Source organism: Patiria miniata, unplaced genomic scaffold (assembly GCF_015706575.1).
Source record: "Patiria miniata isolate m_02_andy unplaced genomic scaffold, ASM1570657v1 HiC_scaffold_29, whole genome shotgun sequence".
NCBI classification, from domain to species: domain Eukaryota; kingdom Metazoa; phylum Echinodermata; class Asteroidea; order Valvatida; family Asterinidae; genus Patiria; species Patiria miniata.
In genome coordinates this window covers 11,452,092-11,524,180 of record NW_024037068.1, presented here as the reverse complement: position 1 = coordinate 11,524,180, position 72,089 = coordinate 11,452,092, and the positions used below count along the sequence as shown (strand labels likewise).

The following is a 72,089-nucleotide window of genomic DNA, read 5'->3' as shown; positions in this document are numbered from 1 at the left end:
AGCTATGTCATAGGTCTTCATATAATGAAAATAATGATCAGATGTTGAACAATTCATAACTGACCTCTGGTGACCTTTGAGAGGTCAATGACCTTTGTAAACCTGTTTTATAGCAATTTGTAAGATTTTACTTTAAACCGCATCTTTTTACTCGACTAAATACTCATTTCTAAACGAAAGATGTTCATGCTATAATTTAAAAAGAGAACTCTCATATAGGTCATTTCATATTTAACCTCTGGTCACCTTACGAGATGTCATGACCTTTGTAAAACAATAGCCTACATATGGATATTTGAAATAAGATTTTCATATATTGTAAATGCCACTTTTTTTCTGACTCAAGTCTCAAGCTTGACTCTTGGTGCCATGAAAAGAATTTTCAGACATAGGGACATTATATCTGACGTAAAGATACCTTTGGAGAGGTCAATGAACTTAGTATATCTGAGGTTGCCATTATTTATCATATTTATTCGCAAAAACACCATTTTATTTGTGACCCAAGAGTCAAAAGTGCCAAAGAACGGTATTGCACCTATTAGTTCACAGTCATATTATTGTAGCGGGATCCTACTGGGCTCTTGTCCGCCAAATCCGGCAAAACGCAAAAAATGGGACAGACAGACGGGATTTCTAACTCTGAAGGAAGATCTCATTTATTTCGCCAAGCGGACTCTGCAGGCAACTTGCCGCACCGCTACCAGAATTGCAACTAATCAATTCCCAGCATAGACATGCACTCAGTCTGAACAAATGTATACAATTGTAGCAACTCTATCCAACCCTGGAATCAAGCCAAGCCCTACCCACGAAAGTGAACAAAAGAACCCCACTTAAGCAACCTACTTCCGGAGCTTATTTCCGGAGCGCGCGCTAGCAAGACCCAAAACCAGGTCAGGTGCGCGCCACCGGAGCACTGGTGCCAGAAAGCAATGACAAGAAAAGCATGAAAAGTGTGCATAGACTGTCCGTAACATTATGATTTCAGACCAGCTGACCTCTGACCTCGTTTCTCCTTGTTTTATTGGCAGACGCAATATGATGAGATTGGAATAGAAATCTGTGGGTCTGTTTTGTAATGGACAATGTATATATCAAGCAAAATTCACTCTTGTGTACTTATTACACCCTGTTGTATCCAGCTGGACTTTGATAGCCACGTTTTACCAAAACCAATGGTCACTGTAAGAGAAAGATGCTCGTCCGATTTGGTTGCATATATTCTTTCACGTTTGCGTCTGCCCTTAGAGGTCATGCAAAAACATTCTTTGGGGTCTGAATGTATGACATGTTGTTGATTAATTGTTAAAGTATTGCTCTGATTGGACGTCGGTCAAAATATATAACGGCAATTAGAGTACATAAAGTTAATTGACTTCGCAAGTGTCGTCCGAGGTCAAATATAAAATGTCTACATATCTGAAAATTTATATCATGGCAGTAATACCCAAAATGTAGTTATGGGTAATAAAAAGTGATGTTTTGAATAGTTAATCCTCTTATTATCTAAAAATAGGATACGTGTGGTATATTCCCCGAAATTGTATGAAAAAGTACTCACAAAACGACACAACTTTGTAGTCACGTACAACTTGTATTTTCCTGTTCCACGCACATGACCTTTTACATTTCCAACACTGGAGGGCGCTATATCACAAATGCATGTAGACACAACATCTCCCCTCCTCTTTAAGAAAGAACTAGAGTAACAACTATTAAGTAAAATTAGCAACAATATGAGCAAACTGTGAATTCGGTGTTTCAACTTGCAAGCCTTATTCTTCTCAAAGCCCGAAGTAACTTAGCAAAAGTTCAGAGTCCCCTAGTGAGTAAATATGGTGAATCTAGTGTCCGATAAGATTTATCTGTCCCAATTACATGAGTCCATATTATCCTGGATTAAGTCATTTAACTGCTTGACTGATGGAACATATGTATGAAAGGGTCTGGACTACATGTCATAATCTTTTGACCACATTGGGGGATTTCGAGGTCTGGTTGAATGTCGAACTTGACCATCCCCGGCCACAGGCTTGGTTTCTGCTGTGGGATTTTGAATGCCATTTGAGCTTTAAAGGGAATATACATCATTTGCTTTGGCTGTAATTTTCAGAAATGGATGGAATTGGGGGGTTGGAAATATAAAGCAAATATAGTTACACTGACTTTTTGGAGGTTTTGGGTTCGACAATGCTATAAAAACCAAGAAAAACGATCATTTTCCTGTAGTCTGGTTCCTTGACTCCATATAAGAAGAAACAGAGCAGTTTACATACATTGGGGAATTGTAAGGTCAGGGAACCAGTCTAGCTGGCTCGTACCCATTCATAGGTTTGTAATCGATTGCAAACAAGTGCAATGGTCCATTGGGGCCAGTATTTGAAAAAAAAGCCAGTTGTTTCCAACGCTGATCGGCCGATCAGCGTTGGAAATTGATACAAAAATACCACTTTTCTTGAATATGACAGTATACCAGGTGCCATAATTTTACAGGATGCTTTAGACTGTCATTTACCAACATCCTATTAAGGTATTTCGCAAAAACTTGGTAGTTTTATTTTTCGATGTTTGCAAATGTTGTATATTCCCTTTAACCCTGTGCTATAAATTCTACAGGGCATAGACTTAATTTTGAAGCGTTCCAGACTCTTCCATCCTCTAACACATAAGTAAATGATCCCTTAGTGTTGACAATCTTCTGTGGAGTAGAGAATTTGGTTGTCCCTTTGTTTGGTCGTTTCACGCGTACAAAGTCTCCTGGCTTGAACTTTGGATTAACCGCACCACGCTTTGAGTCAGTGTAGCTGCGAGATTTTTCCTGTCTCTGTGCAACACGACTGCGAAGTTCAGCATCATCCTGCTGCTGTGGCTTATCGTGGCGAATGTTCATACGCGTGATCAGCTTCTGATTGTGCAGTAGTTCGGATGGTGACTTCCCTGTTGTCTGGTGTGGCGTTGAACAATAGGCAGAGAGTAGTTCTACAACTGCCTCTTTCCGCCCTCTCCTCTTCTGTGAAGCAAGCTGTAGGGTCTGTTTGAGAACCCTATTCCAACGCTCTACTTCCCCATTTGCCCTTGGGTAGTAAAGCGACGACTTGTAGTGTTTGATTCCGCAGTTGTGCAGAAAGTTCTCAAGCTCAGATGAAGTAAATTGTACTCCGTTGTCAGTGACAATTTCATTGGGCAGTCCTTCGCGTGCGAAAACCGTATTTAGCATCGAAATGATTGTGCTAGAAGTGACAGTTCGAGCAAATGCAACTTCTTGCCATTTGCTGTAGTAATCGATGAGAACTATAGCAAATCTACAGTCCTGGGGACCCTTTTCGAAAGGTCCGGTGATGTCAATCGCGACGTTTTGCCAAGGTCCCTCTGGCAACGGCACAGGTTGAAGTGGAGCAGTCCGAGTTCGGGCAGTTTTGTCATTGGATTGGCAGGTGAAGCAGTTGCGTATGGCCTCTTCGACCATACGATCCATGCAAGGCCACCAATAACAGTCACGGAGGCGTTGTTTACAGCGTACGATTCCCTGGTGCGACTCGTGAGCAAGTGAAATCAGGTTGTTCTGCAGACTCTCTGGTATCACGAAACGGTCATGAGATCCTCTACAACTGACAGTTCATCGCGAATCATCGAGTACGGCTGAAGTAATCCATCAATAGCTTTCTTGTTAGGGCAGCCATAGATGACATACGAAATTACCCGCTGGAGTGTAGGATCTGCTAAAACCGCTTGTTGCAGGTCGGTTTTGTTCACCGTAGTGTTCAGCAACAGTACATTGATTGACTGTATGATTACTTCCTCGTCATCATCTTGAACTGGGACGGTAGTATGTAGGGGAAGGCGCGAAAGTGCGTCGGCTACTTTGTTGTGAACACCTGGCTGGTACTCTACATTGTAATTGAATCGTAGCAAGCGAGCAGCCCAACGAGCGATTCTCATGGACTGACGTCCTGTTCCGCGTGTAGACAGGAGAGTGGTAAGTGACTGATGATCAGTACGCCAAGGCCTCTTTTTCACCAACAGAGTAGTTTCGTTCAGCTGCGGTGAGTGTTCGTGATGCAAACGCGATAGGTGATTCAGAGTTTCCTTTCACAGCTCCCAGGCCGTAAGCAAAGGCGTCAGTAGACACGATCACTGGCAAATCAGGATCAAATAAGCGTAGTGTGACACAGTTAGCGATGAGTTCTTTCACCGTGTGAAAGCTGTGTTGCACATCCGGCGTCCAGGAGAATTGCACGTCTTTTCGAGTGAGTGCGTGTAACGGCTCGATGACTGTGGAGTAGTTTGGTACGAATCGAGCATAGTACGATGCTAACCCCAAGAATGAGCGTAATGTTATGACGTCAGTGGGGCATGGCGCGTGTAGGATGGCCTCAACGTGGGAAGGATCAGGCTGTAATCCGTTACCTGACACGACATGTCCGAGAAATCGTAGTGAAGCAACGTTGAACTGGCACTTGTTTGTATTCAGTCTCAGTCCAATGTCCTGTAGACGTTGGAGCACTGCAGTAAGGTTCTGGTCGTGTACGTTCTGCCTGGTCACGATCTAGCATACGACATCATCCAGGTAACACTGAACCCCTGGTAGTCCAGCCAAAACTGTGCTCATGAGTTTCTGAAAGGCAGCAGGTGCCGATGCAAGTCCAAAGCAAACTCGCTTGAACCGGAAAAGTCCCTCCAGAGTAATAAATGCAGTCAGATCACGCGATTCATCTGCAAGCAGTATAGCTGGTGGTAGGCAGAGTTAAGGTCGAGGGTAGTGAATACCGTAGCACCCCGAAGTTTGGAGAAAAGTTCCTGTATGTCGGGCAGTGTGAATTTGTCGATGACGACTGCCTGGTTGACTTGCCGCAAGTCCACACACAAGCGAATTGCGCCTGATTTCTTGTAGGACACAATAATGGGCGATACCCATTCGCTCGCATCAATTCGCTCGATTATGTGCTCGCTTTCCAACCGCTGTAGTTCTGCTTTGACTCGATCGCGAACTGCGAAGGGTAGTCGCCTCAACCTCTGTTGAGTCGGTGTAACATCAGGCCGTGTCTTGACACGATGGATAAACCCGCGAGCCAAACCCACTTTTCCCTTCAGTAAGTCAGGGAACGAAGCGCGAATGTATTGAGCATGCTGTTCTGTATGTGCAGATGGTTTGCTGGTAGGTGCAGGTGTAGTTGCAGGTGTAGCTGTAGCTGTAGGTGTAGGCGTAGGTGTAGCTGTAGCTGTAGGCTCAGGCGTAGTTGCAGGTGCAGACGACACCTTGTGAACTGGAACGTGCACTACCTTGTCTTGCTTGAGTGTAAGCGAAAGGCTGCGGATAATGTCCAGCCCAAGGATCGGATCTCCAGATTCTGCGACGTAAAATTCTGCTGGGACATGATGACTGTCACCAAGGCAGACTGAAGTGCGGAAGCATCCCTTGATGGCTATTGGCTGATGGGAGTAGGTTGTGAGCTTTGCCCGAGGGGGTAGTAGAGCCTCGCGTAGGAAGTATTTGTCGAATGTGACAAGTGGCAGGATGGAAACTGGTGAACCGGTATCGAAATCATTGGCACCTTGATGTCGCGACCCAATGTGAGTGTACATGTGATGCTGGCTGACTGAGATGTACCTACACTGCTCACGGTAAGTACATGTAGTTCAGTGTCACTATTATCATCCTCAAAACCTAGCTGTCTAACTTGTCCTGAAGACTTACACACACGTGCAAAGTGCCCCATTTTGTTGCATTTGGAACACTCCACATTCTTAGCTTTACAGGTAGGAAAGTTTGCTTTGTGGCTTGGACTTCCACAACGATAGCATTGTACTGTAGGTGTACGTTGTGAAGAAGTAGTAGGGGTATTGGGCTAACCATGTCCCTGTGCGTGTGAAGTACGTGGCTGACGACGGGGCTTTGAAGCACTTGACTTTTGCTTAAGACGCGTAGCATGCACAGTACTGTTCGAAGCTTGGGAAGAATCGAAGCTTGCAGCACTGTTGGAGATGGACTTGGACTCGCGAAAAGCTGACTCCATTTGTTGACTCAGTGTCAATGCAGATGACAAAGTCAGTTTGGGCTCAAGCAGCAATCTCTCGCGGATCCTTGAGGAGCATGTTTTCTCCACCAGCTGGTCTCGAATCATCTCATCAGCGAGTGATCCGAAGTCGCATGTCACCGCCAGTTGACGTAATGCAATGACATACTGTTCCACAGGCTCATCAGTCCGTTGGGCCCGCTGCCGAAATCGGTAACGCTCGGCGACCACATTCACCGTCGGCTGGAAATGAGCCTGTAATCGGGCGTATGTGTCAGCGTACGTAGGCTGGGTTGGAGCGGTTCCATCCGCACTGGATGACGGCGAATTGGTAGCCGAAGTTGTAGTAGGCAAAGTTCCAAAATTCCGCTGACCTTCAGGTCCCAAACACTGCAAAAGCAAAGCCCGTTTGCGTTCATCGGAGTATTTCTCAGCCCCGCTAGCAATGATGTATGTTTCGAACAAACCACGCCATTGTTTCCACGGCAAAGGCGGCGTTCCTGGGGAATTAAGGAACGGTGGATGTGGATGCAAGTGGGCCATATTCCCCGAAGTGGTATATTCCCCGAAATTGTATGAAAAAGTACTCACAAAACGACACAACTTTGTAGTCACGTACAACTTGTATTTTCCTGTTCCACGCACATGGCCTGTTACATTTCCAACACTGGAGGGCGCTATATCACAAATGCATGTAGACACAACAATACGCAAAGTTTATTGACCCCTTGAATGCCATCAGAGTTCTGATGCGAGATTCCCTACATGTACAATTCTTTTCATAGCATGAGCCACTTAACATTATGACTTGGGTCTTGAAAAAATTGGGGTTTTAAGGGTATATCGTATAAATAACTATAAATAGAGTTAGTGCAGTTAATACTAAGGTCATTGACCTCTGAAAGGTCATCAAAGGTCAACTGTGATTTTTTTTCGCATTGGGTCATTATTTACATTGTATGAAGACTATGACTAGATTAAGGTCATAGGAAGGTGATGTTTTCAAGAACAATAGGTATAAGTAGAGTATTAAAAGGTCATTGACCCCTCAAAGGTCACCAGGGGTCAGATATGAAATGCCTCCATATCTGAATTTTTTTGTAATGGTATGAAGACCTCACATGCCAAGTTTTATGCTTTTATCACAAAATGCACAATTATGTCCCTATGTCGCACCACTCTTAGGGGTTTTCTGTTTAAATTGTCAGCCCAAAATTGAAAACATTTGTGAGAAAGGGTCGCTCATTGGCTTCTGGATTCCATTTACTGACTCAACGACGAATCAGCAAAGAAAAGATATTATCGACAGCAAAATATCCAATAATCTAGCAACCTGTTTGTGCTGAAATAGCTGTAACATTGAGGTTTCTGTCCGGTATGACATAAGTTTTGCTCAAATGAAACTCGCATTAGCATCAAAACCAAAAAGGCACCAAAATACCCTTCATCATATGGCAAAGCAAAAATTGAAAGTACAGGGTGAGTAAAAAAGAAACGAAACCAAAAATGTCGGGACCATTGTTTTAGTGAAGTTCTACAGAACTGTAATACGCTGGTGAGTAATTTGCATATGAACAATGATTCCGACATTCCGACCCCCCCCCCCCCCCCCCCCCCCCCCCCCGCTGAGACAAAAAAAAATGTACTGGTATAATGTCCGTCTGTTCAAAAAACGGACAGGGGCAACTTAGATGGGGGGTATTTGTACGCCATTCTGTAAGGTAGTGTTAATAATCGTCGAACATGAACAGCGCCCCCTATTGAAATATGGTACCAGCCTCATCACCTCATCACCTGTAAGACACCAACGTCTGCCAATCATCTCCATCTTTCGTTTGAGATAAGGTTTAACCACTTCATGCCCAGCAGGGTTTGCCATATCGTCTTGCCAAAAGTGATTTGAAATAATCAGTGGGGCAGGTGGGGGAGATAGGGGGAATTGTGGCTTTGATGATGATACAAGCATGGCATTTGGCACACTGTCAGAGTATTTGGCGATAGGATCATTGCAGTTATTTGTCCTTTAAATAAATATAGGGATAACAAGCAATTTTTTCAAAAATTTAAAATGGCTGCCATTGCTTCTTATTATACCAATATCTTGCAAAAGACAAATCTGCGATGGCCCCACAGCCAAATATCTTTCTCATGACATACTCTGACTGTGTGCGAAATACCATGCTTGCATCGTCAAAGGCACAATTCCGTATATGCCGTACACTATTCTTCCAATATTATGAATTTGTTTTGTGCACTGATAACGTTGCAGATTCTCAAAACGTGAGTTGAGTTGTCAATATAAGATGGCAGAAATTCAACACCTTGGAGAAGACTCCAAGGGAACGGTTGATCAGCAGCATGTGAAGGAGTCAGGTATAGGCCCTATAAACTCTTGATATAAGATCCTTAGTTCACATTTATTATCTAAGACTAGGCCTTATATATTAGATGGATTAATTAAAAAAAAAAAGATGTTTAAATACTTGTTAACACATTTCTTTTAAAGTTTATATACGTGCTTGTTCCACCCATCCAGTGTTTAAAATGCCGTATAAGCTGGGCGTTTACTGCTCATCTAGTTATGAATCTTAACGAGTGGTTACCGTTCTCGCTTATAATGTCAAAATACCTCTCAGCACATAACATTTGCAAATGTCTCACTGATATTTTAATTGTAGAAATTCCACGCTATGGAAAAGACTCCAAAGGAAAGAGCAAACAGCAGCCTGTAAAGTCCCAAGGTATAGGCCATATACTTAAACTCCATGCAAGATCAAAATATAGTATTATCTTAAACTAGACTATTTGGGGAGGTTTTTCAATGAGGGCACTGCATACAGTGGCAGTGATTGGTGGATTTGTAAATCTCAGTCTATCAAAAATGATATTTAAAACTAACTTTCGGTTACTTGATCTCTTTAGAACTAACTGATCGGCATTTACGCTGGCTGGCTTGTAAACTTGGTCCGGATCGGGAATGCTTTGCTAAATCCTTCGGTTTTGGCGAAGCACAAATACCCAAGTTCAAGTATGATAATCCCATCACATAAAAGCCCGAATCTTAAGCATGCTCCTCGAGTGGAAACAATATTAAACGTTGTCCTAGCCTTGGCAAGATAGAAACGTTGTCCAAGCACTTGATAATGGTTGGCAGAGAGGATCTTGCTCATGAGCTGCAGTCAGGTATGCATGTCTTTCTTGTTTTCATTAGATGGGAATCTGCGGTGCACCGGGTTTTATGCAAAGGTGCAGAAATCTTCACATACATCCAAGTAGGATATGTTCATCGGAATATCAAAATTGATATCAAAGTTGTTCAAAAGTTGCTAATAGTGTCAACATATTTCATTCTCAATTATGACATTTGCAAATCTCTCACTGGTTTTGAAATTGCAGAAATTCCACGCCTTGGAGAAGGTTCCCAAGGAAGGGGTAAACGGCAGCCTCTTCGGTACAAAGGTATGGGCCCTACTTGAACTCGATACATGATCCTTAATATTATAATTTTAAACAAGACTTAATTTGGATGGTTACATCTCAAAAAAATGTTAACATACTTGCGAAAATACCTGATTTTGGATAGGCTCTACGTCGAGTCTTGTTCATTGCATCCACATAATGTGTTTAAAATGGTGTGTGAAAGCTGCACATTTGGACCTGCTGCTCATTTTATTTTATTTTTTATATTAACGAGTGGTAACAGTTCTCAGAAACCAGCGAGGTATTGATGATCCTATTTCCAGACTAATCGCATCCTGTCTCCCCTTTTTAAAGATGACCAAAGTGATGTGTAGCTGTTACTCTACACAGCGCCCTTGGTAGTTCGCGCAATACACGTGAATATTGGGCTCACCTCCGTGGTTATGAGTGGTGGATCCCTAAATCTCCGTCAATCAAAGTTGATATTAAAACTAACTTCTTGTTACATGATCTTTTAGAGCTAAATAATGGACACTTACGCTGGCTGGCTGGTGAACTTAGTCCGGATTGGGAGCCCTTGGCTGCATCTCTTGGTTTCGACGAAGCACAAATCTCCAAGTTCAAGGAGGACAGTCTACACCACCTGGAAGATCCAATCTTTAACATGCTCGTCGAGTGGAAACAACGGAATCCCCCAAGCCTTTGCCAGATTGAAAAACTATCCAAGCAGTTGAATAAAGTTGGCGGAATCGATCTTACACAGTGGTTAAGAGGTATGTACGGAAGCCCGTTCGGGCCAGGCACGTCTTTCTCTTTCACAGCGGTGCGTTTCTCTTTCATGATTACTAGCCTCTCTTTCATAACGTGTGTATCTTCCTTTTATGCGGCAAGTCCATTTTTTTACAGGGGTGTATTTCTCCCTAAGTATAATTATCTCGTGGCCTCGACTTGTTAATGTCGCGGCCGCAACTCCCCAAGTCACGGTCGCGACTTATTTATGTCGCGGCCGCGACTCTCCAAGTCACGGCCGCGATTTATTTATCTCGCGGCCGCGGCCGCAAGTTAATAAGTTGCGGCTGCGAGATAAGGCGCGGCCTCCAGTTGATACCCTCCCCAGTCCCCCGTTCCCCGGTCCACACCCTCCATCTCCACCTAATCCAGGGCACATACATTCAGACAATCCCGGCCAAAATGGTTGGGACACGTCCACACAAGGGATTCCCCCGGTCAATGTTGTCCTCTCGCGCTTCAGCACAGACCGCGCAATGAAAGACAACATTGGTCGGGGCCGGGGTGGCCGGGGCCCAGCGAGTTTTGGCCGGGATTGTAGCCACTATGAAAGAGAAACGTACCACTGTGAAAGAGAAATGCACTGCTTTGAAAGAGAAAGACGTACCTGGTCCCAACGGGCTTCCGTAAGTATGCACATCTTGTGAGTTTTCGCGGCGCCACTGCATATAGTTCAACGAGTTTGTTGTTAAAATTGAACTGCCAGGGTTGTTTAAAATTACCATATTCGGCTGCCCAAAGGTACAAATAGAAAACAAACAAACAATCAAAAAAACCAACATACTCCCGTTTCGAGGTGGCTGTTGAAACAACTGGGATTGTTCAGAGGTGGTTGTTTAGTGCAACGAAACTCGTACATGTACATTGAAGAGTTAGCCTCAATGAATTATATTCAAAAACGTTTTCAACACGTCATGAAAATGGCATCTAGGTGTTGCAAAATGAGCTCTATATAAGTGCGAAGTAGTCTGCTTAGGAAATCTTAAGTTTTTGAGTCATTCTCAAAGTTGCTCAAATGTTATTGATTATAGTGTCAACATTGTTTCGGCACACGTGACATTTGCAAATCTCTCTTGCAGGAATTCTAACCCATGGAGAAGACTCCAAAGGAAGGGGTAAACAGCAACCTGCTGAGGTCTCAGGTATAGGCCCTATTTAATTGACCTCGAAACAATGTGTATTTAAAATGTATTGAACAAGTTTTTTATGGTTAATTCTGGAAACATTTCAAAATGTTTGTAAAAATTATCAGTTTTGGGTAGGCTGTGATGATAAACGTTTGCATATCCACATATCGTTTGAATTGCTGTATAAGCTTGTGTTGGTGTTCATCTAATTTGCTTTTAAATTGTAATATTTCTCGCAAACCAGTGAAAAGGGATGATCCTTTTTCCAGACTAGTCGGTTCCTGTCTTCCCTTTTTTTAAGACTATATATAAATATTATGTGTGGTTGTTACTCCATATAGACTTAGTGCACGGCGGGAACGCATGGCCTACACGTGAATATCGGGCTCACTGGTGTGGTTGTGAGTGGTGGATCCCTAAATCTTCGTCAATCAAAGTTGAAATTAAAACTTACTTCTTGTTACTTGATATCTTTAGAGCTAACTGATCAACGCTTACGACACCTGGCTCGTGAAGTTGGTTCTCGATGGGAGCACTTGGCTCTATTGCTCGGTTTCGACGAAGCACAAATCTTCAAGTTCAAGGAGAAAAGTCCACATCGTGACACAGAAGATCAAATCTTCAACATGCTCGTCGAGTGGACGCAACGAACTCCCCCAAGCCTTTGCCAGATAGAAACGTTGTCCTGGCGGTTGATTGAGGTTGGCAGAAGCGATCTTGCGGACTTGTTGAAAGGTATGAACATCTTGTACTGGGACATGTGACGTAAATACGGGTCTGGGAGGGGGGACGGCGGGCGCGTGTTCCTTGATTCTGGTGATTCCTCTTCCCATCTCTCCCATGTATTCCGCATTCATTTGAAATTGTGTCATTTCGAGTTTTGGCCTGGGGTTCCTGTTTGTCCCAATCTGTATCACTAAAACAACCAATTGGTGGGGTACTTTGTGATACCTTTATGCCATGCTGCATGGTTCAGGTTGCAATTTTACTTTTATTTTATTTTCTTTGACAAAAGGGTTTGCTGGTATGGTGTATGAAAAATGTTTTCGGCAATTCTGAATTCTGTTGGCATCACCGTGGACGGAATTCAGCTATCACACGGCACTCCCCCCCCCCCACCTCCCAAGAAAAAAATCCAAAAGCATTCTGTTTCGAGTCATTTAACCAATATAGCAAATGAACGGTATAAAATTGCAAATATTCTACTCATTTTTCTTAAACCCCGGAAAATCGCAAAACTTAGCAAACCATAATGAATGAGAATACATGTACCCTTGGCAGTAAAATGAATATGTTCTCCGCGACCCAAAAGCAAGATCGTTGACTGATTCTGCCTGAAATGATGTGCAGCAATTATACATCAGGGCGCCCTCTTTATTTCACTCAGCCTGTACGTGTTACTCCAATACAGTTGGACAAACCTTAACGGGCGATTAATTTGTCGAGTAACTGAAACGATTTTTAAATCACAATTTGCTAGGACGCTAGACTATATTTTGTTTAAATAGGAAATAACTTTTTGTTTAATTTCAGATTATTCAGTTTTCGGCAAAAAAACGTCGACCAGAGGACCCCCAGTAGTCAAGTCAAACCCGTTTAGCATAGCCAAAGTGGTAAGCCGAGCGAAACTTTCTCAATAAAGTTAGGTCATTGTAATGTAATACAAAGTAGGATGGATACAACGCAATGTTATCGCTATCAACAAGATGAATCAAATCCAGTCTTGGCAGTTATTGGCAGCGCTAACCTAGGAAACTCTGAGCATAGCTCACCTGTGCTGTATTCAAGCTGTAATGCGCGCGTGAGGTATGCTCGGAATATACTGAGTAGTGTTGCCAATAACAACTTTACCGCGTTAGTCATGGGACTGACTATTCAATAGGGGAATTAAACTAAGTCAAGCACCAAAACTGTTATCCGTCGTGTTGGCATGTTTTACGACTACATTTCGAGTTTAAGTATGGTATTTTTGCTTGATTTTGTGGGTTTTTACATGGTTGTGGTCTTTCAGCAAAGGTCCATTCACATTTCTCGTGTAAATTTGGTTTGAGTATTTTCTACCAGAGCTACTCAGATTCTAATCCACTGTCGTATACCAGTAACAAATATATCATGAGTGAAAACTTCACTCATTAGTTGTAACAGACTTTAACTTCTTAGGAAGGCATATCTCGTTTGTTTATGGTCTTTAAATTAAAAGTACTGGGTATAGATCCCAACATAGTCCTTTTCTTGAGGTCTTTTTATTTCGAATATGTATTTCAAAAGGAAATTTGAAAAATATCATCTTGTGTTTAGTAACATCAAACGCAAACTGTCAATGTTAAAAAATGTGTGGCTTAATGTGTTACCTTAATTTATTTAAAGATATTTTATGTAGATTCAAGCAAATGCTTCGGAAATAATACCGACGCGCAATGTACATGTATATTTTTTTCATTGATGAATGTCAAACGACGGAGGTGGTTTTATTATCCTTTTACCCAAAAATACTTGTTTGCATCAAACGTTTTTTCTTTTCTTATAGATTGTCACAGGACAATACAACCCGGTAAGTGCAACAGTAATGTTTTCCATGATTGTTCTTACTCCCACTTATAACGGAACTTTTTAATCAAGTGCATATGATTATAAACATCACTAAAGCAGCACCCGCAATTGCAAAACAGATTACGGTCATTCTAATCAAGGAGAATGACAACTTAAAAAAAGACCTCTGCACGCAAATTAAAGTCAGTTTCAAAAACAATCTTTAGTCCCATTTTTTAGCATTGTACCTTTCTTTTTCTCCGTCCCAACAGGCAATTTTTGCTCCCTATTTCCTCGTATTTAGTCACATTATCATGTATTTTGTTATCCTGTTGTCTGTATCTTCGTCAGTTTTGTGTTTCATTACTTGTCTATTGGTTTGTCTGGGTTTTTTTTCTTTTCCTCTTTGATGTCTTTTTTTTTTTACAGCGAAGGATATATGCATACCCCTATCAGCTTCTTCTCATGGTGTTTTTACTTTGCTTTTGGTGGAAATAATTTGGAAATTGAAAATTGAATTGAAAAAATGTGTCCCTACAATTTTCCAAACGATTGTGATTGGTTATTTTTGTTTTTGTTTGTCGAGGGAAAGAAGTTTAACGCTGAATATATTAATCATGGTCCCTATACGTCCTTTTTAATGGGGTGGCCATTCTAGGATCCTCATAATTTCTCAAATTGATTTTCAAGAAACACCCCTTATTTGTTTGGGAACAAAAAGACATGCATATTTAAAAATATAATGCGATAGAATATTTGTCACTAACGAGCAGTCTTTTGTGAAAACATTTTTCATACCTGTCGATATTTCCTTTTGGAAGAAAACAATGGCACCCGGTTCAGACAGGCATTCCAGATTCACGCCGAACCAAACTAAAGACAAGATTTCATTGAATACACAAAAATCCGACATCTGAAACAATTGTGTTGAAACAATACAGTATATCTCACAAATGAAATATGTGGGATTAGTTTTTCAGTAAAATTTTACACAATTTACGTGTATTGAGTTTGCCTGTCTAAAAAAAAAATATGTATTAGGGTCGATTCAAGTTGCTCCTAATAAATTTGGTTCATCGCGACTCTGGAACGCCAAACGGAATCAGTCTTTTTGAATGAAAACCAAATACTACTTCTTAGATACAATTATGAGATAAAGTGTATGGCAACATGATTATAAGTGTATGGCAATATATACGTTTTGATCTTTCATTGAGGTTTGTTGTAGTGAACAGTTTCTCGTTTCTGCTTTTATTTGGTCACTGGGTTAGATAAGGCGAACTTACAGACCCAAAAGAAAAAAAAGGAAATAATCCAATGGAGTTTTTGTTTCAAACGACAAACCCTAGCCTTTTTGATCCCTTAAGATCAAACTGTCCGTTGATGTTTGTCTTACGTCTGCCTGTACCAAAACTTAAAGGTTTATCATTGCACCATGCAATCCAGTATAATCAGGAATAAAATAAGACAGAAAAACGCCAGTATAAATCTTGCTTTGAAATTAACACCCCTTACACTATTTTTTCATTAATACAAAATTGTTTTTGAATGTCAAAAGACAGATTTTCATCAACAAAAGATAGATGTCACTTGTATTAAATCTTTTCTTATACACAAAGACGTTTTTAATACAGCGTTCATAAATGTCAGTAATCTTCATGAAATTGTTTTGATTTTTTTTAAGGTTTTTCTTTTTCATGACATTATGCACATCATTAAATATATCTTGCAGATTAAAACAGTTTTTGTATTGTCAAACGACGGATGTTGTTTACCCTTTAAGACTGACACATGTGCATACCTGTCTTGATGTGCATAATCTTCATCAAACCTTGTCTTTCATGTAGCCTAACCACCGCGGACATATGTGGGTTGTGCGGTTACTATGGGAAGAAGGAAGTAGTCTATGTATTCCGAAAGTTTGGCCGTAGGGCTTGTGCATCCACTTATAATTGGTCGTCCAACAAAAGGTTCTCCCGGTGGTGGGGTTTTGTGTACATGTATTTTGGGGAGGTAGTCCAAGTTCATCCGCAGGGGAGAAAATACAGTTTTGTGGAAGTGGGTCGAGGTATTCCAGAGTATCGTTGTCGATGTGCTTGTTGTTTCTCATTTCAATTAGTGTGTTGTGAACCATCGTGATGGTTTGAGGGGTAAAGTCTTGGTCCAGTTGGGTATAGTGATGGGACTTAAGGTGGTGGTAACCCACTTGTACATGTAGATGCCTCTGCCTTTGTCATAATACGATGTCAGGATTGTTTTTGAGTTTGTTTATGGCGGATAGTTCTTGCGTGGTCATATTTTCTGCCGATTTCTTAGCCTGATGTGGGCCAGTTCGAATTAATTGGCTTCCAAATATTCTTCTAGTGTTACACTAGGGGATGATTTTGTTTGCCATTTTGATGGTGGTTTGAAGGGATGGTTTTTGGAGCGTTTGTTACGTATTAAAAATGCAATTCATAGTCTTCGATTAAAGGTATTTATGTCACTTACAAGTGATTTGCGGTTCGGTTTAGCGGGAGTAGGTACAAAGTTTAAACCTTTCCTGAAGCAATTATTTCGGTTGGCGATAGTGTTGCTTTGGATCGGTTGGTTATGAAAGATTGACATTGTTCTGCTAGTGAGCGCAAATGATTGGATTTGGCTCGTTTGGTTTTCAATTTGCATTTGTCAGAGAAATGGTTAGATTTCTGTTGACGTATTGATCTCTTGGTTTCTTTGCTGAGTTTTCTTCTTGCCATGGAAGTTGAAGGATATGTAGTTTGAATATAACGGATAAGGTAGAGTGGGTTATATTCCAGTTTATTAATTATAATAAGTATATAATAAAAGCAGAATGATGGATATATCTCTTCTAAGAAGATGTGATGGTCCTGAAAAGGACCGTTTGGTTTTGTGGTTGGAGATCGGCTAGTATTGTCGCTTTCGTTTGATGCCTCTTGATGGTTGATGGGGTCTTGTGAAAAAGCTCAAGAGTTGTTGAGCGGTGAGATGATCTTGACCCTAGAAGTCTTGAGCAAGCTGTTCTTGGGCTGAGCGTCTGGCGTTGGTCAGCTGGGCCTCGGTGAAGTGTAGTTGGTGCTCGTACTCCTCTAGCGTTACCCTTGTGAAGAGCAGCGATGTTCTTTTCTGGAGATTGCTCCAGCGATCCTGGAATGACTTCTGAAATTTCAGAGATCGGTGTGGACGTGGTGGCCGTAGTTTAACCTCGATATAAGGTAGTGGTGTGCAAGTCTCGATTGACCGGGAAAGGAGCCGTATTTGGTGGGTGATGTGACCCTTGGCAGATGTCAAAGTGTTGACGTTTTCTGCCAGGAGTTTCACCTGTTTGAATTTTTCCTCGGATAGTTGGTGCGAGACCGTGGTTGGTGTGGTTCTTGATGTGGATGGGCCAGAGTCTAGTTCACAGGATAGAAGAAGTGACTCGTGGTCGCTTGGAATGCTGGTGGGGGACCGTTGCCCGCAGGGAATACCGGATGAAGTGGAGCTGGATGGAGATGACGGTGGCTGGCTGGACTTGCTCTTCTTGCTTGTCTTGGATTTGCTAAGCTTGGACATCTTGAGAACTGATGTTTGGAAAAGGGATGGCACTATCCCATTCAGTGACACTTCTTCTCTGATGGCCTGTATGGTTAATTAATTAATGGATTTTAAGCATGACCTAGTCTTTGCCGGTTATGTCCGATTGAAATGTAGAGTGGGCAGACATAAGAGATTGAGGTAATCAAATGTGATTAAAGGTGCGAGCAGAGGATTATGTTCGCAAATCCTCTTGTTAGCAATAGCATGCTTTCGTGCCTTGCTGTTTGAACACTCTTCAGTTGCAAATAGGTGATTCAAAAAAGAATCGAAGCTGACTCGCGGAAAAGTTGTGGTTGGGATTGGTTATATTCCAATCATGTATCGTAAGTTAGGAGTGTTTTGGGTACAACCATATGCCTTTAGTTGGTTTCAAATTGTTCCTCTAGTAAGGAGAGCTATATGTTGAGGGTTTATCAGGTTAGGTGTTTCTGGCAGTGGCTGCAATATACGCCACAGCACCTTGTAAACCCTTATAAGGTGCTACATAATTGGTCTCATATTTTTCATAAACTTCATTTACATGTCTTTAATAACAGACATATTTTGACTGGGTTTTTGTATTGTCAAACGACGGATGTTGTTTACACTTTAAGACTGACACATGTGCATACCTGTCTTGAAGTGCATAATCTTCATCAAACATTGTTTTTCACAGAATGTATTCGGGGATTCCAGTCCCATCAGGGTTAGTACAACAGTTATCTGTATGTCTTTCATGTTATCACCGCCGATCACGACAAATTGTATCATGAGTGGGTAAATAAACATCATAGCAACAGCGCTTGACGTTTTCAGATGATGCGCATTTTGAAACATATTAAACCCATAATTATACAACTTGTGAACAAAAGACAAAAAATGCGTCCATACATTGCTCTATACGATTTACATTTGGTTTATTTGTTTGTATATTTGTGTGTATATTTGCCGCGAAATAATGGTTTAGAATTTAATTTTTTTAATAATTGCACGCATGAGGTCCTTTCTAACGGGTTAGCCGTTCATGGAATCAAAATTTATTTTATCGGCAAAACAATTATGCACATATTAAAAAAAAAATGTATGACAACATGCGTATTGATCTTTCAATGTGGTTTATGGAAACCAATTTTCATATGTCTGCTGTCGTATGTCTGTGGCGAAGTTTGCTGTAATCTTCTGAAAATTGGTATATATGCTGACCTTCATGCAAACAACACATGTGTGAAGTTTGAAGCCGATGACGTCATCAGACCGGAAGTTACAACGACAAGACTTTTTATTCTTCAGAAATCGCTAAAAAATCAATCGTGAGAGATATTATCTTAAATTGTCCATTAAATGATAGCTTAAACATTTGTGCCAGGCGCGTGGCTTGTCAAATTGTTCACACACGTGACCCGCCGCCGACAAAAATACCCTAACGGTAGTCCGTCGCTCAAAAATTCAATGAAAGCGTAGAGCTGGGTGTGCGTGAGTACACTGCATGTACAGGACATTGTACATGTACATGGATTCAGTGCAGATCCATTATTTCATCATCGTCATGCTTGTTGGAACGGGGCCAAACACGTGGCGCGTAGTCTTGTGCTCAAGACGCTTGGTCTTCTTAGAATGCTCAGATTGTGCCAGAACAACGATGGCCTGATGACGTCATCAGGTGTCACGTGACAAACAATTAAACTTTAATTTTATTTATCTTGAAAAATCTATATAAAATCAATAATGGGATCTGTCGTCTTGCTGTTTGCGGCAAGTAATAGAGTAATTTAAGGTCTTTATTTTTTTAACGCGTACGTAAAATCACATGACCCTTGCTTCCGGTCGAAACCAGAAGTGGCTTATTATTGGCTTATTATTTAAAATTGGAAATAGATATGAACTTGCTTTCAACGGTGTTAGTCTCTTGCCAGACAATATTCTTCAAAACTTGTACCGGTGACGTCATGAAATTCTCGACCGCCCTCTAGCGGCAGGGTTAAGAATGTCCAAAATGCATTTTGAATAGATGTCTGTGGCGAAGTGTTTTGTAATCGCCTGAAAACTGGTATATATAATGACCTTCATGCAAAAAACACATGTGTGAAGTTTGAAGTTGATGACGTCATCAGACCGGAAGTTACAACGAAAAGACGTTATATTTTCAAAAATAAATCAATCTTGAGAGATATAATCGTGAATTGTCCATTGAATGATAGCTTAAACATTGGCGTCAATTGTGCCAGGTTCGTGGCTTGTCTAATTGTTCACACACGTGACCCGCCGCCGACAAAAATACCCATAGTCCGTCGCTCAAAAATTAAATGAAAGCATAGCGCGTCGCCGTTCGGCCACGGCATTGGGCGCGCACGCCCGCTGAACGTAGCCTGGCTTTTCGTTTGCTTTTCGCAGGCGTACATGCATGGGCGTCGCGACGGGGGGGCAAGGCCCCCCCCCCCCGGAAAAGCAACCAAAAAAAAAAAGGAAGAAAAAAGAAAAAAAGAAAACAAAAAAAAAGAGGCGCGAAGACAAAGTGGTGTAAATTTAATGAGTTTGGGGGGAGGCAAAATGTCCCTGCCCCTCCCCTAAAACTGATAAATCGAAAATGTGTTGAGAAATACTAGCATTTTTTGGCCAAAAAATGTTTGCCCCCCTCTAGAAAAATCCTGGCGACGCCCATGCGTACATGTACATGTACATGTCCAGTTATTAGTACGTAGACTCTGAGAAAGTCTGAGGAGAAGTACTGTTGTCACGTGTGTACGACTAAAATAGATCGCTGCGCGCGTCTTCGTCTTAAAAAAGGTTAAGACAGAAAAGCGCGCATGCGCAGTTAATGTGTCATAACCGGGGTAAAGCTTGTACACTGCATACACACTGTGATTCGGAAAGTAGAATGTGTGCACCTACGCTGTTCGTGGCGCGGTCTGGGAAGGCATCTTCGTGCGAACTCTAAGCGGCGATTTGGCGAATATAAATGTTTGTTTCTGGTTATAAATTTACCTTCGGATAGTAAGTATTATTTCGGTTTTTTTTTTCAGGCAAATGGTATTGGGAGTTCATGCAAAAAACAGCTTACCATGTCTCCAGTTATGATCGGACACATGAATACATGCAAACCAATGAACATGCATCCCTCCGATTCAGTATTCACAACCCATTTTCACTTTTTTCTACGTTAAAAAAAAATACATACTGACATTGAACACTACCTACAAGAAACATTTTTAAACAAAATAATCAATTTTATCAGACAGTTTAAATTTCGTTATCCTTTGTACATTGTCTTAAAAAAAATATATTCATAACTGAACTGGACAGTGTTTCATAAAATAGTTGTCTACCCGACCACTCTGCGTTTGTAACAACAAACGCGAAGCTCTAGTTCTTTCTTTCTTTCTGGACAATACGTTTCCGCGGGTTTTCTCTTAAACGGTATATGGTATGAACTTGTAACTTTCAACATATATCGACCCTCGTCCCTAGTGGTGCATATTACTCTAAAGTCATGATGACGTCATTGGGTGTCAAATTACAAGCGATCTTGGAGGAAAAAGTGGCCGAATACTTTCACCTTTAACTCTTAAACAAAATAATCAATTATGTTCCAACTTTGCAATCAAATAGACCATTAGTTGATAAACATCTTTTGTCTGAACGTGAACTCGCTTAGCCTTTACTTGCGGGTCTACCGGAAGGTCAAATTTACGTGAATTCAAAATAAAGACAAGCCTGAAAACGAAACAAAGCAAAATTTCTTTGTTATAATCTTTGTAACCGCATCATGACGTCATCAGGTATCAAATTACAAACGATTTAAGGGCAAATTTAGACAAAATAGTTTGCGCTATATCTTTTGAACCAAATAGAGTATCGTGTTCGTTTTTTCGTGAGGTTGTAGAATATGCTTAGAGAAACATTTCTTTTTCCTGGACACAACACTGCTTGACCTTCACTTCCGGCGTTACCGGAAGTGCAATAAAATCCGAATATAACTCAAAAGCAGAAGCATTTTACTACACTCATATAAATTATGAAAGTGTTAAGTGAGGAATACCGGACACAAAAAAAGTTTAATGACGTCCTCATCCGAAAGGGCGCCCTCTAGCGGCACATAAAAAGAGAGTTTGCTTTCTTTAATTTTTAAACCATCCTTCCAAATTTTACCAAATCACTCCTTGATTTTCTCTGAATTACCACAGATAACTTGCCAAGGTTTCAAATTCATGACGTCATCAGACCGGAAGTTTCTTTTAAGGAGAAATTGAAAAGGATCATATTTTCAATTTATCATTACTTAGCCTACGAAGATATGACAGCTGTCATATCTTCGTAGGCTAAGTAATGATATCCATTACAATGTTCACCTTTGGACAACTAACGCTGTGACGTCATCAAACCGGAAGTTAGATGTTATTAACACGTCATCAAACCGGAAGTTAGGTGTTATAATACAAACAATTATATTTTCCATATTTTCATACGTTATTTTAACTTCACATTGAAAATGTATCCTCTCCGAAGTTTATCAGTATTCACTAACCGTTTTGACTGATGACGTCATCAAAGACTTTTTTGCGCACATAAAATGTTTACTGAAATTTATCACACCGTTAAAGATACAGTAACAAAATAATCAATTGTACTGGAAAAGATTTAATTTTATGATCCTGGTTCTACACAAACATATATTCCTACCTTAATTTAGTGTATAATGAAAAGGCTGTCCGCCCAACCACTCTGCGTTTGTAACTGAAACAAACGCAAACCTCTAGTTAAGAATTGCCCCTTTAAGTTCCCTTTTAACCTGTAAAGATCCTTTTTACCGAGTTGGACACTCAAAAAAAATCGAAATGTATTTCTAAAATCGATCCTCAGGAAACTGTTCAATTTTATATGGACAAACAAATTATGCACATATTTAAAAACTGAATTCATTAGTATGCACAGACTATGACTTGAGGGGAAATGTTATTGTTTTTACTTCTTTAAAAGTAGAGGCATTGTGCAAAGATCTACATACAGTCTGTAGTGTAAGTGAATAGCGCCCTAATCTGTTTGTATGATTTAGTTCTATCAAATATTCGATGTTGATTAAAAGTGTTGCTGATAGTAGTGATAAGTTAAATTCGTGGCCATAGTTCCCGCTCAATCATCACATTTTAGCGACGTGGACCAAAGGAACTAACACAATCCACTGCATCAACGTGGTGATTCTCACTCTCGTTGAATAATACATTTCGTTTGAAGAATTAGTCGAAAAGCAGGACTGTGAATTCATAACGTAAGAGGTTTAGTGGACCCTGTTATATTAACAGTCGTTCACACGTTTTTCAATGTACATGTAATTACTGGAACTCATGACGAATTTTGCCGACTTCATGAACTATTAAAGTGAGTGCCTAAATAAATATCACAGAATCAGCTGTTGTCAAAGCAGATGATGAACACATAAACAACTTTAAATAGACTCCAAAAATGTGTCCCAACATTGAAAAGTCAATGAACTTTACATACTTAAAAGACGTGCACAAAGACTATGGAAAATGCGAGGGAACAAAAAGAAGAATAACTAGAAATGAGTTTGTAGACAAACACCAGATGTTTCAGCTGTTTGAAATTAGGCTAATCTGAATTATAAAAACTCTGTGTTTGGCGTCACCACATCAGATTCTCAATGCTTCAAAATTTACGCTAATGCAAGGGCGGATCGGGGGGGGGGGCAACGGGGGCCATGCCCTCCCCCCCCCCCCCGGAAAAAAAACGAAACCAACTTTTTTTTGTTTTTAAAGTGACGTGGCAATAAAGGCAGGCACTGAGTACACATCCATCTTTTCCTGAAAAACAATTGGTTAAAGTGGTCAGCAATTGCCTCAGATCGCACCACAGAGCATCAAGTATCCAAAATTGTTTCGGGGCCAATAAGCGGGCCCCGAACCCCTCGCCGTAGTTTTTTATATTATGCACACATGTAAACAAAATGGTGTATAAGATCACTTACGAGCATTGTTTTGTGTACAAACTACGCCCGTCTGTTTGATATTTCTTTTGGAAAAACAGCATTTTCGAATTGATACCATGCTGTTTCCTTTGTAAATGAATTGGTGTGGTTGAGGTTTATGGAAATCAGGTTCCATATATCTGCTGCATTTTGGCCCATGGGTTAAACAAAGCGAAGTTAAAAACAACACGAGCTTATTTCTAATGTGATTTTCCCTATTAAACAACAAACCATAATCATTTACATTCCTTATTGAGCAAACTGTCCGTAGACGGTAGTTTTTGGCCTTATACGAGTCTAAATGAGCTGGACACTAAACGCAACACGGGAGGCGTTCCAGTGCACCGTGGAATCCAGTATTAGTAGGAATAAAGTCTTTTTATGTTGATCATGCATGCCTACAGAAAAAGTCGATTTTGCAATTTAAAACAAAACAGTTTTGAAGCGTCAAAAGAAGGAAGTGGATTGGGATATTCTTTACCCGCAAAGCCTAACACAATATACCGTGTGTGTAACCTTTGTCGTTATCTTCTTTAAACATTCTCTTTCACAGTTCCTATACAGGCCTTCCACGGAGTTAGACAGTCCCACGACGCACTCGAAGGTAAGCGCAATTTGCCTCCCATTGTACAGCTATTTATGTCAAATCATTGATTACACCTTTACATTAAATTGAGTGCCTATTATATAATATGCTCGGAATGTTGGGTAGTGTTGTCAAAGAATAACAACTTAACCGCGTTTGTAAAAGATATGTGAAATAAATCAGAGAGCCTTGATTCATGATAACAATCACTACAAGGTAGACCCAGGTTAAGTGACATTAAACAGCTGTCAGATTGAAAATCCATCATAACTGGTTGTCTAACTATAGGGCTTGACAAGGACTTCGTACTTTTTAGAATACATGATTCACATTGCGAAGGAGGACGGTTCAATAATGATATTAACGAGATGCAAGGTCAAACGTTCACATTGCGAAGGTACATGGTTCATATTGCGAAGAAGCAAGGTGCAACGTTGACATCAAGCATGATCATTGGTGTACATTGAAAAGATCGAACGTGAACATTAACAAGTTGAAACGTTCATAATAAGAAGGAACAACTTCCACAATGCGATATTAAGCTACGTGCAACTATATTGCGAAGGTACAACGTCAATATTAAGAAGTTACAAGGTTCATATTAAAAAGGTCAATATTAAAATGTCGTTCCAGGGCCACCGTATGTATGCACACGACATGAAACACGTATAATACTCCGTCGTGTCCGAAGTAAACAATGGGTTTTTTTTTCGTCTTTTCTCGGGAAGAGAAAGACACTAAGTTGGTTTCCTTTCAACCAGATGTTTGAAATAGGATGAGTAAGCAATCCGAAACATGAAATTTTCGGGGATTTCAGGACGTAGTTTCGGGTTTAATTGTGGTATTTTTACTTGATATTTTGGGTTTTTGCATGGTTTCCGGTTGTGTTATTTCAACAACGGCCCATTAAGAATTCTCGTGTCAAGTTGTTTTGAGTATCTCCTACAAGAGCTACTCAGAAGGTAATCCACTGTCGTATACCGGTAATGAATATTGTTTGAGTGAAAACTACACTCAGTAGTTGTCACAGACTATAACTTCTGAGGAAAGGCATATCTCGTTTCTTTATGTTCTTTAAAAGTATTGGGTATAGATCCTAACAAAGTCCTTTTCTTGAAGTCTTTTTATTTCGAGTAATGTATTTGAAAAATTATCGGTGTTTAGTGATATCAAACCCAAACTGTCAATGCATCAAATTTCGGGCTTAAATGCGTTGCCTTAACTTATTTAAATGTATTTTATGTAGATACAAGCAAATCCTTTGGAAATAATACCGATTCATTGATGAATGTCAAACGACGGAGAATGTTTTATTATCCTTCTTACCCAAAAATACTTGTTTGCATCAAACATTGTTTTTCCCTTTCTTATAGAATGTCACAGGCAGAAACAACCCGGTAAGTGCAACAGTCATGTTTTCCATTGTTGTTACTCCCACTTATGATGGAACTTTTGAAGCAAGTGCAAATGTAAACATCACAAAAGCAGCGCGCGCGATATCAAAACAGATTACGATCGTTTTAAACAATGAACATTATACAACTTTAATAAAAGACCTCCTCACGTCAATTAAAGTCAGTTTCAAGAACAATCTTTAGTCCCATTTTTTAGCATTATATCTTTCTCTTTCTTCGTCCCGACAGGCAAGTTTTGCTCCCTATTTCCTCGTATTTAGACACGTTATTAAGTATCTTTTTATCATGTTGTCTGTACGTTCGCCAGTTTCTCTTTTATTATCATTTGGGTTTTATTACTTGTCTATTGGTTTGTCTGTTTTTTCTTTTCCTCTTGGATATCTTTTTTTTGGGGGGGGGGAGGGGGGGGGAATTGGGTGGCTTTACAGTAAAGAATATAGGCATACCCCTATCAGCTTCTTCTAGTGGTGCTTTCGCTTTGCTTTTTGTAAAATAATTTGAAAATTGAACATTGTATTGAAAAAAAAAATGTGTCCCAACACATTTCCAAGCGATTGTAATGGTTTTTTTCCTTGTTTGCCGAGGGAAAGAGGTTTACCTCTGAATATATGATTAATCATGGTCTCTATAGGCCCTTTTTAACGGGGTGGCCGTTCAAGGAATAGACATATATTTCTTCAATTGATCCTGTTATTTCTAAAATCGATTCTCAAAAACACCCCTTCTTTGATTAGGAACAAAAACATCATGCATATTTAAATATATTTATCCGGTAGAATATTTATCACTTTACGAGCATTCTTTTGAGTAAACATATGGTATACCTGTTGACATTTCCTTTGGAAAAACAATGTCACCGGCTCAGACAGGCGTTTCATAGTCGCGCCAAACGAATTAAAACCATAAACTCTTTCTCTCATAGATACATAGATGCGATAAATGAAGTGTATGACAACATTTAGGTTTTGATCTTTCGTTGAGGTTTAATGGAGCCAACGGTTTCTAATTTCTGCTATCATGTACATGTGGTCCAATGCACTGTCCATATTAAACAACAAACTCAAGCCTTTTACTTCCCTTCAGATCAAAATGCGCTTTGAGCTTAGTTTCAGGTTTTTTGGGCTGAACTCAGCCTGCAATATTAACAAACACTTGGAAGCTTACTAATGTACCTTGCAATGCAATATAATCAGGAACGAAACATGTCCATTTCTCTTGATCGTAATAAGAGAGGAAAATGGCAGAATAAATCTTGCTTAGAAACAAATAGCCACTCGTGCAGTACCTTTTTTAATTAATAAAAAGGGTTTTTTAACCCTGATGGGTGTCATCTTGTTTTCACAAACAAAGACTTTAAAGAAAAATGACAGTGTGCATGTCTCTCATCAGTGATTTTTACGGATTTTTTTTTAGGTTCTTCCTTTTCATGATATTTTAAACATAATTAAATATTTCTTGGAGATGAACGGTTTTTTTATTGTCAAACAATGGATGCTGAAATAGCCTCGAAGACTTAGGCCTAGGCCGACATGCAGTGTGCATAGGCCTTCCTGTCTGAATGTGCATAATCTTCATCAAACTTTTTTTCCACAGATTGTTAGGAAGGGTAGTCTCCGGAAAACGTCCATGGTAAGTGCAAGAGTCATCTGTATGTCTTTCATTGTAATCACTGCTGTACGTTCATGACGAATGTTATCACTACATGAACTTTTAAAGTGAGTGCGTACATAAACATCACAGCAGCAGGGCTCACAGTTTTCGAAACAGATGATGTCCATTTTAAACTATGAACATATAAACAACTTTTAAAAAACAAACATGAAAATGGACGAAATTGTGGGTAACACCATGTGGAAAGAAATCTCTTCTTGGAAGAAGTGTGGTTCTGAAAAGAACCAGTTGGTTGAGTGTAGAACTCAACGTTTCGGACAGTGTGCTTTGTCCGTCCTCAGGAGGGTGAGGCAGGACAGAGAACACTGTCCCAAACGTTGAGTTCTACACTCAACCAACCGGTTCTACTTCTTCCGAGAAGAGATTTCTTTCCACATGGTGTTACCCACAATTGTGTCTATTTTTATGTCATCCGCCATGCAAAGCTTCAAGTCATATATAAAAGACATAACATTGTGTCCAAACATTGTTCCATACGATAACAATTTTGAATTAATATTAATTAATAATGTTCCATCTGAGGTCCTTTTTAATGGGTTGAACATTCAAAGAATCAAAGTGTAGTTCTAAAATCGATCCTCAAGAAACTCTCCAGGTTTTTCTTATTGTGAAACATATTATGCACATGTAGTTCTTGTAGACCATTTGGCACTAACTAGCATTTTTTTGTTGGAAATAATATGTCCACCTGTTAGATATTTCGTTCGGAAAAACGGTATCAGTATTTTCGAAATGTACATACTGTTTCGTTCAAAGGTGAACTGGCGTGATAAATAAATTGTATGACAAGATAAGCATTGATCGTTTATTGAGGTTTCTTCTTTAAAAGTACAAATGTAGTTGTAAGCTAAGATCCAAACGGTTCCTCCCTCGAAGTCTTTTGATTCTGTTTTTAAAGAAAATTTGAATAATAAAAAGATTTATTTAGTGTCATCAAAGGCGTATTGTCTATACTTCCAAAGTTAAGCTTATGATTTCAAACAAATGCGTGTTCTTTAAAGCTATATTTTATGTAAGTAGAGGCAAATGCTTTAGGAACTGATACTCTCGCGTGTAGTATTCTTTCATTAACCCTAAAAGGGCCGGGTTATTTTGACCATCTCTCAGCCGGGGGCGGACGATTCCGCTTCCCCCCCCCCCCCCAGAGATCTCGGCCATCGAAAGACGAAAAATTGTGAAACTCGGTACATGCATAGAGCAACTCTTCATAAACATACCCAAGAAATTTCATGACCAAAGGTCAAGGGGTTTTGGAATTATTTATTCATATGTATGAGTGGCAGTTCTGGTGTGTATACACGACGTATATGGGGAAATTCAGTTTTCACGGCGCGTAGCGCCGGAAAAAAATTTCGCTGCGCGACAACCCCTCGTCCGATTTTTATGTTTTTGGTGTCAAAAGATGCGCAAGGCTCGAGGCTAAAAAGTCGTTGAAGCTCGGGTCGCGAAAAAAAAACAATTTAAAGGCTATCGCGGAAAAAGTGGAGGGGTGCGGATTCCGCCCCCCCCCCGGCCTCTTTAGGGTTAATAAAGAGGTGTTTTTTTTTTTCAATGGCAAAAGACGGATGTGGTTTTACATCTTTTTACCCACAAAGACTTATAAGATATACAATGTACAATCCTGTCAGTAATCTTCATAAAATATGTTTTTCTTTTTTCAAAATCAAGTTAAACATTTAGAAATAAATCAGTCGTGCGTACGTCTTAAATTGTAATTACTTCCACTTATGACGATATTTTGTCGACTACAAAAGTTTTAAAGTGAGTGCCTAAATAAATATCACAGAATCAGCTTGCGCAGTTGTCAAAGGAGATAGCCATTTGAAATTATGAACACATATTGAACAACTTCGAAAAAACTTCCAAAAAGGTGTCCCATCATAATTCAATACAATTAAGAATTTGTTTTCTTATTTTCGAAAAGGTTTAGAATAAAATTATTAAGAATTGTCCCTTTTATGTTCCCTTTTAACGGGTAAAGATCCTTTTTACCGAGTTGGACACTCACGGAATCGAAATGTATATCTAAAATCGATCCTCAGGAAACTGCTCAACTTTGAGAAACAAATTATGCACATATTTAAAAACTATACTCATTAGTATGCACAGACTATAACTTGAGGGAAAAATATTATTGTTTTTACTACTTTAACAGTAGAGGCATTGGGCAAAGATCTACATACAGTCTGTAGTGTAGTTGAATAGCGCCCAAAGTTGTTTGTATGATTTAGTTCTAGTAAAAATTCGATGTTGATTAAAAGTGTTGCTGATAGTAATGATAAGTTTAATTCGTGTCCATAATTCCCGCTCAAACATCTCAGTTTGGCGACGAGGACCAAAGTAACTAACACAATGCATGGCATCAACGTGGTGAGTCTCACTCTCGTTGAATAACACATTTTGTTAGAAGAATTAGTAAAAAAAGCAGGACTGTGAATCCATACCGTAAGTGGTTAAGTGGACCCTGTTATATGAACTGTTTTGCACACGTCTTTCATTGTACATGTAATTACTGGAACTCATGACGAATTTTGCCGACTACATGAACTATTCAAGTGAGTGCCTAAATAAATATCACAGCATCAGCTCGCGCAATTGTCAAAGCAGATGGCCGTTTTAAATTATGAACACATAAACAACTTTAAATAGACTCCAAAAATGTGTCCCAACATTGAGAGGTCAATGACCTTTACATACTCAAAAGACGTGTACAAAGTCTATGGGAAATGCGAGGGAACAAAAAGAAGAACAACTAAAAATGTGTTTGTTGACAAACATTATGTTTCAGCTGTTTGAAATTAATCCCAATCATAAAAAAATCTGTGTTTGGCGTCACCACATCGGATTCTCAATGCTTCAAAATTTACGCTGCAATTTCTTTTGTGTAAAAGTGACGAACACCACCATTTTTTTCCTGAAAAAAAACTGTGGTCAGAAATTGCCTCAGAAAAACGCGGGTTTTTTCTTCATTTCTTTATATTTAATGTAGATAGAAGCAAACGCCTTCAAAACTAATACCGCAGCGTACAGTAGGCCTATTTTTTTCAATATTAAAGGTTTTTCTGAATGTCAGGTTATGCATCTTTTTACGCACAAAGACATATAAGATTCAATGTGCATACCTGTCAGTAATCTTCATAGAAGTGTTTTTTATTTTCTTTTACGAGGTAATTGATGAAATTAACATTGTCAATTCCCCACTATTGATACGTCAAACATGCAGTTATGTGTATGTCTTTAATTGTAATTACTGCCGCTCATGACGAGTTTTGCAAACTATATGATTTTTGAAGTGAGTGCCTAAATAAACATCACAGCATCAACGCTCGCAGCTTTCAAACAGAATTCTAAATTATGAACATACAAATTATATACAACTTGACAAAAAAAATTTAATATGCCCCAACATTTTTCTATAAGATTAAGACTATGTTTTCACATTTGCTTAGAAAGGTTAACCCTAAAGGGGCCGGGTTATTTTGACCATCTCTCAGCCGGGGAGGGGGGCGGATTCTGCCCCCCCCCAAGATTTCGGCCATCGAGTGACGAAAAATTTTGAAACTCAGCACATGCATAGAGCAACTCTTCTTAAACATGCCCAAGAAATTTCATGACTATAGGTCAAAGGGTTTTGGAATTATGGCTAATTAATTATTCATATGTATGAATGGCAATTCTGCGCGGTGTACACGACGTATATGCGAAAATTCAGTTTTCACGGCGCATAGCGCCGGAAACTTTTTCGCTACGGGCCAACCCGTGGTCCGATTTTTATGTTTTTGGTATCAAAAGATGCGCAAAGCTCGAGGCTAAAAAGTAATAACAGCTCGGGTCGCGAAAAAAAATTTTTTAGAAGCTATCGCGGAAAATGTTGAGGGGGGGCGGATTCCACCCCCCCCCGGCCCCTTTAGGGTTAAGAATTAAATTTATTAATAATGACCTCTCTAACGTCCTTGTTAACAAGTTGCCCATGCAAGGAGTCGATCCTCAGGAAACCTTTATTTTTTGTGGGGAAATAAATATGCACACATGTTAACAAAATCGTGTAGATCACTTACGAGCATTGTTTTGTGTACAAAATATATGCCCGTCTGTTTGATATTTCTTTTGGAAAAACAGTATTTTCGAATTGGAAGTGGTTTTGAATTTTCTTTACCCGCAAAGCCTAACACTATGAGTGCCTGTCTTCTCGCGTAATGACAGACATGCGCAGTGGAGCTAAATAAACGAACGTTTTCGGGTAAAGTTTCGTGCAAGAGCTGGAATCATGGGCGTCGCCAGTATTTTTTCTAGAGGGGAAAAAACAAATTTTCCCCAAAAAAATCCTGTTTTTCTCGTCATTATCTCGATGTATCAGGTTTAGAGGGGGTAGTGACATTTTGCCCCCCACCCCATTTAGTTTACACCAAAACGACTTCTCGCCTCTTTTCTTTTCTTTTTTTTTCTCTCTGCCTTTTTCTTCCTTTTTTTGTCGTTGCTTTTCCAGGGAGGGGGGAATGACGCAACCTGATGGCACTTTGTTCTTCATATATCATCTCAATGAAGGTCATTCATTGCAAAAATGATGATAAGTCATGAATCTGGTAGGCCTACTGAGAAATATTTCCAGGAACAGATTTTTCTGGGAACATGATTTCTTGACTCTCCATAGACTTCGTACACAATTGTGGAAATGGCGTCGGGTTGCAACATTTTTCCCAGACTGCATCCGAATCAATTAACTGTCAAGAGCACGTCCACGCCCAGCGAAAATACGCGGGGACGCGCCGCTGACAATAATTCGTAGTCGTTGCTCCGTGCATAGAGCTACATAGGGTTGGTAGCTCTATGCTCCGTGGAAGCCCGTTTCGGACACGGCCTGAGGCGCCCGCCGGACGTTGCATGGCCTTATGGGATACTTACCCAAGTAACCGGCTCGGCGAGTCGCCTTACTTGGGCCAGGCTCGAGTAAGTGCGAGAAGTCACGTGAGTGATCATAAATCGAACGGTCTCGCGCTTGCACGAGTAAGCGCGGTGGAAGTAATCGAACGCACTGTATATACCGTGTGTGTAACCTATGTCGTTATCTTCTTTAAACATTCTCTTTCACAGTCCCAATACAGGTCTTCCACGGGGTTAGACATTACCACGACGCACTCGAAGGTAAGCGCAATTTGCCTCCTACTGTACTGCCATTTATGTTAAATCATTGATTACACTTTTACTTTCAAATAAACATAACAGCAATGACACTCTCAGTTGTCAAACAATTTTAAATTATTTGTTTTACCTTGTTTTTGACAAACTCTATTTATTGATTTACGTACAAAATCGTGCATTCTATGCTTGTATTTCTCATTTTGGCTTTGAAATAAGTGTGAGTTTTGAATTGAATTGAATTCAATTATTAACATAATGTAATAGTGTAAACGTATTACTGTTGATGTTGAAGAGCTCCATCCCTTGGTATTGAATAAAAGACGCCAGGGGGTGTCTCGTTTTGGACACGGCCTGAGGCGCCCGCGGGACGTTGCTTGGCCTTATGGGATACTTACCCAAGTAACCGGCTCGGCGAGTGTCTCGTGCAAAATGGCCGCCATGTAGAATCTTTGTTGTGCCCGCTTCTCTAAAGATACCACAAAATTGGCGACGAGGATGTGATATTGAGGTACCAGAGTCTAATAGATGAGATAAAGTTCTAGATACAAATCGCTAAATGATGGTGGCGATCATCGGGAAGTGAATGGGTTTGACGCAGGAAAGGAAACCTTCACGTGTTATTTGGAAGGGTTGGACCAGATTTTCACTGCCAACGACATATCAAGGAAGCAAAAGCAATGAGTGTTTTTCTCACGGGTATTGGGTCAAAATCGTACTTGCTGTTGAAGTCAATGGTATCACCAGACAACGTGAGTGATAATCACTGGAAAGAACTGTGTAGCGTTTGTGATGGCGGTAAGCAAGCTCAGGAGCTACATTTACAACCCAGAGCCAGCCTATAGGTGAACAAGATGACAGCCAAACACGTATTCACTCCGAAGAGGAAACCAACACTGCAACAAGTTGCGGGCCTTAATCTGGGAACTGCTACCGATGCAAGGGTCAACATATGCCAAGGGAATTACCCTTGAAGGAGCAATGTGCTACAGTTGTAATAAGGTTGGACACATCTCCAAGGCATACAGAAAAAAAAACATACCAGAATCCGACACCAATATAGCTGAATTAATATGCTTTTGAAGCTAATCCCGCAGCGTATATTTTTTATTAGTGTCATACTTGGAATATGGTTTTTAAATCATTCTACCCACAATACTATAAAACAAAAAAATATAAGAACCATTCTAAAATATGCAATGTCTATACTGGGTGGCATGGGTGGCTTGTGCGTAAAGCGCTCGCCTCTCACCAAGGTTACCACGGTTGAAATCCTGGCCGCGGATCACATGTGAGTAGAGTTGTGCGTTGGTTCTCTCCTTTGCCACGAGGGTTTTCTCCCGACCCGTACCCTCCGGTTTTCCTCCCTCCGGAAAAATCAAACACTTTCGATATCAGGCTGTGCTCCGTGGTCATAAATGGGTCGATGTGGCCGGCAGCCATAAGCGCCTTTACGTGCCAGCCACCAGCTGCACCAGGGCGGATTGAAAGCTGGGCGGGGATTCGCCGCCCGGACTCGGCCGGGACAGACCGTTGATTTGTCGCCTGGACTTTGGTGTCCGTAAACCTATGACGGGCCTTGATTCAAGTAGGATAAGTCCAAGTAGGCCTAGGCCTAAAACGCTAAGAGATTCATGCTCTGGAAACCTTGGACGGCTGTGAAAACATGAAATGTCGACAACCAGTGGCGGATCGCTTGGGCAGACGTTCTGACGAGTCATCTTGTGAAAGCTGTATGGTCGACAGATATACGTCCACGCCGTCTCCAAAACCCCAAATTTAAGATCACTGAATGTACAGTTTTTCCGTGGGTAGATCTAAGCTAGATCAGTAAGGGGAAATATATCCCCAGCGTATCAACCTCCTATCGTAAGCATCACCAACGTGAATTAAACAAATTAGCTATTATTGCTCCTAAAAAGGCGAAAAAGTACGAAACCCATCCTTGTGGAACTAGATTGAAAATTCCCTTCCGGCCCCCAAATAGGCGACCAAGTTTTCTTTGTATTTTTGGAGCAAAATTATCGGGAGGCATAATGATTTTTTCCTTATAAATTGTTTATGTTATGTTCCAAAAGTACAATTATAACTTAAATCCTCCTCAAAACAATGAACCTTTCTTTCTTTCTTTTTGAAAATCATAACAAGTAAGAGGCATATTAGGTGCATCAACGTTAACCTGACAATGGGAAATATTATTACACTTAAATGTATTATGGAAAGTACAATTAGGCTGCAAAAGATCTGGGTCGAGCACGTAAACGCGCAACGTGTGGTTAAATGCATGTCAACAGATCATATAACTTAGCGTACACTTTATGGGGTATTATCCTCCGCCATGTCATCATGCTTTTTATATCGCGTCAACTTAATTGAAATGGATGTCCATAGAGTTTTATAGGTCATGGTCAAAAAAGATTCTTATAAAAGTGTGCCGCTTTTTTTGTTGACAGTTATTTTCCTGTTGACAGTTGTTTTCCTGATATTTGCCTTAGGCAACAGTTTAGGATCTGGACGCCTAACTGGCCAAATTGCTGGACGATCAGTACCCACCAAACTTGACAAGATGTCCAACCTTAGAAGACCTCTATGTTGCAAATCTGAAGAGCATTCAATGGTACAAGTTCCGGTCCCTAACCAATTTGTAGCGTGTGCTATCCCCTGGCATCCTGCAACAGAAAATACTCAAAGTAGCGGCTATCCATTGCAAACATATCTACCTTTAAATGTATTCCTTTATTTTTTGTTTATTTGTTCGTTTGGTTGTTTGTTTGTTGGGGTGTTGGGGTGTTTGTTTTATTTGAATATTTGGACCTTTTAGCCATATCTTACGAACGCAGCATGCAAAATTCAAAATTACTTCTGTATTCGGTTTGTTAGGTAAAAGGTATTTACACAAAATTTTAAAAAGTGTTTGACGTCATCATGACGTCATCAAAATGTAATTTTTCAAAAAACAATATAAAGCAAGGTCCGATCGTCATGAAACTTGGTGGGCAGGTAGATAATGGTACTAGTATGCAAAGTCCGAAGTGACGTCAGGATGACGTCATCGGTTGATTTTTTATGATTTCTATAATATTTATAATTTTATTCTGCTTCCGAAATTGCACACTTTCTTTCATCAGATTGATAGCCTTGACCAAGGCTATCAGCAGCTTGTTCCCATACGAGCTTATTCCCGCTACCACACACACCGCGCGCGCCGAGACACACTAGTTTTATATGCCGTTAGCCTCAACGACCCTTGTGTGTGCTTTGTGTGCATGTACGTGCGCCACACGCACACTTCCGCGAACAGCCGTACAGTAAGTCGAGACGGAGGATAGCCTTGACGCAACTGTGGCGAATTTCTTATGTGTTTCTTTATATTTTTGGCCAAACTCGGCCGAGAATTTCTGATGCGCTTATATTTCACGATATCCAATCAAAGCCCGTAAACTTTGAACCGCGATATACATATTCATGAAGCCTGCAAATTACCGTAAAAACCACATAATTATGTTCACTCAAAAATAAATGTCCAAGTATTTTAAACCAATTTTTAAACAATTTCTCCAGTTTTATTCCAAACAAATGAAATATGCCGCTTTTAAATGAATGAACACTTGTTCAAATTGATGATACTATTTCCAATGTATTGGAAAGTTCAAGACAGTTCATATCCGTCGACGTTTATTTCCCGGTGCAACAGCGTACATCACGCGCCAGAGTTGCTGACTCGAGTCATGTGACTTGGACTCGAGTCGGACTCGAGTTGCTATTTTTGTGACTTGTGACTTGACTTGTTAATACCAGCTTTGACTTGTGACTTGACTTGGACTTGCAAACATTGACTTGTGACTTGACTTGGGATTGCAAAAAAAGACTTGTTACCAACACAAATCAGACGCTACTCGAGCGACCCAATACACTTTAATTAAGCTATTATACTTTTCATTAGCTTTTTCATTCCAGAAAATAGACCTCAGTGACTGAATCCAGTAAAATGAATAGTTCCCACTAGTTTCAAAAGTTTTCAACAAGACTGTCACAACAAACTACAGTTTTCAATGACCAATTGTCTCTTGCTTAATGTATTGGTTGAACAAACTTTGAAAGGAACCTTTCATGAAAAGAAACCGTTCAGGCCTTTGTCAATTGCATGTAAAATACCGGATAGCCTATTTAAACCCATTGGTAGGCGTTTAGTATACATGAAAATTGAACAATAAAGTGTTAGTATACTACATGTAATCGAGTGAGTGAAGCCTTTTTTTTCACGGTCATCTCAACATTTATTTCTACAATGTAATTTAAAGTAAATTTATTAACGTATACAAAGGGCTAATAACCGACAGATATGTGATAAACTAAGAGAATAGTAATTGCAACACATTGAAAAAGGGGAATTAAGGAGGCATGTTCAAAATAACTCGTAAGTTGACGCCAGGTTCTTTTAGCTTATTACAGCTGGACAAAATAATGTCCAACTTGACGTCTTCTTGGACAAAGATACTTGTGACTTGACTTGTTTTTAGACCAAATGACTTGTGACTTGACTTGTGACTGGACCTAATGACTTGTGACTTGACTTGTGACTGGACCCAATGACTTGTGACTTGACTTGTGACTGGACCTAATGACTTGTGACTTGACTTGGACTTGCAAACAATGACTTATGACTTGACTTGGACTTGCAAAAAATGACTTGCTGTCACCTCTGTCACGCGCTACCCGAACCTGTAGGGAACAAGTCAACTCGAATGTAGGGAACAGGTCAACTCGAACCCAAATCAAATCGTACACATTTTATCGAATAAAGATTAACTCGTATATATAAAGTCATGTCACACTGAGCCGTATGAATTAAGTACAAGAAACAAGCTATTGACTTTTGGATGGAATATACGAAACTGTCATAGGGACTTGGTGAATAAAATCTCTCCCTAAATTCGTACCATGTGCAACATATATCTCATACGTACGACATATATGTATTTTAATGCGTACGTACGAATTGTATGTCATACCTACGACATACGTACGACATATAAGTCGTAGGTAAAACAAATAAATCGTACCTATGTCGTATGACATACAAGTCATACATACCAGTTACAATACATATGTCGTACATACGAGATACAAGTCGTACTCTCAAGATATGTCGTATGTACGACATAATTGACAAACAAGTCGAACGGACGAGTACAATTCCATATGTTGTACACACGAAATATTGAGTCGTACTTATACGACAAAGTCATATGCGACATATATCGTACACTGTCGACTCGACATATAGGATCTGGCGTACGCACGACTTGTACGTATTTCGGCACCTGTCGACATTATGCCATATGTTTGATATGTCACACCCTGTCGACATGTCGTACCCTGTCGGTATATTAGTCATACTCTGTCAACATATAGGTGTATATGTCGTACCATGTCGATATATTAGTCGTACTGTTCTTATTCCTCCATGATACGATATAAGTCGTTCATACAAGTTAAAGTCAGTCTTAAGTTAGCTGAAGGAGAGATAATTTTTTCCCATATCCCCTTGACAGCTAAGTAGAATTACCCCAAAAAGTCAGCGGATACTCATGCATGTAGTGTGAGCGCTTTTTTTTGCCGCTGACCGAGAAAGCGCAGCGTGTTTTTCCGCATAGCGCAAGGCCGGGCTTACAGTGGACGGCCCCCGGCGGCGCGGTCTCTGTGCACAGTGACATCATTTTTGCTGGCGTGCGGTTTGTACCGTTTGCCGTTTTGTAAAAGTCTAATTTTTCATCCTTTTTCATTTCATTTTCGACCCGAACTATGTTTAACTATATGAATAGTATTCTACTATTATTTGAAATTTCAAGGGGGTTTTACAATAATTATTGTTACCACAGGGCCGTCTGGTTTATAAACCTTTGGTCGCATTATGCAATTAATAATATTCATTTTTTGTCAGCCATTATCCAATGAGAGAAGTCTATTTACCATAGCGCGTACTAATTATCATATTGGGCCTTTGCGGTTGCGCCAAAGCTATCCTCCGCCTCGACGTACTGTACGACTGTTTGCGGAAGTGTATGCGGTGTGTACGTACATGCACACAAAGCACACGCAAGGGTCGTTGTGGCTAACGGTATATATATATATATATATATATAGGCCTTTAACGTCGATCAACGACGATCAGCACAACGGTGCCTGGTAGTGCGTCTGGCGTTGCACTCTTCCATGTAGGTTTGATGGGCAAGGCTGCTCCCCTGGTGTAATACACTACGCAAGCCCAACCTGTTGGCTGCAACGCTCTCCCAGTCAGTCAAGTTGATGGAAAAGGACTGTAGATCACGCTTGACTACATCCTTATACCGCAGCTTTGGGCAGCCTACTGGACGAGGGGCATTAGGAAGCTCGCCAAAGAGTATGTATTTTGGTAGGCAGGCATCGTCCATCCGTATGACATGGCCTATCCAGCGCAGCCTACGTTTCTGAAGCAATGTGCGCATGTCAAGGCACTCCGTCCTCCACAGGATCTCAGTGTTAGGGACACGGTCCCGCCAAGTGAGTCCAAGGATTGATCGCAGACAACGCAGATGGAATGCATTCAAGCGGCGTTCCTGACGTCTGTATGCTGTCCATCCCTCTGAGCCATACAGGAGGATGCTTAGTATACATGTTTCGTATACCATGATCTTCAAAGGTAGAGGGAGACGGTTGTTGTCAGACACACGTTTACGCAGGCGTCCAAATATTGTTGCAGCTTTGCCGAGTTCTTCCTCCAGAGAGTTGTTCGAAGTCACAGTGGAACCAAGATATGTGAACTTGGTGACCGTCTGTAGTGAAGTTTCTTGGAGTGTGATGACTGGTGATTCCTGGATGTTAGTGCCAAGCACAACAGTCTTGCGAATGCTGATCTTCATGCCAAAGTCCTGGCATGAGCGGGCAAAAGCATCACCAAGTTGCTGCAGGTCTTCCTGAGAATGCGCAACAAAAGCGGCATCATCAGCATAGAGGAGCTCACGTACCATGACTTTGGAGACCTTCGTTCCTGCACGCAGGCGGGAGAGATTGAACAGACCTCCTGTGGATCGAGTGTGGAGCATGATCCCGCTTGATGTAGGAAAAGCGCTGCGGAGCAAGACAGAGAAGTAGATCCCAAACAGCGTAGGAGACAAAACACAACCCTGCTTCACTCCACAATTTACACTGAAGCCGTGAGACACCGACCTGTCATACTGAACAGCGGCCTGCATTCCATCATGGAGAGCTCCGATGATAGCCAGTAAAGTTGGTGGACATCCCAAGCGCTCCAAGACTGCAAATAAGCCTGTGCAGCTCACGTAGTCGAATGCTTTAGTCAGGTCCACAAAGACAGTGTAGAGGGGGCGTCGCTGTTCGACGCATTTCTTTTGCAGTTGACGAAAAGAGAAAATCATGTCCAGTGTGGAGCGGTTTGGTCTAAAACCGGCCTGACTCTCTGGTAATATTTGATCAGCAAGACAGCGGAGGCGTGGTAAGATGACATGGGCAAGCACTTTGCCGACTGTGCTCAGCAAGGAAATGCCCCTGTAGCTATTACAGTCATGACGGTCGCCCTTATTCTTGTACAGTGTAGTTATGCTTGCGTCCCGGAGTTCATCTGGCAATGTACGGGTGTGCCAGCATGTACGGAAGAGGCGCAGCAGTTCCTTTGTCAGATCATCACCGCCATGCTTGAGAAGTTCTGGTGGAATCCCATCTACCATTCTGTAATGCACCAATCGCTTGCTTCACCTCGATGGCGGTGATTTCCCGGTCCAGCTCGAGTTTTGCAGGCAACTGTGGAATTGCCATTGCGATGGCTGTTAGATTAGCATTTACTGGAGTGCCATACAAGGAGCTGTAATGTTCGACCCAACGGTCTAGTTGTGCCTGCATGTCGGTTAGAAGTGTACCATCAGATGCACGCAGTGGAGCCGTCTTCTTTGGGACAGGCCCCAGTGCTTCCTTGATGCCTCTGTACATTCCATGCAGATTCCCTGCATCAGAGCACCTGAAGATACGCTCACTCAGGTTAAGCCAGTAGCGATGCAGGGTTTGTCTTGTGCAGCGCTGAACTCCAGCCTTAGCAGACTGATAAGAGGCTCTGTTCCTGGGAGAAGGCTTGTTAAGGAATGCCAGTCGGGTACTGCGCTTGGACGCAATAGCAGGAAGGAGCACATCAGCACTGTAGCGAAACCAGTCCGGCTGTTTCCGCACTTGCTTCCCAAGTGATTTCATGGCAGAAGATCTGATGACATGCTTGAGGGATTCCCAGCACTCGGTTGGGTCATGTGATGGCGTCTTCTCAGCTAAACCTTGTGAGATGTTAGATTGGAGCTGTACACGGCGATCCATATCAGCCAGGTTGGAGAGGTCCGGGCGCGGTGGTGGAGGTGGCTTGGCATGGTGCATTCCTTTCTTCTTTACTCTGAGTCGGCAGCGGACCAGGGCATGGTCCGAGTCACAATCTGCTGAGAGTAGGCTGCGACAGTTGGTCACCTGTGGAAGTGCAGACTGCCTCACAAGTATGTGGTCCAGCTGGTGCCAGTGGCCAGATCTCGGGTGCTTCCAGGTGACCTTTGCCCTTTCCGAACCATTGAAGAAGGATGAGGGTATGCAGATGTTGTGACGAGCGCACAGCTCAAGCAGTCTCTGACCATTTTCGTTCATTTTTCCAATGCCGTGGGGGCCAAGGACATCTTCCCAGGCAGTGTAGTTAAACCCTGTCCAGGCATTGAAGTCTCCAAGCAACACCATGCAATCGCCCGCCGATGTGTCTTTGATCAAGGCTTCCAGCACGGCATAGAATGAGTCTTTCTCCTTAGAGGATAAGCACAGGGTTAGGGCATAGCAGCTAATAATTTTGAACTGGAAGTTGTACAGTTGAAGCTTTGCAGTCATAAGCCTGGGTGAAACTGTGAAAGAGTTACGGATAGCAAAACCAACGCCATGATGAGGTCTCTCCCCATCTGGATAGCCATGCCAGTACAGGGTGTAGCTCTCCTCGCAGACAGATCCAATACCAGTTAGCCATGTGTAACCGAGCTGGAAAGGTTACGCAAAAAAATTTGAAAGTGACACTGGGTATATATTCCACTATAAATTGATCAAAATTTTATTATTACAAAAAAACGACAGTCATTCTTCAGCAGTCTGTAATAACAGAAAACAGAAGAATAGAAATTAATTTATTTACAAATATACAATGACTATGAATCCTATATTCAATTATTTAATTATTTGAAATAACCATCTCTCCTTATCCTTGGTTATCTCTTATCATGAGAAATTGCTTTACTGGCTCTATAAACCTCAATTTCCATTGATTTGTTCCATAGAAATGTTTTTGCTGCGAATTTACAAGTACATTAATGGCATAAAAATATGAAAGGCATAAAAATTTAATCAAGGAGAAATAATCTCCATAAGCACTTGCTATGCAATGATTTTACAACACATTAATCTCCAAATCTCTAAATCTCCAATTTCTTAGGCACATTTCAAGCAATAATGTTTTATACACGTACCCAAATATTATGGATGCTGGATAAGGGATACACTGGTCTACTCGAGAAGGCTTCTCTATTTGTGACCATCAGGAACCACAGAACCACAAGCAGTAGCTGTAATAAAATTACTGTACGTATTAAGTAATCTCATAAATATTAATAAATATTTTGATGAAGGAATATTAAATAATCATCAGTGCCATCAAAAAGTTTCATCTCCACAGTACATGTGTACACATCCGTACGTATTCTATATTGATGAATTTATAATGCATTTTATACCGTACATCTATTTCTTAACATTTGTTTGTTTAAACAGCAATGCTCATAAAAAGAGTATTCAATATTCTGTATTCGTACATCCATCTATATGTCTCATGTGTTTCATTTCAGGCTAGAACATTCTCTTATTTCTCTTTCCATCCACGCTATCCAAATTTGAGTTCAATAAAGTGCATTGACCCTATAATTCAACATACAGGAAACATGTATTTAGGATCGAAGTATGTGCAAGTATACAGTCAATATTACCAGGAGGTTCGGTATCGAAAATTCAAGTCATCTTATGCACAATTTTCATATAGACTTGGCTTTCAACCTGGGATATTTATTTCATGGCATAAAAATGTTTCATACAGACTTGGCTTCCAACCTCGAGTATTCATGGCATAAAAATGTGTCGTAAAGTGCTATTTATGATAACATCAAAAATTACGAAGTTGAAACAAATACCGGAGCAGTTGCGGCCTGTGTACCTATGCCTCGGGATGTTTGGGCAAACTACACGATATGCATGTACACGATATTGTGTATGCACATGCGGCGTGCTAACCATGGCAAAACCACGTGAGAAACACAGCAAAATATAGACAAGCTGGCTCGTAATAAGGTGTGGCTGGCAGCAGCAACGACAAGCAGTCAAGTGACCTACCCATGCTTGCTTACTCTCCAAGAAAAGTAGCGAAAAAATTCACGGAATGTGAGTCTGAAGCCCTATGCTTTTGAGACGCTGCACGGAATAAAAGGCTTTTTCGCACTGCATGTCATATGCAAATTGTTACACAACTCGGTATGCTCTATTCAACGGAAAACACAAGAGGGCGCTCGCAATGCTTCGACAACTTTCGCATCGCTGTTTATGCTAAAAATATAAGACATCGACAAAGAAATATTTTACAGACGGGACCTGGCAGCATAATTACAGGAATTTAAGTCTGGCCGGTCACACATGTTTCACTAAGAGCTGCAATGTCCACATTGAGACGGGCCAATTCCAGGTCAATGATGGCGGACTTGCGGGGGGTAGGAACACAACGGTCAGAGGAGACACCCAAAGAGCGGACGTTCCAAGAACCAAAGTTAATGTAGGCAGTAGCAGGATGTCGACCGAGCGGTGCCTGCCTGGAACACCCACCCACTCTGCCGGGCATTGACAGCCCTCCTTGTAGCGGGCTGCCATATTGCCAGTCGCTATATACATCGTTGAGATTCCATTCCATGATTTGCACGTAACGTCGTGCGCCGAGGCAAGGGATGGAGAGTGAATGGTTGCCCAGGTCAGACACACTCCTCTGGGCCCAGTCATACATAACCCTAGTGGACTGCCGAAGCAGGACGACTAGAAGGATGATGGGCTGCCCCGCAGTGGCAAACTGACTATGCCTGGAAACTGCCAGCCGTTGACCGAGGTTCTGCCGCCTGCCAGTTGGCCCACTTGGGCCAGAAAGCCTGATACAATAGACGTCTGCCCAGATGGATTGTCTCCTCCTGCTGCCAAGAAGACATTTTGAGTTGCAATTGGTCTGGTTCCTACCCTTCGACCTGTCCAGCTTGCTTGGAGCTGCCAGGGGGACATGGCCCCAAGCCGACATAGCTCTCCGGGTCACGGGAACGCACAGGGGTCTCCACCACGACAAGGCGCAACTCGCTTGAGACAATGATTCTGACTTTGTCATCCCTAAGTCCTACACAGCGGTAGGTGAAACATGTAATTATTGTGTGTATGTCTTTTATTGTAATTGCTGCCACTCATGACGAATTTTGCCGACTACATGAACTTCTGAAGTGAGTGCCTAAATAAACATTACTGCATCAGCGCTTGCAGCTTTCTACAAAAGCCCATTAGCGCCACTGCAAGTTTATGTTACTAATTCGTTAATACGGATTATTTAATTCGGATTATTAATTCGTTATTACGGATTACTTAATTCGTTATTTCGGATTATTTAATTCGTTATTACGGATTATTTAATTCGGTATTACGGATTATTAATTCGTTATTACCGGCGTCACAATTTACGGTTTTTGTGGCCGGCCAGAGGCTTAAGTACCCCCGTGAATTTCCAGCTTGACATGCTCAAAAACATAGCGTGCGTGAACTATGTTGATGTATCATACGTTTCTTACTATGGTTAGTCGTTAGGGCAAACACAAAAGAATAATCCACAATCTATAATAAAATGCTGTGTACTATCAAAATACTGAATAATCATTAGAAACTACCAAAAAGTCAATGGAGATACCTCCTTTTTAAATTCTGAACTTGTCCATTAGAAGTTCAGGGGTAAAAACTGTTGCCAACTACAGTTGAATCTATGAAGCATGTGGCTGCCCAACAAAATGTTGCGCGGAGTGATTTCTTTTTGCAAAAAGTTTCGCTGGAACTTCGCTGCATCGGGAGTCATGTTTATTAAGTCTCGATTTTACTATGTTTTGTTTGCTGCCCCCAACGACGAATTTTTACACAAATTGCACGTTCGGGCCGAAACAAGACCTGAAAATTAGCTCTCAAAAGTACCTTTTGTATTCATTTCATGACAGACACAATAGTCGTTTTTATTCTATCAGACCTTAGGTTACATATAGCCGAAAAATGACAGAAATGTCTTCAAGCATTACACAATAACAAAATATGAATCATGGAGAAAAGCCATGATTCAGATTTTGTTATTTTATGGTACATTGAACATTTTCATAGCAAATTACACGCCCTGTGCAGTGCACCTTCACATTTTGTTGCATGTATTGTCAAAACTGTACAGTCAGCCTTTGCCTGTGTACGGTTATATTTCAACTACATTTTCTCGCAAATGCGACTGCCTCAAAAAATGATAATTCACAGACCAACGGGAAAATTTACCGTACAGTGCCGTGGCACATAATTATCATTTTCATGTGTGTCCAGTTTATTTCTATGAGAAGGCTGCTTTAAATGTATTTTATTTCTTGAGATTTCATTTTTAACACCAGACACTCTTCCGACACATATCTTCCCAGATATATTTACACTTCTCATCAAAGCCTTAAATTGAGTTGAATTGAATTTGCATTACTGATATTGATAAAATAGCCTGATAATAAGGCTATTACTTTCTTACTTTGTATCTTTTGTTTTCTATTACTGCATGTCTTCTCAATTAAACCCCCATGTACATTACTCCCCACATTTTCAACCCCAAGACAAAAACACCCTACCCGATCATGATCAGCTTGTTAGACATTAGCGGCAGATGACTTCGTTGTCACATCCATATCCTGTGCACCACTTTTATCTATAACAAAAAAGTCGTTTCTGTTTGCCCCAGTTGAATATGAGCAGCAGTGTTGGAGGACTCGGGCCGGCCTTTCATGGCCTCGACCACGGTCTCGGAGCCTTCCGGCCTCGACAAATCGCCCACTTTGATGTGTTTTCTGTTCCAATTAAATTTAATATGTTACCGTTTCAAACTGTAGGCCACAGTGAGCAGATACGCACGAATAAATGAACTGGTAATGCGTTGCATTGAACGTACTCACGTACGTAGCATCTTCGCCTAGACTGCGTTATAGCCCGTATCATAATGCAGGAACAAATTTTGTCCGTGAACGTCAGTCGAACTCAATCGGCGCGGCTGGTATAAGACTAGTACGTAATCGGCCGGGTTGAGACAAATCATTTGCAAATCTAACAACTTGACGATTACGTTCACGCGCACCGCTGTGCAAATGAAGACTTACTCATTCCGTTTTGAGTTCTTCTCAAAACGTCAGCAGGGAAATGTTTGCAGATATGGCAACATGATAACGACCAATCTACTCAGCTTGGTCAATTATGTATAGAAATAATATGTATCAATGTGATATACCTAATTTATTTGAAACGTGTATGCCCTATAATGAATTTTGTAATGTTACAAAACACAAAGTACAAACTCTCACCGACTTGGCACCAAGCATAGGCGCCTCGATTATTTATGCTGAGTAGGACATGTAACTGCCGCCGGGTCAGTATTACATTCTACATACACACACAGTACAATTCGAAGACCACGGGCTGTTGGACGTCCTACTCAATGTTAATAATCGAGGCACCCTGTGATTGGCTGTTCTGAATAATGATCCTCGGATGCGATTTTGTTCCCGCATATGGTACGGCCATAGCGCAGGCGCGGCACGCGAATTTCTTTTCCGTAGGCGGAATGCTCGGAAGTCATGAATAATTCAATAGTTTCGATCGGGACAGAACAATGATATTAAGAGCATTTGTTTTATTTTGTCAACCAGTTACCTTTTAAAGTTCGGACTTCGTCGAGCTACCACAGCGTGATGAGCTATATGGATACAAAGATCCCTGGTTCGAATCCACGTCGTCGCTGTTCATTTTTATTGACTGTCTTTCTGTCGCCTACGGGAAAAAAAATCGCGCACGGCACGTGTGTACTTAATGAACGGGGTTTCTTTTGTACACACCCTGAGTTGCACCAAAAATATCTATTCTGATTTTGTTCGACTTGATCCTTTTCTCATTTTGCATGGATCCTCTGCTGCATAAAGGATATATGCATCAACTGTCATATGTGACATTGTGCTTGTAATTTGAACGGAAATTGACAACATCGGCCAAAAAAAGCAAAAACCTCTCTCTAAAAGTAAGTGGCTTCGTTCCAGTGTTACTGGCGAATCTCCCCATATAACGTCAAGGACGTCATTAACCAGAGCGCTGGAAATTTCATGCTACACTCGGCCCAGTGAACGTCACAAATTTGCATTCGCCAAAGCGATATTGGGACAGGGAACCAACCCGTTATTCGCATGCACGCTCAACCTGTCTATCTAAGCTTATTGCATTTTTGTGGTTATTTCGTATTCATTGATTTTTTGTTTCTAATGGTTTAACGCTGTATTGTCATTTTAATTCAGCATGTGCCGCCACGATGATTTTTTTTAATAAACCTGTCGATCTATATGTATCCAGCGCTACAGCTTTCCACGTGCGTGCATGATATCACTCGATCAGTTCATCAAAATGACCACGAATTCTCGGATCATCCGATTTAATTTGTTGCAATGGCCACGAAGAATTTTGAAGATCGTTGCAAGAGGAAACACATGGCAAGCTTTGTAAGCCAGACACTCCAAAACTTAGTGCACTCAAATTAACAGATATTAAAAAATCCAACAAAGTCTTGGCCCTGTTTGAGTGATTTATGTTTTATTACGTGTTTTAATAGATGACCTCGGCCTCGGCTTTGGCCTCGGCGGTTGTGACCTCGGTCTCGGAGGTTGTGGTCTCGGCCTTGACCTCGGTCTTGTGGGGTTTGCATTGGCTCTTGTTTAGGCCTACAACATCGATAAGCAGACAACGTGAGCCAGTTTCAAGAGCTGCGACAAATGAAGACAAAGGTAACTCTTTATTGCTTTGTAATTTTATTCAACCAGAGCCTGACAAAGTTCGATTTGAAACTGCTTTTAAAAATTCATCGTTACATGCCCGTTTCTCCCAGGAACCTCTTCTAAACGGAACCTTTTGCTGACACTGCTGGAAGAGTTTCGTAAAATGACAGCGGCTCTCACCGAAGATGAGCTACTCCAAAAAACCTTCAAGTTGCCATACATCGCGATCACATACATCAATGACAGAGGTGGAAGTCTCACTCTGGAAAAGTACAGGGTCCACATGTACATCCCAAGGGGTGCACTTGCCAAAGACTCCCCGCAACTGGTATGGGCTTTTCAACACTTTATTTCGTTGCTGAATGCAAAAAGTACTTCCGGGTGTCTCTCTAACTGTTTCAAGATAATTATCTCATATTATTAAAAGATATCTTTGAAACGCATAAAAGTTCCTGAGGAATTATTTCGAGGGATTATTTGGACATAATTTTTATCCGTCTTGAGATATCTATAATCCGTTTCTAGATATACTTACATGTTTTCCATATATTTCTCAAATCATTGCAAGGTGTCTCTTATTCGTTTTACGATATTACAAGGATCATTTCAAGATATCTCGAAATTCATTTTAAGATATCGCTCAGAAAAAAAAATCACGCTATCTCTAAATACGTACGTTTGAAGATATGTTGATATAAATTCCAAGATATCTTAAAATTATTTCATTTCTTACATGAAGACTCCAGTGAACCCGGGTTGTCAAGAAGCGTATTTTTTCAGCATACTTGAATAATTTTCACGCTGTGCGGATGGAAGACTCTTACGTTCTCAAACTTTCCCTTTCTTTAAACTTATCGCAACCAAATAATTGATGAAAATGGACATGAGCTCGAACCACTCGACGTGAACTCTTATATAAACTATCGCGAGGCATTCGACATCTCGTACCCGAGATGTGGTTTTATCTCTAAAAATCCACCTATTCTGGACTCGGTTTTATTCTGATTATTAGGTGTACATTTTTGTCGACCCAAGTGCGCCACCTGTTGATGGAGTAAATCCTCCCTATGTCGCTCTGTCACCGATGATCCAGTGCGGCCCTACAGGTCTGAAGTTCTTAGACAGCGTGGTGGTTTCCTTTCCCCACCACGCTAACAACGAGTGGGAGCTCAGTACTCGTATGTGTCATAGTGATGAAACTACCCCTACAATCTGGCAGGCACTAGATGCCGAGAAGGATGGCACGATGGTTCTTTCGCGTGACAACAAGGTCGTTCTTCTCTTGAAGCATTTCACGCGTTTCGTAGCGGGAGGCGTAGCGTGTGAGGAGAGTGCTAAGCCGATGAAGACTGGTGCATTTGGAAGCTTCTATGATCCGTCCGATGCACGTTATGCTGTACGGATTCACGTTTGGAACAATGATCCAGTTGCCGAGAAGGTATAACTATATTAGTCCGTGGGACGAGAGGCTGAAAACGCTTTAGTTTTCGAGATAGGCGATCTGGTCCGCCGAAGTTTATAAGACTTTCCAGACATGTAGACTATAATGTACCATATCGAGAAAAAAAAATTTCCCCGATCCACAGTTTGTTTGGGAATGAGAAAATCTTGGATAAAAACTCCGAAAATTCTGCAAGAGTACCCCCCCCCCCGCCCTGCAAACAGGACAAAACGCAAGGAGTGCTTGCCAGATCATACTTCTTTCAAGCTTCATATTACGAGCATATTCTATATTTTTTCTCATCATTATTTCTCATCAGGATGTCAAAACCTTTTCATTACAGTTTGTCCAACTTGAAATGATCAAGTTTTAAGATCGAATGTTATTAACTACATTAACTACAGTTAAACCGTACTGCAGATGAGAATCGCATGGTTAATCGATATTCCAGGTGCAAAGTCAACACCAAAAGAAATACAAATTTATTTAATATAATATAGTTTTATTTCATTTATTTATTTATTTATTTATTTATTTTTATGTTCAACTGACAGTACGAGCTAAGCACCTGTATACATCACAGGCCGATTACATAATTGTTGTAACATGCATCGAAAGTCTCATCAAATCGAAGGACCCACTTTCTGTTTGAAAATTTTTTTAAGAAGAAAAAATAGTTTATATTCCACTTGTCGGAATCTTTGAGTGGCAGCATTACAACTGCAATTTATTTCAGCCGAAACCGTCTTACCGTTTTTATTATTTTGAATATTGTTTTAAGAACCGATTCATGTTTTGTTGTTGCTCCATCCATTCCGTGAGAACCACCAATAAACCCCAACGGCCCACCTGCTTCCTCTTTTGAGGCTGCATCAAATTTGTATTAGTTTCTTTTTTTTTTTATTTCACGCGAAACATTTTGAAAAGATGTTTCAGAAGTTCAGATGCTCCACCAGATGCTGCGCGTGTACTTATATTATTATTTAAAATATGTTACCCTGAGATAAGAGATCACAAAATTATTCTGATCTCGGGTTTAATCTTACCAATCTATGTATCTGTAGCTAATACATAACATTCGATTTTAAATTTAAAAGTTGATCATTTCATGTTCGACAAAACTGTAACGAAGATATTTTAGCATCATGATGAGAAATAACAAAAAAATCTAGAATATAATATGAAAGAAGTATCATCTAGCAACTAGCGAGCACTCATTGGCCAAGTTTGGGCGGGTCTTGATATTGACACGGGTATATCATTTTTGCAAACCCTGACGGGTAGGTGGTGTGAAATCCTGTTCCGAGTGCAGTGTTCGTTGGTCGTGTTCCCACGCGAGAACAATAAAAATACTCGCGTCAAAAACAGACCGCCCGAACTTGGACGGCCATTGCGTGAGAAAAGGTTTCTGACTATCAATAGAGGGCGCTGTTTCTTATATTTTTTCTCATGTAGAATTTTCGGCGTTTTTATCCCAGATTTTCTCATTCTAAAACAAACTGTGGACCGGGAAACAAAGTTTTTTCGACATGGTACACCATAATCTACATGTCTGTGAAGTTTTATAAAATTCGGCGAACCAGACCGCGTGCCGAGCGAAAAAAGGCCTCGTCCCACGGACTATATGCAATTGCTTTCTCTTAGTCTTCGGTTTTAAGTTTTGGTTTTGGTTCAGTTATTTAAGAGATGTATTCGGCAAGTTGAACACAGCATCTAAAATATATCATTCACTTTAAACATAAGACATGCATTTTTAACAATAATAAAGAATGTGTTGGCTGATCCACAAACCTCGTGCCATGCAAGAAAGTGATAAATGTCCTCATGCCAAGACAGTGATTAAATTTCTCTGATATTTTCGTATACATTTGTACCTTCGCTGATAAGTCGTTTGTAATTTTATAGCGTGTAATTTTGACCACAAACAGAAGGTCATTGACATGGAAAACGACATGGGCTGTAAGTCACTGGACGCATACAGGAACTTGGAAGTCTTTTACAACCAGGGAGATGTGATCGCTACCATTGACAACATTAAGACTGGCTGGGAAATAGAAGAAAAGACATCAAAGGTAGCATTTTAGTTCTGGATCATGCTTCGATTCGATTTTGCTTCGAACATTTAATTCAATTGTTTATGCTCAACAACTAAGCAAGAACTTATTGTCACTTCAAATTTCACTGAATACTCATAAACCTAGGCACATTAACTACTCTCTCATAAACAAATCAGAGAGCCCAACATTTTGACAGAAAACGTCATCATTGTTCAGGAAAGTTAGTGCTTGTCGTGACAAAAGTGATGTTTTGCAGATGGAATCGGTTTTCTGTAATAATACACAGGCCGTGTTTAGCGTAAACGTATGTCAATGCTAAAATAGTGTCACATCCAGGGAATGGAAAGTCAAGATAGGTCTACTCGGTCTGAAACGTCATGACGTGACGCTTTGTTATAAATGAAAGCCAGTTGGGGGTCGAGAGAGTGTCCCCGTTTTAGATCTCAGAAAGCAAATTGGGTAAAATTTCGCGTCATTGCGTGTCAGGGATATTTCAATTAAGCTGAGCTAAATTAACTTTCAGGAACAGAAAATCCCGAAGACAGCTGTATGGAAGTTTCCTACAAACTCTGTGACCTTTGACCTCATGCGGGAGACCAACCATGGAGCGACAGCGAGTGGTTCAAACCAGTCCGACAAATCACTACCTGGATGCGATGGCTTTGTTTACCAACTTAAAGCTGATTCGACCAAATCGAGTTCGGAGGGACACAAAGCTCGTCTCTCAGTTAGACCAAAGGAAGTACGTTTTAGCAGTCGAATTTGGGGTCTCATGAAACCAAATTGGCATAAATTTAAATGAACAACGAATCAAAGAGTAAGCGTTACAGCACTTTTAACGGCACAACTATGTATGCCGACGTCACAGAATCGACTGTTTCATTAATTTTGCGCCACCAATTTCCTTTATTTTTTCTCATGACTGCAATTTTTGCTGCAAACAATAATACGAGATAACCCACATTCACTGGTCGGAAGTACAAGAATGTCCTTTATTTGTATTTATATATTGATATAATTCGGTATTTTGCTGTCATTATTTTTTCCCACAGGGAAAATGTTCACTACCAACGGTATTCCCTGACACTAAGCGTCCTGTAGAAGACACCTGTCGGATTTGCCACAAAGTAATGTTTTGTATAGCCACTTCTCTAGCAAAGAGACCCATTAAACATGGGGCTTGTTATGTGCATTATATAATTAAAGATATTTTTTTAAAAAAGTTCTCATAAGCTCTTGTTTTTGTCCTTGCATTTTTATAGAACCCACCTTCGAATGACGGAATCTGCACTACCTGCAGGGTAAGTGGTTATTAGCGTTTGAGAATGTTGACTTAATTGTGTCGTTATTGGAAAATGCAACCTTGCGATTGATTTTTCAAACTGCTTTACCAATTCGTTCAATTTCCGTGACAATGAAGGTAAAACTAAAAGAGGCTTTAACAAAGAACACTGGTAAAGAGACGGATGGAGGTTTCGGTGGTCTATCCAAGAAAACAGTGATGGAGCTTTTACGCTTGCTGAAAGATGAAAGTGACGGCAGATGCAACTGGATACGTCTTGCTGAAGAGATATTCGGCCTGGGAACCAAGTTGATTGATTCGCTTCGCCGAGGAATGGCTAATCCAGTTATAGAAGTATTGAAGTTATACTTCTCGTGCAAGCGAGAGGATGGCGTTCCCAATCAAGATGCGGTTGGGAGTCTTCTCGAGGTTTTCAATCGTCTTGATATGAAAGAAGCCGTTCAAATTGTGCAGGCTGAACAGAATACGCAATTAGGTTAGTTGCTGGCCACAGCTTCATTATTCTTTTTAATACGATGTTATTCTTAGAATAAGAAATATTATATAACACTCCTATTTCAAGAGCGGAAGAGTGAAAATAATTTCATCTAGCCTAACCGAGTTTGATTCTCCTTCAATACCTGGTGATATTATCACCTCTTTGTTTGTATCCGTTTCCTTTTTTTTTTTATAGATTCAGAGTGTATGAAGAAAGCATTCACCTTTAATTAATTTTATTCATATACAGATTGAGACCTGTAAGTTCATTTTACTGCATCCAGAAGCGCATCTATAACAATTAGAATGCTAAAGTTTCTAAATGTATTCTTGAATTGCCTTAGACTCAACCCCCCCCCTTTGCTGAAAGCTAGATCCGCCCCTGTACGTTGGTTAATACTAACACCTATAATACATATTTAATCAGCAATTTGTAGACGTACACTCTGTAGATGTGCTCAATATTGGGTAAAATTACTACCTTTTCGAGAGTAAAAAGGGAACATGGTCGTCAACTTGTGTAGTTTTTTTTACACAACAGCTTAAGTGTAGAAATGTACCCATTTCAGTGTAACTTTTACCCATAATTGTGTTACGTGTTTGCACAACAAAGTTGGGTAAGAAGATTTACCCATGTGACGACCATGTTCCCTTTTTACTCAATTATTGGGTAAACTTTACCCAACCCTCCTTTTACCCAAGTGTTGTGTCCGTTTCTTACCCAGATATTGGGTTCTAATTTTTACCCTGCACTGTTGGGTTCTAACTTTACCCATCACTTGGGTTGTTTTTAAATTATTTGTTGTGTACCTTTGTTATTGATCCTTGCGGTTTTATTCAACTTTGAGCTCTGCAATGTGAACTGCATGCTTGAGACAGCAATCGCGAGGGATAACTGAGTCCTGGGTTGGAAAGTCAGTAAAATGAATGATGATATTTCCTCCAATATGGTGCTTATGCATGCGGACTATTACGAGGAGCGTGGGCTAAATGGTGGGCAGGGGTGCTAGAATTTCTCTCAATCAACTGATTCAAAAACAATTCCCCAAATGCCGGTCACTTTATTCCGTGTTTCTACATCTGAGAACACTCACTATACGGTACATGAAACGCATGAACCATGTGCATGGAATCGCGGTTGGCAGAGCCGTGACGTCCAAGTTGCAAATAAATGTCTAAATAATAAGCACGGCACTTCTCCAATCTCCCCGATATTAATCCTCATACATCGGCATCGCATTTGGAGGAAACAACACTGAAATTCATTTCACTGACTCACCTGGAACAAAGAAATCACGTCTTCAAAATCCCCAAATTGTTGAAGGTCTCACAAGCGGCGGCCATCTTGTACATGAGTGATGACGCGTGCACAATATTGGGTAAACGCTGTCACGTGCGTCATTTTACCCCACACAGTGGTAACATTTTATTAATGTCGTGGTAAATTCTACTCTTCGACGTGTACAATGAAAGAATAATGTTACACAGTGGTGGGGTAAATCCAGTTTCTTTAATCTTTAACACATCACTTGGGTAATAATACCATGAATTTAACTTTTTGCCTGTGCTGCGTTTCTGAACATCACAGCTGACGAGAAGTTATTCTGGCAACTGGCTGAAAAACTGGGTCCGGAGTGGGAAAAGTTAGCCGCGTTTCTGAAGATCTCATCTGACGAGGTATACAGGATCAAGAGGAATAATGTAGAACAGGTCGAGAAGCAGATCGTCACCATGCTTGTACTTTGGAGGAAGCGGTGCGTGGTCAACGGAAACGACTGGAAATGTAAACTGGCTGAACAGCTGGAGGAAGTCAAGCTACCCGCTTTGGCCGAGTTCGTTATTGACTGTACGTATTACAAATGTATATGTCTGGGGGTAGTCAGCTGCATGCTAGCTTCATTCAAAAATTCTTCCTGTCAACTCTAACATGTTCTCAATTAATATGAGTATAACCTTGTTGCCTTTATAATCCTCATTCTGTGTTATAGATGCTCCATCACCAGAAGTTAAGGACTCTGCAAACAAAGAGCAATTCAACAGCTGCAAAGAAGCACAACAGGATGGTTGAACCATGGACAAAAATACAGATTGGAAACCACTGTCCAACCGTCTACTGGTAATCGAAATTTGGTTGCAGGTCTAAGCTGTATAGTCATTCCCCAACTTGTTTAATCTCCAAGATGTTTTATTTAATCCTGGGTAGTAACAATGATCACTATTGTACAGCATACTTTATACTATAGACCCTGTTACACATACATACAAATTTGGATGTTGTGGTGACATGATTCCAACTTTCAGCAAATCATTCTCGTTTGCACTATATGCGTGTGTATAGACATATCTGTTGAAAACGTGGTGGGTGTAAAAGTGATGACATAATCTTTGTTGGTATGACGTCACAGGTAACATGGTCTATATTCTTAATGTTAAACAATTACAGAAACATTAATTCAAGTTCAGTTCCGCTGGGGTGTTCTGTTGGGAACTTTTTACTCTTATATGAATACTCCTCTGGAATCGGGATCGAGTAGAATAAGGAGTTTAAAGTCCAAACCTGTTTGAGTAATCTTGTTTTGTTATATCACTCTAAAAACTGAAGCGTTTAATCCTACACTTGCATGAGTTCGGTCAGTGACCATACTGAAAGTGTTTACTCCAGCATTTAAAATGTTAATTCCATCACTTGGGCAGTTCATTCAACAGTTTACATGTTGATCCAACACTTTCAAAGTTAAAACTTCGACAAATGTTTGATTAACACTAAAATTTGAGTTATCATTTAAAATGTTGGATGCAACATTTAAACTGCTGGACTCAACACATTCAAAGTGTGGTCACACACCGAACTCATACAAGTGTTCGATTCAACACTTCAGTTTTTAGACTAGTGTTTGCATTATTATGTGTTTTATACGATAACAAAAAGAGTTGTGGAGCATGACGATAACGAAAACGAATGATTTCATTTTTCGACTCGCGCTAAATGTATGCAAGTTTAAGCAATTGATCATGACTGCATCCTAGGGGCCCAAGTAGTTAAGAGTTGCAGAGAGTAGAGCTATACCGCATTTAGAAATTATTAAATCATGTGTTAACATTCGATTAAGAAGATACTAGCAAATTAAATGAGGCGTGTATGCTGAAAGTTTTGTACTGTCTGTCTTGTTGAGAGCATGAGATGAACATTATGTTAATAAAAAAACAAATTGCAGCAGTTTTTTTACTGTACAAGAGAAAATCATGTAAACGGGACCAAGTGCACGGCCAAAAATGAAGCTATACTGTGATATGACACATTGGAAGAGACAAATGGGTCATTTTTGCTCCTCAATAATGTTAACTAGTTATTTAGTAATCACATGAAGCAAACACTGTATTCCCGGAAATTGTATTATTAATGTATTGTATGAATTGTATTGAATTGTATCGTTTAATTTTTAAAAAAAGCTATTTTTTTCTTCTTTCATATATGATTTGTATGCAGGCCCACGGATGAAACAGTTGAAGGAAATTCAATACTCAAAGTAATAACACTTAAATATTTCATTTAGAGTAATAACTTCCATGTATAAAATAACAGGTAGGGCCTATTAAACTAGAAAGCACACGTAGAGCGCAAACTTCGCTAAGGCTAAACAATTTCCCGCCATTTTGTCAGTCCAAAAGAACTACTCCCATAAATGGTGAAGAATCCTTTAGAAACATCCTGGATCCAGATCCAGATCTGGATCACTTCCAAAATCTGATCGATTTGTGCCTGTACCAAGGTCCACCCCTAAAAACATTTCATGCAAATCAGGCCATAAATGTTTGAGTCATCTTGTTAACAGACAAACCAACCAACAAACAAACTATAACCACATCCGATGAAAACATAACCTCCTTGGCGGAAGTAATTAGTACACGATTGGATGTTTTTTGTAATGCTTTCTTCACCAAAGAAGGTACAATTTTTAAACAATAGTTGGAGCTGTGTCAAATTTCTTGATTAAAAGATTTAAAGTTGGTCTGTAACATTAAATTACAGTACAGTAAACTGTCGTCATAAGTAGTGATGTAAAAATATATAATGAAAGGACATGTTTATCGCAAAGGCAAATGTTGTTATGCAAAGAAGTACATAATCAAGCTACGTTTACATCCTTTATACAGAGAGGAAGTCTACTACTAACAGTCTACAGGAAAGTTAATTTCAAATGAAGCACATTATATCGCGGTTTGTCCATGTACCTTTAATTGTTTTATTGCATCATAATACAAACAGGAAGTATTAATGCCTGAATATTGTTCTTTGTTTGATGCAATGTTTTGTGTTTGGCTGCTTGTGCAGTTGCAAATGGGTTTCTCTACTCTTGTGTTTAATTTTAAATGTAGCACATTGTCAAACGATTTGAAAATGTGGATGTCCACCTTTCTTTTTAGTATACGAAATTGAATGATATAAAAAGGAAGGTTACAAGCCTGAATATTAATATTCTTTGCATTATTACTGCAATTGCTTTTATACGGATGCTTGTACATTTGCAGATTAGATTAATGTTTAATTTGAAATGAAGCATATTCTAGCGGTTTGAAAAGTTTGGTTGTCCGTGCACCTAAATGGCTGTTTTACCTCATATTCATTATACAAAGAGGAAGTTAAGGCCTACATGACTTACTAATTTTGTATTTGCATGTTGCGATGTATTTAGCATGCTTGTGAATTTGCAAATGTGTTTCTATGTAGGCCCTAAGCTTTTAATGTTCAATTTTAAATGAAGCACAATCCAGCGGTTTAAAAAAAATCTGATTGTCCAGCTATAGCTGTGTTACTACATTTTATACGCTTTTATTCGCACTCTTAAATTATATTTGTTGGCAAAATATATGCAAGTTAAAGAAAATGATTATGACTGCATCCTAGGGGCACAAGTATTTTTTGTTTGCAGAGAGTATATAGATTCTTACATCATGAGTTAGCTTTCCATAAGAGGAAATTTGCAAATTAAACGAGGTGTGTATGCTAAAAGGTTTTGTATTGTCTGTCGCGTTAAGAGCATGAGATGAACATGATATTTATAACAAATAAATTGTAGCAGTTTTTGGTTGATAAAAGAGACTACATTTTAAACGGGACCAAGTGCACGACAAAATAATGAAGCTATGCTGTTGATATGACGCTTTCGGACTGAGTCTGATGGATCAATGCTTTTTAAACTAATGTTGCCTGTGGTTTAGTACTTTCACAGGTCATGAAGCAGACACTATTCTCTGAAATCGTTTTAACAAATGTATTGATGTTAAAATTGTATTGAATTGCATCATGAAATTTTACATTTTTATTTTGTTTATCTTCTTTAATGGATGATTTGTGAAATGAACATGCAGACCAAAAGATCAAACAGTTAAAATATTCCAAATTATGCATTCAAAGTAATAACTTCTACATAGAATAACAGTTAGGGCCTATTAAACTAAAGTACACAAATGGATATGCTTTTTTGTAATGCCTTGTTATCTACGGAAGCTACATGTTTGTTGGAACAATAGCCCGAGCTTTGTCAAGTTTCTTGATAGAAGTTAGTCTTATAACATTAATTATACAACACCTGAATAAATCCCCGTCATCTGATTGGTGGATCGTTGATCACATGTCATTGAATTATTCGTACCAAGGCACGGCGCGCGCGTGGCGCGCAGTGCACAGTGCAATGAAAGTACTATTGCACTGTGATTAGAAGTACCATTGCACTGTCACTGCACATGTTGCCGAAGGTGGCGCTGTGGTGTTTAAATTGGCAATACAATTTCTAAACTTATTGAACTGTTTAAGTTCTAAACTTATGGAAAGGTTTTAAATTGAGATAAATTGAATATGATAGTTCCCAACCTGTTGAACATTTTACAAGTCAAACTTGTAAACAATTTTTAACTTGAATAAATTGGCTTTTAAAAGTCATCCAATCAGATGACGAGGATTTATTCAGTTGTTACATAAAACAAATAATGAATGTTTCACGTTCGTGCAATAGAAAGAATAATTTCATTCGGTGACAGATGAAATGTTCCATTCCACTCGGCTTCGCCTCGTGGAAAGGAACATTTCATCTGTCACCTCATGAAATTATTCTTACTATTGCACTCACAAACATTCATTATTTGTATAATGACAGTGCAGACAAAATGTCGTCACAAGTAGTGTTACGAAGATATAATATAGAATATGACATATTTTTTATCGTTAAAACATGTTAGCGGTTGTGCAGAGAAGCACATAATCTTATTGCACCATTATGATTTGGAAAGGAAGTATACATGCCTGAATAGTTTTTCTTTGCATGTTACAATGTAATTTTGTATGGCTGCTTGTGCATTTGCAAAAAAAATGCTTTACTCTTATATGTAATTTAAAATGTAGCACAATTATCTCGCGGTCTGAAAAAAATCTGGTTGTCCATGCACCTATATATATATTTTTTTTACCGCATTATAATGTTCGTTGTTTTTGCATGTGGTAATTTGTTTTTGCACGGCTGATTGTACATTTGCAAATGTGTTTCTATACTTTTTATGTTTTAATAATTGTTGCACATAATCTATCGCTTTTCTCTGTTTATTGTAATGTGTTTTTGTACGCTTTTCGCTTTTAAATGTTGAAGCAAATTCCTGCAGTTTGAAAAACCATTTAAACCTTATTCAATTATTGATTTGCAGTTTTCAAAAAGGTTTTTGTTTGTGCACTTTTGGTTTTGATTCCAACGCGAATGCACCTATGACTGAAATTTACTGTGTTGTAGTGATACTAGGAAGTCTTTACATCATGACAGCAATTATTGTAATTTTGTAAGACTGCCTTAGCTCAGGTTGGACTTCTCGTTGTGTACAGTCGTAGGCCTAATGCAACGGAGACGTCGTCCAACCTCGGCTATGGCTACATGTGCATTTAAAAACACATTTAATGTTTTTCTACACTTTAATGTTCAATTTCAAATGTAGAATATAGTCTAGCGGTGTGAACAATCTGGCTGCCCAGCTATATCTGCATTGCTGCATTATATTACGCTTTCGGTTCAAGGGCGGATCCAGAACACAATTTGGGGGGCCAAAAAAAATTTGGTCCCCCCAAAAAGTTGGTCAAAAAAATTACGGCGTGGGGTTTGGGGCCCGCTTAAGGGCCCCGAATTGTTTTTGGATTCTAGATGCTCTGTGGTGCGATCTGAGGCAATTTCTGACCACTTTGACTAATGTTTTTTTTGTGGAAAAGATGGTGGTGTACTCATTGCCTGCCTTTATTGCGATGTCACATTAAAAAAAATGGTTTCTTTTTTTTTGGGGGGGGGGGCAGGGCCCCCTTTGCCCCCCCCCCCGGATCCGCCCTTGTTTCGGTTTAATTTCAAACCGAAAAGGGATTGATGGTGGGTAAAAGAGTTATTGTCGTTCATAAGGAATTTATTTTCGTTTGCTCTTGATTAATTGATCCTCATAGGCGTCGTGAGAGGGGGGAAGGGAGAAAAAAGGGGGGAAGCAAAGAAAAAGAGGCACGAATTGAGTCATAATGCTGTTAATTTAATGGGTCGGGGGGAATGTCCCTGCCCAGCCTCAAAAAAGGACAAATCGAGAATATGCTGGAAAAGTACAAGGATTTCGTGGGGAAATGTGCTTTGCCCCCCTCTAGAAAAAAATCCTGGCGACGTCCATGTTGATCCTTGATTGGTCGATCGGTCGCTTTACTGAACGATTAATCATGCGAACATACGGCCTAGTGATCTACGGCGTATAATTGTCTCCTTTCTTCATATTTTATTAACTTCTATAATTAAAATATGCTTGAGGGTTTTGTGTGTTTAAGCAAATTAGTTTTTAGAAAGGAATAAATCCTGTAGCTTGCATAGCGCGAAATGTAGCAAGACTCGGGGTCTGTGGAATGTGTGCCGTTTGCTCTATTGTTTGTCAGGGGTAAAGTAGGTTAGAACTCCTCAGAAAATAATATCTCATAAAGATTGAGATAAACTAATTAATTCCCCCGGGGTTGCATTTTTAGAAGATCTGTCAAGCCTAAAAAAAATTCTCAAGCGCAGTGTATTTTTTTTGTGTGTAGTGTGAAAAGGGTTCAGACGCCTCATAACAAAGGGACGGTTTCTTGTCATTATCGGAGGAGGGGGGGGGGGACAGGGGATCAGAGGCTTCGAAAAGTTGAAGAACCGTGGGCGCTGTGTGTCCACTTGTTTGTCTAGGAACATTCTAATGCCACTATACTGTGGTTGTGTATACAGAGTGTAAGAGCAGTCGTGAAAAAAATAATATTTTATAAAGTGTCCTTTAAACTTGCGATCCACGTGCTTTGCAACAAATTCGATTTTTTTTTTTTCCAACCAAATTTTTTTTATTTTTTTTCCTCTTTTGATGGACGCCTGCTACCCTCTGAAAAAAGGTGGGATTTTGTTTTATGCACAAACAAATCTGCCTTGCGAGCATTTAGACTGGCTTCCAGTCTACAATCAACACTGATAGCTGGAACAATAACCAGCGTGCCCACGATTTTTTTTCCCCAAACCACTCCGTTTCCCATTTTCTGATTAGTCCGGTACATGCATATCTAATGCCTTAATTGTTCTCCACGACACAAAGATATGCTTTACGTCTTGTGTGGAATGTTCCTTCCTCGCTTTAGTTATTTAAAAGGTAAAATGAGAAGTGAAAAACGCTCACTGAGATTCCCAGTCGGACCACAATCAGAAGCCAGGGTACGTACTTCTAACCATGTCCACGAATCAGTTGCGAATCGTCGGCGATTTTAACATTATTGTTCTTTAGATATACATTATATAGCTTATTCTCTAAAGCCCTGGACATCATTATGCATAACGCAGAGAGAGAGAGTGAGCGCGCCCTCTTTGATATTGTACGATCTCGTTTGGGAAAAAATATATTCGCATCCTGAATTATTGCCTGGCAGCTAGTAATTCGAAATTGTGAAGTAAAAGTTCGATGTCATTCAAAAATTTTGTAGCCAAAAAAAAGTAAGAATGCAGTTTAGAAAAGGAATATATTTTTCGGGATGAAACTTGAAAGTAGCACGTGGGGGAACGCTACTTTAACCCAAAAATGGAAGGCTTTCTCCGCAGTTGACTCCTTTGCGCCGGCCTTGGCAATGACGACTTCATTACGAATCTTTCTTTAAAAAATCTAAACATTCTAATAATTGTTCAGCCTAATCAGTCAATCCCTTCTGTTAAAAGTATTCACGGACAGTTTGTATATCACTTCTGTTATTTTTATTGCCCCAAGCCGCCGCCAGAGGCAGAGGACTCTATTCGATATCACGTTAATTGTTTTACATTGGAGATCGCTGACCCAGTTCTTTTATTACATATGGTGTGCGCCCCGGAAGTTCCTAAAAATAGACTCCAAGGATAAGTTGTTACTTTGTAGCAAGTTTTGTCTGGTTAAGTTTACTATGGGCGTCAGCAATGAGTTGGCGTGCCTTTGTGAGTTTAACGGTTGGGAATTATTTTTCTGCTGGTTTCTTTTTTCTTTGAATTTTTCTGAATTTAGAAAAAAATATTTCCTGCGTTTGGCGAGATTTGGAGGACAACAACTCAATGTGAGCTCACACCACAATAACCTGCCATAAAATAACTGAACTGGACCTTATTGTAGCCTATTCAATATCAGTCTTTTTTTATGGTGGACAGAACTGTCTGTAGTGGTGTTCAGTATATCCCAATTTAATCCAAAAAGCGCCCTCCATAGCTATTTGAGCGCGCAAGCTCGATGAGGTCATTCGAGCCTGTCCTTGACCCATACCTTCCTGCATGCGCACAGTGCATCATGTTTTGATTTCGTGGGCCACAAGAGATCAGCTTGTTTCCTCCATGGGTTTGCAACCCCGAATCGTGCAAAACTTGTGTTCTATTTCATTCGAGAGTCCGTCGAAGGTGATATAAGCGCCAATATCGGTATTGTGCGGCCAGTTCGGAGGTGAGTAGTATGAACATGAACGTGATATTGATAAAGCTGATAACAACGCGGAAGTAGGCGTACTCCTAATGTGAAAACCGCACGTTATTGTGCCATAGTAAACTGGCCTTCATACATTGTTTGTAATTTGTAGGCCTACGTGTAGTATCTGTATATTTATTACGCGATGGAGCTGATAACGTTATGTAGGCTACAGTGCTTCGCTTGCTTCCTTTTTGAGGAAATTCCCCATTTTAAAGAAACAAATTTATTTCGAAGGAATTTCAAAGGAAATAAAAAAAAAATAAGGACATTTTGAGAAAATCCCTCAAATCTAAAGACATTCTACGGAAACTATTAAATTCTGACCAAATTCTACAACATTCTCAATTATTAGGGTTTTGTTTATTGAAATATCCTGCACTTCTTGCATGCATCATTTCTTCAAAAGAGACCGGATATTTTGAACACTGTTACGTAGTAATTCAGCTCATCATGTTTTCATGGGGGACGTCTCTATAGTCCGAAGTACCATTGGTCCGACGTCCCATTGGTCCGATGTCCCATTGGTCCAACGTCCCATTGGTCCGAGTACCATTGGTCCGATGGCCCATTACTCTATACGTTTATTGGTAAAAACGTCCCATTGGTCCGAAGTTCCATTAATTGGTCCGAAGTCCCATTGGTCCGACGTCCCATGGGTCGGAAGCCCCATAGGTCCGACGTCCCATTGGTCCGACGTCCCATTGGTCCGAAGTCCCATTGGTCTGAAGCCCCATAGGATAGGATTAGGGTTAGGGCCAGTCAACCCATACCAGTGGAAATATACACAGTATTACGTTTCGTCGAACCAATGGGACTTCGGACAAATGGGACTTCGGACCAATGGGACTTCTGACTATCAAAACGTAACCGTTTTCATGCACATTAGAATGTGTTGCAACAATACATACAAGATCTAAATAGGCCTACTAGTTTTCATTGAAAGTGACAAGAAAATGGTAGTTTTTCAATTATTAGCAAATTCTTTCATGATGTAGGAGGGCGCTATCTTGCTTTTGTCACATAAGGTACTCCTTGTCAAAAGTGCATATGAACAGTACAAAAATTAGTCCTTCGAAATTCCAACAAAAAAGTTTTAAAGAAATATTGGCCACAACTATAATTGTCCAAACAAGCTGTTTAACATGATAAACAAGTAAAAAGAGGAACTTACTCGAAGAAAATGAAGAAAAGTTTAATATATACACAAAGCTATGGAGACACTACTGTTCTGCCTTGAATGACATCACGATTTGGCTCATGAATATGGAATTTTTATTAGCATAAAAACTAAAATGTTGAATTTTCTCCCTTTTACTGCTACAAAGGAGGTGGAAAGTCATAGTTACATAGCAAGAAAGCTGTTTTAAATGTATTCGAGTCATAAAAACCCTATTGCATGTTTCCTTTAAGTCATCGGGGTCACTTACTTTGTGCATAGTAAAATAGTCCATGGTTATTCCAGCACACCACTGTGATACAATGTAGTACAGTCAAAATATCAATCCATTTTCAGTATCACTTGCATTACTACATGTACATACTTTCCCTGCATGAAAATGGGTACAGTTAACCAAGCAATTAATTTTAGAAAGGTTTTATTATTAATTCCTCAAATCCGTATTCTGTGGCCTTAACTGTAAGCGATAATGGCCTCAATTTTGATCTCAGGAATTTTTTTGAAGATTTTTCCTTATCTCCTAAATATTTTGACGAACATAGGTATCCGAAATCTCCGAAAATGGAGGGGAAAACATACTCGGTCCTTTGAATATACGTCTTATGATACTCTTTGTGTATTATACAGGGTGAGTCAAACAAAAAAGCGGAACCAAAACCCAAAAAATTATATTTCATATTTAAAAAAAAAATATTTGCACCAAAAATAATAACGACTGAAAAGCCAAATTCATAAGCTACTTTTAGATCCAAAAAAAAAAATTAGATGAAAAAAATACTGAAATGGCTCAATACATTATGAAACATATTTTTTGGGTTTGGATTCTTTTTACTCAGCCTGAATTAGTGTATTTTTTAAAGTCATACTTCGATGTTTTTAAACTGTTGTTTATACTTTCTTAGGGGGGGGGGGGCTGTTGATCAACGTTCTGCCAAAATGAGCTGTTACCAGTTATTGTTTCAAAAGACTGTAACTTGGAATTCGACAAGCGTATTTTGTTGCGGTGAAGCACAGCACTATACATTCCCGCTTTTAAGTCTTCACCAGTTGCTACTGCAACTCATATGTCATACATGTAGGAGCAAGCACAAAAGAACTGGCTTTACGCACTTCAGAAATTATCTGTGTTTAAAAAAAATCAACTTCTTTTTGTAATTGGAATGATAAATTTCGCATTCACTCGGAAACAGCTGTCTTGTGGATTTACCTGTATCCAATTTTAACCATAGTGCCATAAAAAAGTTTTATTTTGTGAATAGATGAATTTGTATTTTTGCACGGCACGGGGTTTTATAAGAAATTATGTTTACAATCATGACAAATAAACTATGTACCACCTTGTTTTTTATAACGTGAACAATACTGTTTGTGAGTGATTTTTGGAGGAATTACATGTATTTACATGTACAACATTTCTTTCGGAAGAATTGTGCTTATACTCTGGGAGCCCAGTCGGATTTTAGGCCAAATAAGGAAAAAACATATTTAGCGCCCCCGCCCGCTTCCTTTTTGGAGGCCGTCTGCTTTCTTTCTTTTTAACACAAAAAAAATATATATTTTAAAAAGCGACATCATTCTGGCCTCTTTGTCTGTTGCATCTAGCCCATATCAAGCTGGTATGTCATTTCTGAGTCCAAGTCGCGGCTATTTAAAAAAAATCTGGCGGCCATCTTGAAAAATAGCCCAGTCGGGCGGCCATTTTGGAAGGGGGGAAAAGGGGCCTCCTTTTTTTTAAGAAGGCAGGACGCTAAACGTTTTTTTTTATTTGGCCTAATCAAAATTCGAGTGCAAAAGGTTTGCAGTGTGGAATATCTAGAAGCGACGGAGACATCTGCAAAATGGGATTCCTTACGTGTCAGTTGTGGTTCGTTCAAAGGGGTGTAGCGACTTATAAAAAAACAAGAACGTGATTTAATCATAGCTTTGTGTATTTTAAGCGACATTTCTTCCGATTTTGGGCGTCTGCAACCCTCTAAATATGGCTTTCTATTTTGTGCACAAATAACCCGCCCTGCGAGAGCCGACTTATTCGTGCAGCAAACGATTCGAAGTCTACGTTATGAAAACAATTTAATAGCTACACTGTCAACAATAATGGGTAAAACATTGTTGGGCAATACAATTTACCCGACATTGGTTTGAAATTACCCACTTTGGGTAAAACAATTTCCAGCAATTTGAAATAATTTGCCCACGAGTTTAACCTGTTGATATATATGTTGACCAACGTTGGTCTACATATCAACCCATTTTGCCCAATGTGTTTACCATGTAAACTTCAGGTGAATTTTGTTCGCTGGATATCTCATTCATAAGTAAAATATTGCTAGCTTAGGAACTAGCAATTTAAAGAAAACGCCTTTTTTTCAAGGTAAAACTCGAAATAGCATGGCAAATCATCTTTAAGATTTTTTTTAGAAAAGGGTCAAAGGTCCACTGCAACTTTGAATCATAGGGAAAGTTGGGCAAAATGGGTTGATAAGTGGACCAGTGCTGGTCAACTTATCAACAGTTTAAACTCTTGGGCAATTTCTTTCCAATAGTTCGACAATTTTTACCCAAATCAACCCACAATGAGGTAATTTCAATCCACTGTTGGGTAAAATTACATTGCCCAACAGTGTTTTAGTCAACATTTTTTTATTACAGTGTAGGGATCACCCGTCCATTACGGGTCAAATACTGGACTTGGTCGGAACAAGATATTTTCAGGGGGCCTTTAATAAGCGCTAATGACACGTTTAATCATCATCATCATCATCATTGGTTGGCTGCAGTGCAGGCGGCCACTAGCCTCCAGCTGACTCTCGTTTAAGGGGAGTGAGGTTAGCTTAGCGATACTTTCCCGCCTTCCACCGCTGTGACCGGGTTCGAATCCTGCCTGGGCCAACATGTGGATTGGGTTTTCAGTCCCTGCCTGATTCCGTGGGTTTTCCCCCAGAACATTCCTCTGGGCTTTTCCTCCTTCCTCTCAAACTGTAATTTCATCTCATTGTCTTCTCTCTACAGGTTTCTTCAGGCTTTCGAGCTACACTGCCTAGGGCACTTTTGAGGAGTCCATGATTTCAAAACCAGAAAGAAACAAAATAGTTCATAATGTCCTCAGTCCGACATGGCTCCAGTAGGCCCTAGTACATAGGCCATCCCGTCAACCAGAAGTGACTGGATATGCACGGACTTTTACTTTATTTTCAATGTTGATGTTAAGGGAGTTTGATGTTAACGTTGATGTTAAGGGAGTTTGTGATGTGTAAAAATGTTTATACAGTGACAGAAAGATTTTCTTAAGATTGGGTATGTTTTCTAATTTGGGTGGTCGGGTAGAGTGAGGAAGTCTGAGTATCACCCGTTATCCAAGGAGCCAAGTCTCCTGTATAACGTCTGATATGGTTAAACATGCAGATATATGCAAGCCACGCGTCAGCCTATTGGAGACGACTTTGCTAAATCGTGACGTCATTTTATTTCTAATCAGGACTAAATGGTTTGATTGGTCAATTACAATGCACGGTTTTGTGATACGACAGCCGGGCGCGATATCACGGAACATGATACAGAACGCCTGACACATTTTTTTTAAACATTGTCTATGACGCGCAAACGGTGAATGACCGAAGACCCGACACAGAGAGCGCCCGCTGATTGGTCAAAAACTAGGAGGTCAAGGGGCTGGGTCTTGCCTAATTAATCAGCGAATTTTTTCACGCATAATAGACCGGCTTTTGCCGTAATCTATTACATAGACTTGGGGTGTGGTGGGTTGTTTACCACATAAATTATACCAATTTAGACTGTTTGAGTGAATTAAAGTTCCTTAAAGATTATGAGTATATGACTTTAAATATGAATGTGTAAATATGAATGTGTATATGGTAATCTTATCAAAGGCTTGATTCCCAGCCTTTGATGTTCCATGCACCAACGGGTATCCTGCCTTCTGTGTTGGATTCTTCCCAATAGTTGGACAATTTTTACCCAAATCATTAAGACCGATAATGTAACAACTATCGACTGATAGTGTAGTACATTTTTACTACACTATCGGTCAATTTCTGTTACATTATCGGTTAGTGATACAGTATCGGTTAATTTGTGTGACATTATCGGTTGGTGATACATTATCCGTTGGTTACTACATTATCAGTTGTAACAGGAGTCCATGGTTTCAAAACCAGAAAGAAACAAAATAGTTCATAATGTCCTCAGTCCGACATGGCTCCAGTAGTACATAGGCCATCCCGTTAACCAGAAGTGACTGGATATGCATGGACTTTTTTTTTGAAAGTTTTTTCGAGCTGCATAAGATTAAAATAGCTTTAATTTACAGTTTAATTGTATGCATTAATAATTGTTAAATTTCCATTTGTAAATATTTTATACAATATTTGTAAACGAAAATATAGAAACCATTTTGACACTTAGAAGCACACAAAAGCGCCCGAACACTAACTAAAATGGCACCCAGCATGAACAGACGTGTACAGTAATACATGTTTGTTCGGAATGCCATGTAGTAGGCCTATATCTACCTATTTTCGTTCTTGTATTACACGTATTTTGTTTTGACAATGGACGTGGAGGTATGGTTCACTGAGCATGGGCCTACATGTATATAATACCTGTCCATTGTGTTGGCCAGGGCTATGCGTATTACGGTAGAGGGGGGTAAAATAAAACGATGCATTTTTCATGATGATGTGATCATGGAGAAATGAAAAATACAATGTGTTATTTGCATTCCTCCATCATTTAAGCCGTCTTGGAAACCCCAGCTCTGATCAGTGGCAATTGGAAGATTGTCGAATTTAAATATTATTATAAAAGGGTTTCCCAAGAAAATATGGAATATTGTTGTAACCTCAGGTCAAAGTGATGTCATGGTACTTTCCCCTAAAAAACAACAGTTTCGCAATACGCATATTTGGAAATTTCCAGACACAAGGCCCTCGTCATCATTCCAGTCTCAATCTCAGGCAGAGTTGGTGGCTACGTAGGTGAGTGTTTTACGAGGTTTCTCTCTCCAGGTAGTGTTCTTTTGGTTAATTCCCATTGCTGGTGCTGTACTTGGTTTGGTCCTGGGGTTCGTAACATTTTTGCACGTTTTTCCAAGGTTCAAGTACATGTATATTTCATACCATTATAAGTTTTAGTCCGAGTAACTTGGACCCAACTTATCGCCTTTTTTAACATTTGGACATGGTCTGGCGATAGTGGGGTCCAAGCTAATACCGCGACCTGGACAACACCGTCCCAAAAACCAACATTTTCCAACAAAAAACATCAGATTTCACCTTCAAAACGGCCTCCAAATTACTACATATGCCACCTGAGGTAGGCCTACAAGTAGACATCGATAATTAAGATGGTTGTACTGAAGTTTACTTACGATCCGGAAAAAAAGTGAAATTTTCCGTTCATTTCGGAGAGCTCCCCTCGCGATCTTGAACACGTTAAATTCCCGATCGTGTTTAATGTTTGAACGACGCGATTTTTTCTACATGCCCAGCGTACATTCGATGGTCCCTGTATCCCGAGTGCGATTCCGTTACCGAGCGCGCGCGATGCATCGATTATGATAATGAGTAGACTGGACCACGTTTGTAAACACATGTGCATTTCAAACGATAATAGGGAGTCGGGAATTAGCACAGCTTTTATGGCGGATACCAGTTCAAACTGGTTCCCGATTCCCTTTTACAGTTCGAAATGCACATGTATGTGTTTACAAACGTGACTCATTATCATAAGTGATGCATCGCGCGCGCTCGGTAACGGAATCGCACTCGGGATACAGGGACCATCGAATGTACGCTGGGCATGTAGAAGAAATCGCGTCGTTCAAACTTAATTTTACACGATCGGGAATTTAACGTGTTCAAGATCGCGAGGGGAGCTCTCCGAAATGAACGAAAAATTTTCACTTTTTTTCCGGATCGTAAGTAAACTTCAGTACAACCATCTTAATTATCGATGTCTACTTGTACCTCAGGTGGCATATGTAGTAATTTGGAGGCCGTTTTGAAGGTGAAATCTGATGTTTTTTGTTGGAAAATGTTGGTTTTTGGGACGGTGTTGTCCAGGTCGCGGTATTAGCTTGGATCCCAATATCGCCAGACCCATGTCCAAATGTTAAAAAAGGCGATGAGTTGGGTCCAAGTTACTCGGACTATATAAGTTCAGGGTCGGCGAATATGGACATGGGTTTAATGGGAGGGGATAAGTCGCAAATATTATTTTATATGGATGCAGGCCAGTAAATCGGTCCGAAATTGCCTACGCCCGCCAAATCACGATTTGCATGCCCTCAAATTCAGCATATCGTGGGCCATGAACTTGACTATCTTAAGAGATGATCATCTTTAGATGGAAATTTCTCCCAAGCGTCATTAGATTACCCCCAACTGAAAAAAAATCCCCATAAACTTGCGAGCGACCTAATTGTTTGGATATGTATATATGAAAAGCAAACAAAAAGGGGGAAAAGGGGGATGGCGGAGGGTGAAACTGAAATGCGTACAAAACTTAAAACACTCCTGCTGTTTCACTGGCTGTGACAAAAGTGAGCCAGAGCACAGCCAAGCTGCATGCAGCCAGCATGCAATGCACCAATCAACATGTTGCAAAACAAACCCTCTCATTGGCTAAACGTTGTTCTTTTCTCCCCCACGTGCATACTTACAGATTAACAAAAATTAATATAGCAATGAACATTTGGCTCTTCTTTCCCCCCCCCCCCAAAAAAAGGTGAGACTCTTGTAAACTCTAAAAGCGAAGCAATACCGATAAACAAACACCCGGCCTGTCTTTGTCCTACCCTACTATACTCACAAATAGAACACTCAGCACTCAAACGGGCCCTCCTGGAACATTGGCGTTCGATCAGCGAAAAGTAATATCCGAGTACACTCTTCGAGACCCGACCTATTTTGGCACACAAACGGCACTAAAACATAAAAGATTACCTGGTTCAGTCAAGGATTAAAACCGGCCGCATTCCAACCAAGAAAAAAATCTGGATGAGGAGAACGTGAAAGTCTTATTGGGACTTCTTCGAAGAACAAAACTAATATAATGATCAGTAAGCTATGGATTTCGAGACATTGCTTTGTAATTTTAGGCAATGGTGACAACACATAAGATATTCTTCACCATCATTAGCAGAAAAGTGAATACATAGAAAAGAAATGAAACATATGGTGACTGGTGAAATATGGAAAAAAAAGTTATGATCTGTTTTCCCTTTACACACACACAAAAAGAAAAACGGGGAAGTGCATATGATCACTGGTCCAAATCAAATTATTAAGTGGATTAGAAATAAAAAAAAACAACAACACTAACGTACACAAACCAGCCCTTACGTCGCCTACATACACTGGAGACGAGTTCGAAACTTGCACTCATTGGCAATCTCTAACCTAATGAGCTTCGTGCGCTAACAAAGAGTGCGCCCTTTTACCTTGCAACGACTTCCCATGGGCGGGACATTTCGCTGGTTGACGCGCACTGTTCCTTGTGTGTGCCGCGCGTACACCAGGGGATTTGTTCTATGTACAGGTACACGCAGTGGCCGCGCTTTGCAGCAACTGAATTGCAGTCAGGCAAGATGGCGTCGGTCGGTCACCCGCAACTGTACTTCCTTTGCCGTTGAGGTGGTACTTGTGAACGGAGCGGATAGGCCTGCAGGCGGCTTATGTGTTTTAACCCGACCACCGCCGCCACCACCACCACCTTGCTGTGCGTATTTACGAAAGAGAAAACCATTTAACAAAATACGCTCTCGGCAGTTCATTGAATTGCCTACACTGGTATCCCTGCCAGATAACACATACATCAACAGAAATATCCCTACACGCGGTCGTAAGGTGCATTTGAACATATGTACATCAGCTCGCAGAGCCTTTCATCCTCCAACTTTTTTCGGACTCCAAAAATTGAAACGAATTAGGAATGGTTCTGTTGATGCTTGCTATTTTCCTCACTTAAGAACACACTTCTTCGAAAAAAAAACCACATAACTTATCAAAAAAAACCACATAACATAACGTACATAAAAAGACCCACGGTTGCGGCCCCTTATCCCCATCTCATCTGACTCAACATGTAACGTTGTGGGCGCATGTATGATTACCCCCCTTCCCGGTAAACACAACAACTCGGAAATCACCTTAACATTAATTAATTATGCAGTCTTGTGGGTGCAGACCTGTAGATAGGCCCAGAATTGCCTACGCATGGTTAATCACAATTTTTTT

General features: G+C 40.2%; 6 protein-coding genes across 6 annotated transcripts; 2 read left to right on the top strand and 4 right to left on the bottom strand.

Annotated features, from left to right (window-relative positions):
• Positions 1 to 2,593: 2,593 nt before the first annotated feature.
• On the bottom strand, positions 2,594 to 3,478 carry LOC119735168 (uncharacterized protein K02A2.6-like). Its single transcript, XM_038208873.1, has one exon. The coding sequence runs from the start codon at positions 3,476 to 3,478 to the stop codon at positions 2,594 to 2,596; it is 885 nt and encodes a 294-aa protein (XP_038064801.1).
• A 516-nt stretch (positions 3,479 to 3,994) lies between these two features.
• Positions 3,995 to 6,560, bottom strand: LOC119735167. The gene is made up of 3 exons (XM_038208872.1): positions 5,942 to 6,560; positions 4,771 to 5,525; positions 3,995 to 4,549 (listed from the first exon to the last, which is right to left on the bottom strand). Exons 1-3 carry the CDS (start codon positions 6,558 to 6,560, stop codon positions 3,995 to 3,997), a joined length of 1,929 nt encoding a protein of 642 aa, XP_038064800.1.
• Positions 6,561 to 38,389: 31,829 nt separating this feature from the next.
• On the bottom strand, positions 38,390 to 39,646 carry LOC119735166. Its single transcript, XM_038208871.1, has one exon. It carries the CDS (start codon positions 39,644 to 39,646, stop codon positions 38,390 to 38,392), a length of 1,257 nt encoding a protein of 418 aa, XP_038064799.1.
• A 265-nt stretch (positions 39,647 to 39,911) lies between these two features.
• Positions 39,912 to 41,132, bottom strand: LOC119735164. The gene has a single exon (XM_038208870.1). The coding sequence runs from the start codon at positions 41,130 to 41,132 to the stop codon at positions 39,912 to 39,914; it is 1,221 nt and encodes a 406-aa protein (XP_038064798.1).
• A 6,404-nt stretch (positions 41,133 to 47,536) lies between these two features.
• LOC119736209 (tight junction protein ZO-1-like) lies at positions 47,537 to 48,874 on the top strand. The gene is made up of 2 exons (XM_038210242.1): positions 47,537 to 47,720; positions 48,405 to 48,874. The coding sequence occupies exons 1-2, from the start codon at positions 47,556 to 47,558 to the stop codon at positions 48,834 to 48,836; spliced, it is 597 nt and encodes a 198-aa protein (XP_038066170.1). The 5' UTR covers positions 47,537 to 47,555; the 3' UTR covers positions 48,837 to 48,874.
• A 1,899-nt stretch (positions 48,875 to 50,773) lies between these two features.
• Positions 50,774 to 54,738, top strand: LOC119735163. Its single transcript, XM_038208868.1, has 7 exons — positions 50,774 to 50,905; positions 51,414 to 51,632; positions 51,943 to 52,017; positions 52,153 to 52,191; positions 52,311 to 52,668; positions 54,259 to 54,516; positions 54,659 to 54,738. Exons 1-7 carry the CDS (start codon positions 50,774 to 50,776, stop codon positions 54,736 to 54,738), a joined length of 1,161 nt encoding a protein of 386 aa, XP_038064796.1.
• The last annotated feature ends 17,351 nt before the right edge of the window (positions 54,739 to 72,089 follow it).

What these genes read in the sequence shown, in the direction of transcription:
- LOC119735168 (XM_038208873.1), bottom strand. Translation starts at nt 3,478, where the DNA reads ATGGATCGTATGGTCGAAGAGGCCATACGCAACTGCTTCACCTGCCAA.
- LOC119735167 (XM_038208872.1), bottom strand. Translation starts at nt 6,560, where the DNA reads ATGGCCCACTTGCATCCACATCCACCGTTCCTTAATTCCCCAGGAACG. An exon ending in TTCTTCCCAAGCTTCGAACA is followed by an intron (nt 5,526 to 5,941) that starts GTACTGTGCATG and finishes CCGGTTCACCAG; the next exon opens with TTTCCATCCTGCCACTTGTC. An exon ending in CCAAACTTCGGGGTGCTACG is followed by an intron (nt 4,550 to 4,770) that starts GTATTCACTACC and finishes GTCGTATGCTAG; the next exon opens with ATCGTGACCAGGCAGAACGT.
- LOC119735166 (XM_038208871.1), bottom strand. Translation starts at nt 39,646, where the DNA reads ATGATTTTCTCTTTTCGTCAACTGCAAAAGAAATGCGTCGAACAGCGA.
- LOC119735164 (XM_038208870.1), bottom strand. Translation starts at nt 41,132, where the DNA reads ATGACTGCAAAGCTTCAACTGTACAACTTCCAGTTCAAAATTATTAGC.
- LOC119736209 (XM_038210242.1), top strand. Translation starts at nt 47,556, where the DNA reads ATGACAGCGGCTCTCACCGAAGATGAGCTACTCCAAAAAACCTTCAAG. An exon ending in CCAAAGACTCCCCGCAACTG is followed by an intron (nt 47,721 to 48,404) that starts GTATGGGCTTTT and finishes TCTGATTATTAG; the next exon opens with GTGTACATTTTTGTCGACCC.
- LOC119735163 (XM_038208868.1), top strand. Translation starts at nt 50,774, where the DNA reads ATGGAAAACGACATGGGCTGTAAGTCACTGGACGCATACAGGAACTTG. An exon ending in CCTGTCGGATTTGCCACAAA is followed by an intron (nt 52,018 to 52,152) that starts GTAATGTTTTGT and finishes GCATTTTTATAG; the next exon opens with AACCCACCTTCGAATGACGG. An exon ending in GAATCTGCACTACCTGCAGG is followed by an intron (nt 52,192 to 52,310) that starts GTAAGTGGTTAT and finishes GTGACAATGAAG; the next exon opens with GTAAAACTAAAAGAGGCTTT.